Here is a 72,089-nt window from a genome sequence, read left to right as displayed (position 1 = left end):
TGAGTGACACCTAGCAGCATATCATGGTTACCCAAGCTAAGTAGAATTGGTTGGAGAACCTATCCAGTTACAACTACAATGCAATACGGTCCTTCTCTAATACAATACTCTTAATCACATTGTTTAAGTGATAGTTTGTTTCATGTCTACTATCCAATGTGATGCTTTCCTATATGATTCCTTTGAATATGATTTGGAACAAACTTCCTAAGTCATATTCATATGCTTTGGCCAAAGACTTTAGAATCATATCTTAGAGTATTCTCCTTCCACCATGGAAGGTTAGAGATCCCTTGTTGTGCATTCATATGCCTACATGACTAGATAGCTTGACCCCAACAATGCCGTGGACAATCCGAAGGAATGCCATTGACATGATCAAAGATCAAGGACCTAACCATTAGACATCTATGATGCTTCAGGTCAAAGGACTACTTTGCATATTGCAACTTTAGAGTTCATACATGACATGTATGTTCGAACTCTCTTTTGATCGACGTTCAGTGTACTCGATTACTTTTTCGAGCACCTATGTGTTTGTCTCAGTGTCCAACACCAAATGACTTGAGACTAGTTCACACTCACGTTTGAGTCAACATAACACATACTAACCTTAGCGGATTGTCAATGCCCAATTGGCAATCCTATGGCTAGGAACGTTTTAGGAATGAACATAAGAGAGAGGTCTCGATAATCTAACTCATTAGATCACTTCTCTCTTAGAACAAATACATTCCTTGGATTCCCTTATTGCTTAAACACATGATACAATAAATAGTGATTAACAATAAGCTTTGCCCTTCATTAAACATATAAAAGTTTAATACAATAAGTATTCCAAAAGCTATTACATCAAATGAGTGGCTTTGTGGGCATACTTCCAACAATCTCCCACTTGCACTCAAAGCCATCTTCCCATGTATCTAATACCCATCTTATCCATATGACGATCAAGCTGGATTTGAGACATTGGCTTTGTCAGTGGATCTGCTACGTTATCGGCTGAGGCAACTTTGAGGATGTTGACTTTCCCCTCGGCAGCATATCTTCTAATGATATTAAAGCGCCTATCAAAATGCTTGTTCTTTTGATGTGCCCTGGGTTCCTTGGCTTGAGCTATCACCCCACTATTATCACAGTACAAAGTTACTGGTGATGTAATGGTTGGAACCACTCCAAGTTCAGTAATGAACTTCTTCATCCAGAACGCTTCTTTGCCGGCTTCAGCTGTAGCGACATATTCAGCCTCTGTCATGGAATCAGCAATTACACTTTGCTTCTTGCTTTTCCAACTGACAGCCCCACCATTCAGAGTGAATACATATCCGGAGTTGGAACTTCTATCATCGACGTCAGATTGGAAATCTGCGTCTGTATAGCCTTCCACTCGCAACTCTGATGCTCCTCCATATACGAGGAATATGTCCTTAGTTCTTCTTAAGTACTTAAGGACCGTCTTGACAGTTGCCCAGTGTTCTAATCCTGGGTTAGATTGATATCGACTAGTAATGCTCACAGCATATGCGATATCAGGCCTTGTGCATATCATGGCATACATGAGACTTCCTATGGCTGAAGCATAAGGAATTCTACTCATATGCCTTATCTCTTCAGGAGTCTTAGGTTCCATGGACTTAGAAAGGTGAATTCCATGTCTTACAGGAAGAAAGCCTTTCTTACATTGTTCCATCTCGAACCTACTTAGCACCTTATCAATGTACATAGATTGGGATAATCCAATTAATTTTCTGGATCTATCACGATAGAGCTTTATCCCAAGTACATAAGATGCATCTCCTAAATCTTTCATGTGGAAGGTTTTGGACAACCACACTTTTACAGAAGAAAGTATTGCAGTGTCATTCCCTAATAGTAATATGTCATCTACATATAACATTAGGAATACAACTGCATCCCCAACGACTTTTTGATAAACACAATTGTCGTCTTCGTTTTGAGTAAAACCAAACGTTTTGATTTCAGTGTCGAAACGAATGTTCCAACTCCTGGAGGCTTGCTTGAGTCCATAAATGGACCTTTTAAGCTTGCATACCTTAGTCTTTTCAGACTTGGACACGAAACCTTCGGGTTGAGTCATATAGAGCTCTTCCTCTAGGTAGCCGTTCAGAAAGGCCGTCTTCAGGTCCATTTGCCAGATCTCATAATCATGGTACGCAGCTATAGCAAGCAAAATCCGAATGGACTTAATCATGGCTACAGGAGAGAAAGTTTCTTCATAGTCAATCCCTTCTCTTTGCCTGTAACCCTTGGCTACCAATCTAGCCTTATAAGTCTCCACGTTCCCATCAACGCCTATCTTCCTCTTGAAGACCCATTTGTTTCCAACTGGTACAATACCTTCTGGAGGGTCTACAAGAGTCCAGACCTGATTTTGATACATGGAATCCATCTCGGATTTCATGGCCTCTTGCCATCTCTTTGAATCAATGTCGGACATTGCTTCAATGTAGTCTCTAGGGTCCTCCTTTGTTTCATTGTCACCCAGAAGGTACAATTCATCAAAGTCATTGTCTAAGCCATACCTCTTAGGTGGCTTACTAACCCGTTCAGATCTACGTGGAGCCAAGGGTTCAGGAACAGGGTTGTCAATATGTCTAGTGCTTGTTTTTGGTTCATTATTAATCTCATTAATTTCCATCTGTTTGCTTATAGTCCCTTTGAGAACGAATTCGTCCTCTAGAAACTTAGCAGTTCTGGCGACAAAGACTTTCTGGTCGTCAGGATGGTAGAACTCATATCCCATAGTTTCTTTAGGATATCCCACAAAATAGCATCTTACTGATCTCGCTTCAAGCTTAGTAGCTTCAAGCTTCTTGACATATGCTTCACAACCCCAAATCTTAATGTGTTTAAGACTTGGCTTTCTTCCATGCCATATCTCATAGGGCGTTTGTGAAACTGATTTGGAAGGTACTCTATTAAGCAAGTAAGCTGCTGTATATAGAGCGTATCCCCAGAATGTTACTGGTAGATCAGCAGAACTCATCATAGAACGAACCATGTTCATCAAGGTTCGATTTCTCCTTTCAAAAACTCCATTGAGTTGTGGAGTTCCCGGTGGAGTCCACTGTGATATTATTCCACACTCTTTGAGATAATCTAGGAACTCGTTACTCAGATATTCACCCCCTCGATCCGATCTTAGGATCTTTATCTGTTTCCCAGTTTGCTTCTCAACTTCATTCTTGAATTCTTTGAACCTTTCAAAGGATTCTGACTTGTACTTCATAAGATACACATAGCCAAACCGAGAGTGATCGTCGGTGAATGTGATATAGTAGGAGAAGCCTCCTCTCGACGTAGTAGACATAGGTCCACATACGTCAGTGTGGATTAACCCTAGAATTTCAGTGGCACGCTCTCCTTTTCCAGTAAATGGAGATTTGGTCATTTTCCCTTTCAAGCAACATTCACAAGTACCCATCCGGTCATTACCTAATGGGTGGATGTATCCGTCTTTCGACATCTTGTGAATCTTTTCAAGGTTCACATGTCCAAGTTTAAGATGCCACATCTTTTCTTGGTTAACTTCTTCTCTAGCCCTTTTGGGTTTTGAGGTATTCCTGCTCGCAATACAGTGCATCCCACTATTCGTCTCTAGGTGAAAAAGTCCCTCTATCATATTACCATGAGAGATAATACGACCGTTCAAGTATAAAGTGCAACTCATTTTGTCAAACAATACTGAGTGCCCATCTCGTAAAAGCTTAGAGATGGAAATCAAATTCTTTATACATGAAGGAAAATATAAACAATTTTTAAGTTCCAGGACTTCCCCAGAGGGTAGGTTAAGCATGTAGGTGCCTATTGCTTTTGCAGAGATTTTAGTGCCGTTCCCAACTCGCACAACCATCTCATTATTGCGCAGTGATTTGCTCCCCACTAGTCCCTGCATCGTATTACAGATATGTTGACTAGCGCCTGAATCAAATATCCAGGAACTGGAGCTCACTGTAAAAGCACTCTCTATGACAGAAATAGTCTCTTCAAAAGTTCGTGTCATAAGGCTCGCAATGCGCACCCTGTATTTCTTCTTCCAACGTTCATCCTTTCCACAATGAAAGCATGTTCCTTTGGATTTCTTTGCCTTCTTCTTATGCAACCTTTTCCTTATGTTTGCATTCTCACTCCCACTGTCTATTTTGAAACCTTTTTCAAATTTACAGCACATGTCAATCATCTCTTTCAAAGAATGATCGAATTTATTCACTTTATAGTTTACAATAAACTTAGTGAAATCATCCGAGAGAGATGCAAGGAAAAAATCTTGGGCCATTTTCCCATCGATGGAAGTTCCTAAACTTTTAAGATCTTTAAATATCTTTTCCATCTTTTGTCCATGTTTATGGACCGATGTCCCCATTGCCATTTTGGCATTCATTAAACTACAAACATTTGAGAATCGTACATTACTAGTCTCAATGTCATGCATCTTATGCAAACTTTCAACCATGGCACAAGAAGTGTCCATGTGCTTATGTAGCTTCATAAGCTCCTTACTAAGTGAAGTGAGGATTAAGCATTTGGCTTGTAAGTCATCCTCATAGTGTCTAACATAGTTTTGACACTCCTCCTTTGAAGCTAATTTCGTAGGAGGTACATGAGTAGGGGATTGCTTAAGCACATACAATATGTGTTTCACCTTTGAGACATTCTCAATGTGGCAATACCAAGCAAGGAAACGTTGGCTCTTAAGGCCATTTTTGTCAAGTATAATGGTGGGTATAATTTTAGGCATGTCGTTCACTACATAACATAACAGAAATCGTATTAGATTGTTTGTTTAAAACTATTTGATTGGGTCTTTGAATCAAATAGTACCACCCACTATTTTTGGCAAATTCCACATCCCTCAATAGAATTCGAGAGTTATATTGAACTCTTAGCGGGTTATGGGAGACTCACCATTACCAAGCCCACCTCACGATGATACGATGTTGGCTAGCAAAAATAATGATGAGAGAATAACGCATTATTCATTTACAACTTTTGTAATTACCCATCCGTTTGGCCTCTAGAGAATGTTGCCTCACGATGATACGATGTCGGCTTCATTGCACTTAGTTAAGTTATTCCCACCATGCTTAGTTTGTATAGGGGTTCAAGAATAGCCTCACGATGATACGATGTCGGCTATCCTCGTTGCCTACATTCACCTCATCATATGTATATGAATTCCTCCTGGATGTAAGCACATGCTTTGTACTTCCCCATGATAGGGTGAAGCCGGTGCATGAGTCACAAACGCTTGGAACCCACCACGGTGGAAGGCCTACGAAGAGATGTTCAAAACATCTCTCGCTTATCAACTTAATATTTGATTTGAGGGAGTAGTTTTGGGCTACATCAAAACATTTTAATCATATTAAAAGAACTTGGGCCTATCACAACTATTGGTCCAAGTCAATATGATTTAGTAGCATATAATACTCCCACTGTTTCGTTGAAACAAGCGAGACTATATGGAACTACTAACGAATGCATTGCATCCTCATATGGACTATATAGTCATATTAGGTTTTAGGATGATTATGAACCGTTTGATTTGATCCAACATGAGCCTTGTGTTGGACCTTGGGTTTAAGGTAGATAGTTGTTGATTTTAGTTACGCGTTTAATCCAATTAAACCGTTATTTCCTATTGGGCGTTGGACCCAACTATTCCATTTTGCATACATATAAACAAAAAGGAATACATGAAATAATAATAAGGGCTTATGCCCTTTTACAACACAAATCAAATGATGGACTTATGTCCATTTACAACAAATAGAATTAATCAAATTACATTCAAATCTATACTACTAAAACCCAAACATTCAAAATGTATATCGGCCAATCACATAGCTCAATTATCGTGGCCTTTGGTTCATAATCACCCTTTTCTTAATCAACCACATTAACTAAGAAAACAACTTTAAACAATTGGTTTTTGGATCCATAGAATTGATTTAAATGGAACTAAATAGAATGAAAATCCAATTCTCATTAAAGAGACAAAACAATTTTGTTCTCATTTTATTTGGGCCAAAAGGAAACTATGACCACAACAATTGGGCCATAATGCAAATACAAAAAACTTTTGGGGTTACTTTGTATAAACACAATAGTCCACAACTTCATGTAAATACAACTAGATCCCAAAATTTTAATAATGTAAAAACATCATTAAAGGATCAAAACAATTTGTCCTTTAGAGTTTTAGGGCCTAAACGTAAAAACGTAAACTTTTGGGCCAAAATGCAAAAAACACAAAAGTATCAAAACTTTATGTTAATTGCACAAAAGGCCCCAAAAGGACCCCCACTAGGGGTGGCCGGCCATTTAATGAAAAATTGAAAAAATTTCTAAAAAGTTTTTGCAAGTTGATTTTATTAGGTGAGGTTAAAGGTGAAGGTGATGGTTTGTAAGAAAGACTTAAAGTTTATGACAAAACATTAAAACATTTCATCACATCTCACCAATAACATCACCCATCAAATAATAAATCAATTATATACCAAAACTTTATGATAAACATAAAACTTTTGAATCAAAACTTCAAAACTTTATGTTCTTGGCAAGAACACCAAGAACAATGAAGAACACCATGAAAACTCATAATAGTTCCATGGATGTTTTCATTCACCAAAACTCAATTTTTTACCTCTCAAAAGAGGGCTAATATCCTAGGGTACTTAGGGGTTCCAAAAGTCACCTTAAAACCATTTTAACAAGACAAACATGAACCCAAAAAGTCACCCTAAGGATTTGGCCGAATTTCCCAAAACTCATGGCACCAAATTTTAGTTCCAATATTCATGCTTATATGAAATACATCTACAACATTTGAGATGCTAAATTTTCTAGCAAAATTTATATATTCAAAAGCAAGAACAAAGCTTGTAACATTTACAACATTTAAATCACAAAATATGAACATCACAAAACCCAAAAGGATTCACCATACACTAGGCCTAGGCTCTGATACCACTTGAAGGAAAAATTTTGTCCTAGCTAAGAACAAGTATGAACATTTGAATACACATGCAAGCTATCAACACTTTAAAGTAGGCATGCATCCAAAAACAATTCATAAAACCCATGACTTTCAAAGCCTAGTATATGGTGAACCAAAATAAACTCTTTAACAAAATTAAAGAAAAGTAAAGATTTAGTGATTCTTTACCCTTGAAGCTCATCCTTGTTTACACAAGGGATTCACCCAAGTGGAGGGCCTTCAAGTCACCTCCAAGCTCCTTGAATCCTCCTTGTGTTTTCCTCCCTTTAGTGCTCCTTTGATGATTAGAGGAAAAAGGATTTGTTCTCCAAAAACATCAAAAGCTTGATGTCTCTAAGTCTCTTCACCAAGGTTGTATATTGTGAAGATGATATGGATGACTTAGAGAGATTTTAGATGCTAGTAAAAATCCTCTAAGTGGCCGGCCTCTATGTAGAAAAAGAGAGAAAATGTTTCACCCAATTTCTATTAGAAAACCCTAATGAGAAAATTGCTATAAAGTTGCTTTTATAACATTTTCTTTGGTGAGTGGCAAACTTGTAATTAAGCAAGCTTGCCCATTCACCCTAATGGCCGGCCTCTCCTTGTTATTGGGCTAATTTGCCCATTTTGTTTTAGTTGTCATACAACTTAAACATAATGGGCCTTGTGGACCAAAACACTTTTGGGCCCCGAAACCCAAAACCAACATATAAGCCCAATACGAACCTTTCGTATAATTAATTAACTAATTAATTAATCTTGACCATTCTTCAATTAAACCATTTAATTGCTTATCCATTTCATATAATTTCTTCACTAACATCCTTATGTGGTGTGCGATCCATTAGGTTCCAATTAGCGAGGCAGTGGGCGATGTTACTCTTAACGATCGATTGTGAATTGAAACCACATTTCAATTCTCCCTTTAAGATTAGTGTTTGCTAATCTTCAGGGCTTCCACAAACCATGAGTGACACCTAGCAGCATATCATGGTTACCCAAGCTAAGTAGAATTGGTTGGAGAACCTATCCAGTTACAACTACAATGCAATACGGTCCTTCTCTAATACAATACTCTTAATCACATTGTTTAAGTGATAGTTTGTTTCATGTCTACTATCCAATGTGATGCTTTCCTATATGATTCCTTTGAATATGATTTGGAACAAACTTCCTAAGTCATATTCATATGCTTTGGCCAAAGACTTTAGAATCATATCTTAGAGTATTCTCCTTCCACCATGGAAGGTTAGAGATCCCTTGTTGTGCATTCATATGCCTACATGACTAGATAGCTTGACCCCAACAATGCCGTGGACAATCCGAAGGAATGCCATTGACATGATCAAAGATCAAGGACCTAACCATTAGACATCTATGATGCCTCAGGTCAAAGGACTACTTTGCATATTGCAACTTTAGAGTTCATACATGACATGTATGTTCGAACTCTCTTTTGATCGACGTTCAGTGTACTCGATTACTTTTTCGAGCACCTATGTGTTTGTCTCAGTGTCCAACACCAAATTACTTGAGACTAGTTCACACTCACGTTTGAGTCAACATAACACATACTAACCTTAGCGGATTGTCAATGCCCAATTGGCAATCCTATGGCTAGGAACGTTTTAGGAATGAACATAAGAGAGAGGTCTCGATAATCTAACTCATTAGATCACTTCTCTCTTAGAACAAATACATTCCTTGGATTCCCTTATTGCTTAAACACATGATACAATAAATAGTGATAACAATAAGCTTTGCCCTTCATTAAACATATAAAAGTTTAATACAATAAGTATTCCAAAAGCTATTACATCAAATGAGTGGCTTTGTGGGCATACTTCCAACAAAAAGGCGAGCTCATAATTCAAAGAGGCCAATTCAAAAATCGAAGAGGCGCTAGCTTTCTCAAAAGTTGGGCTTGCTCAGAAACACGGGCCATCCTTTGTTCCAGATTTGTCCGCACTCGTCACATGCAACCTCTGGACTCAACGGAGCTCAGAACTCGAAGAGGCAAACTCAGAAATCGAAGAGCCATCTGCTTTTCTAGACGTGTCAGCATCTCTCACATGCACTCTCAGCTTTGAGAAAATCACGGGCAGTTTGTCAAAGCGCCGATTTCAGATATCGAAGAGGCATCTGCTTTATCCAGACGTGTCAGCATCTATCACATGCATGCTCAGCTTTGCGAAAATCACGGGCAATCTGTCGAAGATTTCTGGTGAAGTAGAAAGCACGTGAAATTTACTATTTAATCATCCAACGGTTGCCTACAAGAGTGAAAGAATAGTACCGGTTATTATTTCCTATAAATGTCGACCTTCACCCTCCATAGTAAAGCAGACATACATAACCTTTCGTCATCTCCGAGAATGCCTTCCCAACGAAGCCTCTCGAGTCACTCAGTGTTCCTTATTCCTTGGGGTACCTCTGCAAACAACTCATCCAAAGCAAAAGTATTTCATATCATGAAGGTTGAAATAAATAGTATCTCATATCATGCTTTCTCCCTGTCCTTCTCCTTGTCGTTGTTTTCATCTGCAGGACAAGAAGAAAGAGAGCAATCAGCCAGCACTTGGTATCAATCTTCCGATCTGAAATCGACTGCCTAGAACCCCTTCCTGATTGCTTACCTAGCCCTGCTCTCGAGTACTCATCTTCAACATCTTATGCTTCCTCTTCATCTACCACATCTATCTGGGGAACAGATAAGGGAAGTGAAAATGATACCTCAAAGCATGCGGAGACAAGGTACTAATTCATCCTCAGCTAGGGACAGGGAGAAAGAAAGCAAGAGGTGGGCACTTAGAAAGATTGAAGAAAGAAACAAACCAACACCTCTACCTCTACCTCTTGCCTACCTACCGTGCAGAAGAAATAAGCAGAGAAGAATGCAGACTGCATAATCAAATCAACCCAGCAAAAGGAGTCTGATTTGAAACCAAAGAACTCTCATATTCCTCGCTCAGAATTCCAAACCAGTTCGAGATCAAAGTTGTGGAAAGACAACAAGATCATCTATCTCTAAAACCAGATTTGCGTTCTTAAACTCTACTTTGTCTAGTTTTTACTTTGCCATACTTGTCATATTTATTCGTTGTTTGTTTATTTGCTTGTTTTTTGTGTGAGTTTATGCTTGAAACATTGAGGACAATGTTTGATTTAAGTGTGGGGGGTAACCATTGTTTTGCATGAAATTCGTAGGAGTTTATCACTCATTACTTCTAGTGTTGTTCCTTACTATTTTATGTGTTTTAAGCTGTTTTGGAGTGTTTCAGTGTGTTTTGACATAAAAATCCGAAAATCTAATAAAAATTTGAAAAATTGTTTTGAAAAACCCAAAAAGAGTTGTTTTTGTATGTTTATTTGTGTCTTAGGGTACCTTCCAACACAATGATGAGGATTTGGTTTTTAATTACATGACTGTTAAAGAGAGTTATAAACATGGATGAAAATTTGATTTACTCTTTGGTGTATGCTTGGTTGTGGTTATAATTTATGAATTCACATGCAATCATAAAGGAAAAATCAGTTTTGTAACATGCTTGAAAGAAGGAACTCAAATGTACGCTACAACCTTGTGAGACTTGAGCCTAAACGTTTATTTGGAGAGTTAATAATCTGTGCATCATTGTTTTCTAAAGTCGTTGCATGATCTCATTATTCTTTGCTTGGTTGCTACTTAGAAGGCGTTTCATCATTTAGTTCCAAATGCTAGAACTCATGCCTATTTCATTCAAAGCATGCTATTGATTTGCATAACACATTTTCAAGATGAAGTTGTGTAGTGACCATCAAAGCCAAAAAGCCTATCTCGTTCATTATGTGTTTAAGTTTAACCCCGTTAAGCCTTGTGTAGCCTATGTTCTTTGTTACCCACACTATCCTCACCTAGCCTAGAATAGGACCATCCATACCCTTGTTCTTGAAGCATAGTAAAGCATAATTTAGAAGGATTTCCTTTTGTTGAACTCTTGCAGAAAAACAAGTGTGGGGGAAATGATTATTGTGTGTGTGTGCGCCAAAGTCCTTAATAAGGCACGGGTAGAGAAAAGAAAAAAGAGTATGAGCAAGAGCTCTAAAGTGTTGTTTGTTAAAAAAGGGTCCAAAACATTGAATTCGGCCCTAAGTGTTGTATGAATCTTCCCTTTGTATGTAAAAGTTGATTCTACATTCTAAAGAGAATTCCAAGTGTCTATTTCATTGCTTTGCTTGCTATCGCTTTAAGAACGTTTGTTATTCCTATTCTTTCTTTGTTAGCCATTACCCCCAAGCCCTGTTACAACCCTTGACTTCAATCTTGAGTGTTGTGTGTTTCAATTTGTGGAGTTCGAAATTGGAATGAGCATATGGTGTCACTGGTTCTCGCATCTAAGTAGTAGCATACCATTCATGAGATCATATCTAAACATGCTTATTAACTCCAAAAATTACTTTCTTTGTTATAACATATGTGAGTACTAGTCTTCCATGTTTACATCAATCTTCTCACATATAACTAGTGTAAGGTGTGTAGTCAGAAAATGTGTGTGAAAATAGAGAGTATCTAGTAAGGAATTGAGGGAATTCTCTAAGGCATGTTAGTACATTCAAAATGTTGTTTTAATTGATTAAATGTGAGCTAGTGAATGGTGACTATGATTAAGTATGCTCGAGGGTAAGGATTGCTTAAATCTATGTAAGTGGTGATCTTTGACATGTCATGTTTCATTGAAAATCCCTGAGGCAAATGTTGGAAGGTCTAGGTTATGTTTTGTTTGTTTCGTTTGTTTTGTTGTGCTCGAGGACTAGCAAAAGCTAAGTGTGGGGGAATTTGATAGGAGCATATTTATGCGACTTAGTTAGCTTGTTCTTGTGCATTTATGTTGCTATTTCTTAGTCAAATATGTATTTTAAGCTATTTTCGCGTGTTTGTAGGTTCAAATAACAAAGTTAGCAACAAAGTGCTATTTGGTGCATTCTGGACCATTTTTGGGCCAAGATTGGATAGTGCAAGCATGGAGACATGAGGATGGACGTTTTTAAAGATTTGAAGGCTAGAAATCAGCATGTGTGTGTGCAAGTGTGTTGACCTACAACTCCAAACATCCATCCATTACACCCATTACATCCACTCATTACCAAACATCCACCCACTACACCCATTACATCCACTCATTACTAAACATCCACCCACTACACTCATTACCAAACATCCATCCACTACACCCATTACATCCACTCATTACCAAACACTCACCCACTACACCCATTACTTCCACTCATTACCACAACATACACCACTACCACCTTAATTAGATGGTGGTCCTCTCCCTAGCCTATAAATACATCCACCCTTCACCATAACAAGGGGGGAGAAAATGATCCATCAAAAGACACTACATTCACATCTCACAACTCCATACACTTACACTTTCATTCCTTGGCCGAGAGAACACAATCCACCCATCCACCCTTCACTATAACTCACCTATATCCATCCACCACCATAATTTACCACTCATCCATCAAACCACACCTTGTGCCGCAACAAAGAGAAGAAGGAGGACCCTTGGACGTGCTTGCCATTCAAGTTGGATTGTTGGAGAGTTTTTAGGTGTTTTCATTAGGTGTTTTCATTAGGTGTTTTCATTCTTTTGTTTTCATTGTCTAAATTTCTTTATCTTTGCTTTGTGAGTATGAGGAACTAAACCCCCCTTAGCTATGGGGGAATTCAAAACCATGTTCATGCTTGCAATATGATTTGATTGCCTTCAGTTGTGATTTCATAAGTTGTGAATTCAATTTGTTTAACTGCTTGATTGATAACTTATTCCTATATGTTTATTAAGAGTGCACACTTAGTTTCCATGCATGAATATAATGCTAGAGTATAAGGGAGTTTCACATAATAGTTACAAACTTATATTCACAAGTAATGGAGGTCGCTTATAAACGATCGTGTTAAATAAATTCTTGGTAGGAGTTTCATGCTCATCATAGTAACGAATGCCTCGTCAATACTTATAGTTTTCATAATGCTTAATGATCTTTGATTGTATCTTTATTGTGCTGTTCACGTAAAGAACTTTTGAGGAATGCTTGAATTGTTGTATACGTTTTCCCATCCAATTCAATAACTTAAGGAGAACCTAAAGGTTAATTTAAGCGAACTTAATTAACCTGGGGTGTTGAGTTTCATGATTGATCGAAAAAACAACTGAAAATTGGTTTATGTGCAAGTATGTCATGTGTGGAGAAGAACCTCCTAGTTAGCCTTCCGTCCATTCAATTTACTCAATTTCGTGCAGATTTCATTAGTTCTTTAATTTACTTGTTTTGTTTTCAAGTTGGATTGTTGGAGCATTTTTAGGTGTTTTCATTAGGTGTTTTCATTCTTTTGTTTTCAATGTCTAAATTTGTTTATCTTTGCTTTGTGAGTATGAGGAACTAAACCCCCCTTAGCTAGGGGGAATTCAAAACCATGTTCATGCTTGCAATATGATTTGATTGCCTTCAGTTGTGATTTCATAAGTTGTGAATTCAATTTGTTTAACTGCTTTATTGATAAATTATTCCTATATGTTTATTAAGAGTGCACACTTAGTTTGCATGCATGAATATGATGCTAGAGTATAAGGGAGTTTCACCTAATAGTTACAAACTTATATTCACAAGTAGTGGAGGTCGCTTATAAACGATCGCGTTAAATAAATTCTTGGTAGGAGTTTCATGCTCATCATAGTAACGAATGCCTCGTCAATATGTATAGTTTTCATAATGCTTAATGATCTTTGATTGTATCTTTATTGTGCTGTTCACGTAAAGAACTTTTGAGGAATGCTTGAATTGTTGTATGCGCTTTCCCATCCAATTCAATAACTTAAGGAGAACCTGAAGGTTAATTTAAGCGAACTTAATTAACCTGGGGTGTTGAGTTTCATGATTGATCGAAAGAACAACTGAAAATTGGTTTATGTGCAAGTATGTCATGTGTGGAGAAGAACCTCCTAGCTAGCCTTCCATCCATTCAATTTACTCAATTTCATGCAGATTTCATTAGTTCTTTAATTTACTTGTAAATTCGTCAAAACCAAAACCCCCTTTACTTTGAAGTGTTTTATTAGTCAAAATCTGTTTTGATTTGTGTTTTTAGGTGTCCCAAAAGTGTGTTAGAGTCCAAATCTGCCCAGTTTGTGTTTTTAGGCAGATTTGAGCATTTTTAGCTTGTTTTGAGTCCTTTGAGTTTGTTTTAAGTTCTTTGAGTCTAGTTTAGTGTTTTTAACTTTGTTTATATGTTTTTAAGTCAGTTTAGAGGTTTTAGCAAGCCCTCCTAATCCCCGGTTTAGAACGATCCCTATTTGCATTTATACTACAATTTGACAACAAGAGGGTTTAATTTGTGTGTTAAGTTAATTTTTGCATCAGCAACTTTATAGCCATTTAATCCTTAGGGTTTCTTTTGGAGAAAAGATGAGAACACAAGCTCCCTTTTCTCTCTAAGAGGCCGGCCACCCTAGAGGATTTTAGCTAGCAATCTTACTTCCTCTAGGTCAATCATCTCTTCTTCAAGTCCTACCTTGGTGTGGAGACTTAGAAGTTATCAACTTTGGGAACTTGGAGAATCCTTTCAACCAACCTCATCCAAGAAATACATAGAGCTAAGAAGCAAGGAATGAAGGCCCTCTCCTTGGGTGAATAGCCTTTGCTTATGCAAAGAGGAATCAACAAAGGTATAAAATTTCTCAACTCACTTTGTTCTTGAGTTGAGTCTTGGTTCACATAACTACTAGGCTTTGAATTTCATGGATAATGTTTTGTTTTGAGTGCATACAAGCATGATTCCGCCTTTAATTGTTAATTGCATGCCATAGATGTTGCTCAAATGAACATGTTTTTCACAAATTTTCCTTCAAATGGTATCAAGGGCCTAGGTCTAGTAGTTGGTGAATCCTTTTGGGTTTTGTATTTTCATAGTTTATGATTTGAATGTTGTAATTGTTACAAGCTTTATTCTTGCTTCTTTGAATGTAAATTTTGTTAGAAAATTTGCCATCTCAAATGTTGTAGATGTAGTTCATATGAGCATGAATTTTGGAGCTAAAATTTGGTGCCATGTTTTTGGGGAAATTCGGCCAAATCCAAAGGGTGTTTTTTTGGGTTCATGTTTGTCTTGTTAAAAGTGTTTTAAAGTGACATTAGGAACCCCTAAGTACCCTAGTATGGTGATATGTTTTTTCCCTTAAGTTTGAGAGTTTTTGGGGTGTCTTTGAGTGAAAAATGTTCATGGAGCTCTTATGGGTTTTCATGGATGTTCTTCATTGTTCTTGTTATGTTTTTGGCAAGAACAAAAAGGTTGGGTATTTTGATTCAAAGTTTTTGGTTGTTTACATAAAGTTTTTGTTAATGATGGATGGTTTGAATTTTCAATCAATACCCACACCTTTTATACTATTCACACCATACCAATCACTTACACATTTTCCTTGTTTCAAGGAACCATGTTTTATGGAAATCACTTTTTCAAACCTACCCATCACCTTTCACTTTTGTTGAATTCAAAAGTTTTATGACACCTTCTCTCATCCAAAACCGGCTACCCTATTAAATAGGGTACTTTTGGGGCTTTTATGCAATTACATAAAGTTTTGATATTTTTGTGTATTTGTACTTTGATCCGAAAGTTTACATTTTTACGTAAAGACCCAAAATCACTAAAGGACAAAATGTTTTGCTCCTTTAGTGAAGTTTTTGTATTTTGATGAAATTTTTGGGTTCTAGTTGTAATTACATGAAGTAGTGGACTTTTGTGTTTTTACAAAGTGACCTCAAAAGTTTGTGTTTTGCAATATAGCCCAATAGTTGAGGTTATTGTTTTTCGGCCCAAATTAGTTTAGAACAAAATAGTTTTGTATCTTGAAATGAGAATTGGAATTTCATTTCATTTAGCTTCATTTAAATCAATTCTATGGATACAAAAACCAAATGAAAATGTTGCATTCAAGTTTAATTAGTTAAAGCGTTAATTAATTAAAGAAAGGGTGATTATGAACCTAAGCCTACGATAATTGAGCTATGTGAAAGGCCATCTCAAATTTGTTTGAACCATGGGAATGTGTATATTAGATTTTGGTTGTAATTTGATATGATCAAATATTGTAAAAGAGCATAAGCTCTTCTTTACTTTAAAGTAAATTGTTTTTTGATCAAATGTTGTAAAAGAGCATAAGCTCTTCTTGACTTTGAAGTACTTCTTTCTTGCTTTATTTGATATACATGAAAATTAAATAGAGGGTCCAACTCCCAATAAGAAAACACGCCTTAATGTGATTAAACACGTAACTAAAATCAATCACCATCCCTAGACCGAGATTCAACACTAAGCTCGTGTTGGATCGAATCAAAGGTTCATAGTCATCCTAAGGCCCTAAGGCAACTATATAGTCCATCAATGAATGCAAACCTTATGTTAGTAGTACCATATACTCTTGCCTTAAAAACCTTTTTACAAGCATAGTGGGAGTATCATATGCAACTAAATCAATCACATGGACCAATAGTTGTAATAGGAACAAATTCTTTTAATAAGATTAAAATGCATGCTTATATGTGATGAGACCTAAAACCCTCAACCAAATCATTATTAAGTTGATAAGCGTGAGAGTGCTTTGAAAACTCTTTTGTGGCCTTCCACCGTGGTAGGCTCCAATCGTTTGTGACTCGTACACCAACTTCACCCTATCATGGGGGAGTACAAAGTGCGTGCTTACACTCAGGAAGAGTTCTATATGCATACATGATGTTGTGAAGGTAGGCAACGAGAATGATCAACATCATATGATTATGAAGTTGTTCTTGAACCCCTACTCGAACTTGCATGGTGGGAATGACTTAACTAAGTGCAATGGAGCCAACATCATATCATTGTGAGGCTTCATTCTCTAGAGGCCAAATAAGATGGGTACTTGCAAGAGATGCAAATGAGTAAGCGTACTCTCTCATTATTATTGATGCTAGCCAACATCATATCATTGTGAGGTGGGCTTGGTAATGATGAGTCTCCCATACCCTACTAAGAGTTTCCTCCAAAACTCTCGAATTCTGATGAGGGATATGGAATTTGCCAAAAATAGTGGGTGGTGCTATTTGATTTAAAGACCCGGATCAAATGGCTTAAAATCAATCAATTTATATTTGTTATGTAGTTATTTACCAATATATTTGCAAACACTATCCAAAACTTGACAAAGAAAAAGCCGAAAGCTTTAGTTTCCGGACTTGGTACTACAATCCCATAGATTGTCTTTAATGGCTTGTATATGTACCTAAGTAGTCTCATCCTCGCAATCTTCCTATTGATAATGTATCATTGGAAGAACATGTTAGATAAGTTTATCATAATGAGAACAACACTTTTAATGTCATAATTTTTCAATTACAAATTGTTGTATGAAGAAGTAAGAGTTGCTTTGAACAACCCTTAGTTATCACAAACATTAGTGCTCGTTTCTTTGTTACATGAACAAGGAACTTGAGAAGTAAGCACAAGGGCATGGACACTTTATGTGCCATGATTCTGCACTTACAAATTGTTGTATGAAGAAATGAGAGTTGCCCTGAACAACTCTTGAAAGTTTGCAATTGTGTTTGAAACATAATGGTTGGTTGACAAAAATAGTCCATCAACATGGACTTATGATGATTTTGAATCATTGAGTGTTGAAGTGTTAAACCACTTCTAGAGACGAAAACTAGGGAAGGACTTCACTTTCGTGTCCCTATCCAAATGGTTCGCTAAGTTTATTGTAAACTATATAGTAAACAATAACCACACGCTCTCCAAATTGTTTGATGTATATAATACAATTGAAATAAGTTTCAAGAGAGATAGTGGGAGTTTAGGGACCATGACTATTGTAGTCAAAGGAGAAGTCAAATGAAGAAGGCAAAATAACTCCAAGGGAACAAACTTTCTTTATGAAAGGATGGACATTGGAAGGGGTATTTGCAAGAAATGTCTTGCAAGTGTCAAGTACACACCTTTCGAAGGTGTTGTAAATTGTTCTTGAAAAGTTCAAAACAGTTGGTTCTACTACTTGAATGCTTGAATCTGTATTAGTAACTATGTTTTACAATCGTTGTAAAAGTGCGGCTAATAAGAAGTAGAAGATTAATGAGAGAATAGAAAGTACTTCACATTCGGAACGTGAATCAAATGTAGATCTCTGCGAAAGTAGGTCATACTTACTTCCTCATATGAACTACCAAAGAAAATGGAAAAACAAAGATTGTCTTTACATTCCAATTTGAATAAAGGAACTTAATTCCGTATGAGAAATGAATGAATGTTTTGTTTGACAAAACATTGTTCTTTATTAATGAATGATTAGATTATTGTAATCTAATGGATTATCTCTATAGTAGAGATGATATGGTAGTGTTAACTGTTTACTGTTTAGAATATAACGATGCTTAAAACCCAAAAGGTTGCATGGTAGTGACTTATCCCAATTGAGTTGTGATACCTCTAGAACATAAATTATGAGTTGGTCATAGATGGATGCTTTGGATCGTTAGATCCGGATCCAATGCCTTCTTGTTAAAATTGTATAGAGGTAAAATGTTTGAATCTTTATTGTGGAGCCAAAAATAATCACAAGGCGACACGTGGATTTTTTGGTAAAAGATGACAAAAATACCCTTGAGGCATACTGAGATTCCTACGCGCGAGCCACGGACAATCATCCTCAACCAAGTCAAAAGTGCCAAAAATAGGTAACAATTTAAAGCCTATTTCATCAAATCCTTTCTATAAGGTAATTCCTAAAACCTAATTTATTCTATATATTTTGTATTCCATTATTTAGCTAATCAATTAGCTAAATAATATTTTCCTTTCATATTCCCTAAAAATTGATTAATTAAGGGATTAATCACCTAATCAATCCCTTAATTATCAATTAAAACACCCATTCACACTTAAGAAGCCGGCCACCTCCCTTTTCCTAACCTTTTTCACTTTTCTCCATTTTATTACCCCATTTATACAAATAATCAATTTTGAACCACCAATTTATTCTTTAGGGTTTAATTAGACAAATAAATTGACTAATTAAACCTAAATTAAACCCAAAAACCCTAGCTAGGCCGGCCACTTCCTATCCCTATAAAAGTGATCCCATTCTCACCAAAAAGCCATTCCAACACATTGGCAAAAATCCCAAAATTCTCTAAACACTCTTTCTCTCTAAATTCTAACTTTGACATCGGAGGTTCTTCGGCCAAAGCCCCCCTATTCATCATGGGCACGTGAGGCTCTTGGCCTTAACCTAAGGTGTTAATTGTTTTGTAGGTGCAAAATTGTCCAAGATCAAGGAGGAAGAAATTTGCATCCACATTTATTCTTTTGGAAAGGAAGAAAGAATCACAAAGTTGTTGAGGTTAATTCACTTAGATGTTAGTGGCACTTGTCCACAACATAATACTACTCATGTTGTATGACATTCATCGAAGATCACTCTCGGTTGGACTATCGTTTATTTTGAATAAACATAAGTCCGAATACTTTGCAAAAGGTTTCAAAGAATTCAAGAATGTAAGTTGATGAGTACGACATCTAAAGTATTTACCTCCTTAGATTTGATCCAAGGAAAGGTAACACTTTAGAATAGTTTCCTTGAAAGATATCAAGGAAAGAAGCATCATAAGATAATGGATTTCTCCATTAGAAGAAGAACGAACTTGAATAAGATTTAGTTTGTTGGATGTTAGCAATTACCCATATATAGGATATATACTTCTAAGACAATATGATTGTCAATTAGAAGATCTTCCAAAATTTTCATGACTCTATAGGATGTAGTTGGAAAGAAAGATAAGTCTTAATCGTGTTAAGATTTGTGGTTGTGTACTAATAAGCAATATTTGTTTGAGAATTATCTTGTGGACATCCTTAAATTAACCTTCGGATATCGCTTCTATAAACTAACTAACAAATGTTGTTTTGTTGGGTAGTTCATTGTAATCCTACAATATGATTTGCCTAACGCAAATGAACGAGAGGTAAAACTCAAAGAATGGGTTCTTTGAGAGACAAGATAATCAACAAATATAACAACCTAGTTCCTACACCACAAGCTCCAGTTCAAGTTCAAGTTCAACCAGCAGCCTGCGAAAAACTCGCTCGCCTGCTAGGAACGAACCATATGCACTGCATCTGCGGCATAGACGAGCCAAACACATGGAAGAGCAGCCTAGACCAGCAAGTCATGGCTGGGGGTAGCCGAGAGCTCCGCTACCCCAACAAAGGCAAATTCAGGAAGAAGTAAAAAGACTCTTAACCAAGTGATTGCACGATTTCCAACGTAACGAGGTCACCGACAAGGCATTGCGACGGAACATGACCAACATAAGCAGGTCACCCTTCATGGACGAGATCGAGCAGGCAGAGCCTCCACGAGAGTTCAGCATGCCACATTTCACATCTTTCAAAGGGGATGAAGACTCAGAGAGATACTTAAAGCACTACCGAAGCGCAATGATCGTTTATCAAAACAACGATGACCTCATGTGCAAGATATTCGCCACCACTCTACAAGGCGAGACGCAAGATTGGTTATACACCCTGCCGCCATAATCCATCCGGAATTTATATGAACTTTCTTTGGTTTTCACTAAAGAATATTCATCTTATCGCTCGATCAAAAAGAAGTCTGACCATTTGTTTGACATCAAGAAGAACCCAAAGGAGTCACTTCGTGACTATATGAGGAGATTCAAAGCAGAGAAGGCAAGGATAGTCGTAGGCAATGACTCGATAGCTAGAGCAACCTTCCAAAAAGGCATTCCAGCAGACCACCCGTTATTCAGAAAATTGATCATGAAAGAAGATCTAACTCTGGCAGACTCTTTTGCTTTGGCAGAGAAACATGCACTTTTGGACGAGGCTAGCCAATGCACATTCAAGGACTTGAAGAAGTACCCGACATCACCTCCCTAGAAGTAGCGAAGGACTTATTCGCATGTTTAACGGTATCTAAAGTAGCAATAAGCCCTGCCATCATACGAGAAGAGCTGGGGGCCAGACTACCTATATTCTACAGTTCAAAAGCTCTCCTCGATGCTATTAAAAATTCAAAAGCTAACTTTGGCGATAGTTGTTGTAACCCAAAAGCTTAAGTTTTACCTTCAAATGCATGCAGTCAATATCATGACGCACTATTCCGTCGAATCCAAACCCGCGACGATAAAGGCGTAGACCCTGGTAGATGCAAAGTTTTATGATGAACGCAACAACTCAGCCTAAAAGACACGCCAAGGGTAGACGAACACTAGAAGGAACACTCAGAAGCAAGTTTTATCCTCGTCACCCTAGAAGATTCTACGTAAGAGCAATATGTACTGGTAGTCAAACACTACCTCCTACTGCGCATCACACAGCCCTAGCCGACCCTTGCTTTATTATTCAGCTCTAGAGTGGCCTAATACCGAAAGTTGAGCATCTCCTGCTACATGTAACATGGCCCTAGCTCCACAGCTTCCTACCGCACCTTCAAGCCTAGCCTTGACAATGCAACAAAGCAGCCCAACGACGCCCCGAAGGGAGCCGAGCACACTTTAGCCACACCTGTTTCCTCAATGGAGATTTCTAGCATTTGCATGTAGACGACGCATCTAACTACGAAGGCTCGTGAGCAACCGTGGTTCTTGCCACCCTAGACGTTTCAATGCTCGAGCAGGTAATCACTCTAAGCTTCAAAGCATCTAACAACGACGCAGAGTACGAAGCCTCACTAGCAGACCTTCGAATGACAAAAGACTTGGTGGTGAAAAAGCTTTCAATTCATTCTGAGTCCTAGCTAATCACCAGCCAGACTACTAGGGGCAAAGGCATGATGATCGTGGCAACCGACTACTTCACCAAATAAGTAGAAGCAGAGTTTATGACGATCATGGTTCAGATGAACATAGAGCGCTTCATATGAAGGAGCATCATTTACCGATTTAGCATCCCTTAATCCATCGTTACCGACAACGGCCCGTAATTCATGGGAAAAGATTTGGCAAAGTTCTTCCAAAAATATGGCATCAAGCAGTACATGTCTACGCCAAGATATCCTTAAGGCAATAGGCGGGCCAAAGCATCCACTAAGATGATCCTCGACTGCCACAAGAAATCCCTCACCAATAAGAAAAGAAAATGTCCAGACGAATTCCAAGGATGTCTATGAGCATATCGCACCACCAAAAGACAAGCAACCAAAAAGAGATGGCCACAAGCTTAAATTTGGCAAAGGAGAAGTGCGAGCAGACTATCACCCGCATCGCAGCTTACCAGCAGCAGTTCCTCTCCAGCTATAACAAAAGGGCCAAGATCCGACAGTTCTAGCCCAGAAATCTAGTCTTAAGGCCTTCATCACTGCCCACAGAGAAGGCTCTAAAAAGATGAATCTCATCTGGGAAGGTCTGTACAAGATCAGCAGAGAAGGCGACAAGAGTAATTACACCCTCACCACCATGAAACGGCAAAAAGATTGAAAAGCAGTGGATGGCCTACAATCTGAAGAAGTACCATGTGTGACATTCCGCTACATCAAAATTCGAAGACTCAAGAAGCTCGACGGGCACCACCTCACAAGCTGAGGATTATCCAGTTGTTATGCAGTTCCTACCTTACAGCTAAGTTCTTGTTCGTTTCACTTGTTTTTTCAATGAGGAATTCAGAAGTAATCACAAATTGGCTCGACTGCATACTTACAACAACTGATCACTCCTGCACTTCAAAAGAAGACTGCGCCCTACTTAGGGACTCATCGCCCCCGAGGGACCAACCATGCTCTCTAGTGCGAGAAGGTAAACTAATTGCTCTCCAGTGCGAAAGGGTAAACCAATTCCCCGACACCCATATGGGTTAGCTTTCCAAGACGGGAGGATAAACTTTACACTCTGAATATCCAGATGTGGATGAGCCTGGCTACCCTAGTATAACTAGATGCACGATGGCTTGCGTCGGGATTCCTAGAAGTAGCCATAATGGTCTTTGTCAAGACTTAGCTAACTGAAGGATTTTTGGTCTCTTGGCCTAATCTGTGGGGAATCGGGCCCTAGAGACGGAGGGGGCACATTACGTAGTACGCCCTACAGACGGCTGCCCTAGAACCCTAAAGCTGTTACCGAATGCACTAAGTTAGCCTACAGATTCTGGAAGACTGCTTACGGCTTGCTCTTCGAGCAGTAAAACCGCGCTAGACTTATACAACCGCACATTCTTGTGAAAGGTTAAACAAGCTAGTGCACATATACGAAGTTTTATCCACTGCCAACATGCTATGTAGTTGATAAGCTTCACCTCTGCCAAGCGCGGAACAACCTACACCAAGTCCTAAAGTGTTGTGATACTTGCTACGCAACCTACGGAATTGGAGAAAGCCAAGGTTAACAGCCTAGTGGTTACGCGGACTTGTCTGCTTCTGTAAGTAAGGCATTCGGCTGCCAACCCTATGGCTAACAACTTTGCAAAGTTCTACACCAACACCTACGGTTGGATAGGCTACGCGGGCTTGTCTGCTTATAAAAAAAGTAGCATGCCTGCCACTGGTCTATCAAGTCTAAAGGTTAGGGCATGAACAAAAAAAGCGAAGATGAAGAAAAGCGAAGGAAAACATGTTTATAAACAACTAGCAAAGGCCGAAGGAGTTCAAGCAAAACAAAAACTACAAGGAAAAACAAATAAAATCCTAAAAGCTACCTAGAAGACTATAGCAGCTTGGACATCCCATGACTACTCAGTCGCCAAACCTTTAGTAGCCACTACGCTCTTAGCAGCGGTATCATTCGACGCTTCACCCCCGACTGCCCCAGCCTGGGCACTAACTTCTCCAACTACGTCACCAATTGAAGCCTCAAAAGTAAAATCAAGCAAGTCTTCCGGAGAAATAGAGAAGGTCTCGAAACCTCGAGCCCAGCATTTTCACCTTTCAGCTGCTCATCCTCCTAGAGCAGACCAACATAGATGCTCTGGATCTCATCCACTTCTTTCGTCACACTTTCAGTACACCTTGAAGTTCCAACACTTGGGGTTCAAGTCTATCGATGATTCTCTTGAAGTGGATCACTTGGTTATAAGCAGCAATCAACTCTTCATCCTTTATAGCAGAACGAAGCTCAGAAACGACATGCTTAAGATCTTGAATCTAAGGTATGTGACATCCGATCTTCTTCTTTGCATTTTCATGCTTAACTTGGATCGCGTCAAACCTAGTCTTCAAGTCAATAATCTCTTGGCGAGCGATCTCAAGCTGCAAAGAAGTGGGGGCAGAATATTAGACCCATTCAAAGCAACGAGCTCAGAATCTACCATAGTATTTGCCATCTCCTTAGCAGCCTTGCTATATCTACATCATAGCAAGCAGAACAATCATTCTATATTGGGTCGTATGCTTCACAAATGAGCTTGGGCAAACAACCTTTCTAACGCCATCAACAAACTTAGCACAAGCGTCCAGGTTTTCAAGAGATCTGGTTTCAAAAGCACATAGATCTTAGCAGCCTCCCCAGAAGCAGGCTTAGTGGATTTCTCACAGCTGCCTACGCGAGCAGTCTCCTCATTCCCAACAGGTGAATCAGTCTTAGCAGCATAAAGAATGGACCTTGGCGCCACTTTAGCAGCAGAGTCCACCTTATCGCTTTTCATAATACCAAGCCTCTCCAAAGGTGAACTGGACTTAGCTCCCAACAGACGTCTTGGTACAAAATTAGACACTAGGGGCATGACAGGACCTTTATGCCGAACAATCCTATCAACAATCGTACTAGCTATTCTTGACATGGCAGGCGCCACATGTTCGGATCTAGCAGCCTCATTTTTTGTCCCATTGGAAAAAGTCAAGTCAATCACAAGCCTGAAGGCAGTCGGCAAACCCGCCCGAGCAGCGAAATAAGTCTTTGGTTTTTTCTCAGCCAGCATCTCTTGAGTAGGCAGGGACGATCCTTTTTCCCACCTTTATTTATAGCAGGATCCACAACAGTGATTGGACGAGCCAATGAATCTGCCTTGATCCTATTCACCTCCTCTTTTGGGAGCAGCCTACGTTTCTCTTGATGAAGAGAGTTAAAGTAGCCAACGCCATTTGTGGTACCTAGCAGGGGAGTTCAACCCAACATTCCAGCAGTTCATAAGGCCCGCAACCTTTTCATTTCTCTCAATCACCGGCTTAGCTCACGTCATGTCTAAAAGCCTAAAAGGACATGAGCCATGTGACTCGCCTAGTACTACGCCCCAGCGCCACAATCCGCGACCCCAACCACACAAGCTGCCCTTAGTTCTAGCCAAGTCAAGCAGCTTAAAGCAATGGTCCCTGCCACAATACCTCATCGGCCCATGCCAGCTGACGTGCCGCATCACCCTAACGGCTGCCCCACAGTAGCACCATCCAAGAAGATGACAAGAAAAATTAATTTTTTCTTACCTCAGTGCGGCACGAAGAAGACGAATAAAGCAACGAAAGACGATCATTTGCATAGGCAAGATGTAGAAGATTGCTAGAGGAGGGGGAACAAATATCCTCTAAGTTATCTCTCTCTTGTAGGGGTAGAATAAATCGCTCTCCAAAGTTGATTTAATAACCCACTTAAGGTGTACTTAAATAGGCTTTGAGAGAAATTTGTTTCCCTTTCCTAGAAGGATCTAATTTCCTATTAAAGAGAGAATCAACATCAAAATAGGAAGTAGTCTTAAGTTTCCTAAAGCAAGAAGATCTCTACATCTGCTGCCCATTCCTACGGGCAGCCCAACAGGTGTGGGGGCATTTGTGGAGCCAAAAATAATCACAAGGCGACACGTGGATTTTTGGGTAAAAGATGACAAAAAAAACCTTAAGGCATACTGAGATTCCTATGCGCGAGCCGCGGACAATCATCCTTAACCAAGTCAAAAGTGCCAAAAATAGGTAACAATTTAAAGCCTATTTCATCAAATTATTTCTATAAGGTAATTCCTAAAACCTAATTTATTCTATATATTTTGTATTCCATTATTTAGCTAATCAATTAGCTAAATAATATTTTCCTTTCATATTCCCTAAAAATTGATTAATTAAGGGATTAATCACCTAATCAATCCCTTAATTATCAATTAAAACACCCATTCACACCTAAAACTACTAAGAAGCCGGCCACCTCCCTTTTCCTAACCTTTTTCACTTTTCTCCATTTTATTACCCCATTTATACAAATAATCAATTTTGTAACCACCAATTTATTCTTTAGGGTTTAATTAGACAAATAAATTGACTAATTAAACCTAAATTAAACCCAAAAACCCTAGCTAGGCCGGTCACTTCCTGTCCTTATAAAAGTGATCCCATTCTCACCAAAAACCCATTCCAACACTTTGGCAAAAATCCCAAAATTCTCTAAACACTCTTTCTCTCTAAATTCTAACTTTGGCATCGGAGGTTCTTCGGCCAAAGCCCCCCCATTCATCGTGGGCGCGTGAGGCTCTTGGCCTTAACCTAAGGTGTTAATTGTTTTGTAGGTGCAAAATTGTCCAAGATCAAGGAGGAAGAAATTTGCATCCACATTTATTCTTTTGGAAAGGAAGAAAGAATCACAAAGTTGTTAAGGTTAATTCACTTAGATGTTAGTGGCACTTGTCCACAACATAATACTACTCATCTTGTATGACATTCACCGAAGATCGCTCTCGGTTGGACTATCATTTATTTTGAATAAACACAAGTCCGAATCCTTTGCAAAAGGTTTCAAAGAATTCAAGAATGTAAGTTGATGAGTACGACGTCTAAAGTATTTACCTCCTCAGATTTGATCCAAGGAAAGGTAGCACTTTAGAACAGTTTCCTTGAAAGATATCAAGGAAAGAAGCATCATAAGATAATGGATTTCTCCATTAGGAGAAGAACGAACTTGAATAAGATTTAGTTTGTTGGAGGTTATCAATTTCCCATATATAGGATATATACTTCTAAGATAATATGATTGTCAATTAAAAGATCTTCCCAAATTTTCATGACTCCATAGGATGTAGTTGGAAAGAAAGATAAGTCTTAATCGTGTTAAGATTTGGGGTTTTGTGCTAATAAGCAATATTTGTTTGAGAATTATCTTGTGGATATCCTTAAATTAACCTTTGGATATCACTTCTATAAACTAACTAACAAATGTTGTTTTGTTGGGTAGTTCATTGTAATCCTACAATATGTTTTGCCTAACTCAAATGAACGAGAGATAGAACTCAAAGAATGGGTTCTTTGAGAGACAAGATAATCAACAAATATAACAACCTAGTTCCTACACCACAAGCTCCAAGGTAGTCAAGAAGGATTTATAAACCGTCTCAGTTGAATGGTTTGAACTTTATGACTATGTCATAGAGTTACACCTCTTAATTCGAAAGAAATAAGAATGAAAATCCTTATGACTACATTGAGTGTACATACGACATATACTCAAGGAAATGGTAAAGTACCATTTGACCCGAAATAGTGAAACCTTTAATAGCTAATTGGTAGCTTAAGGTGACTGCAATCAAAGAGATTGGTTGACTTGGAAGAAACCATCTTTGACGTAGTCTTGGTTTCAATTAATTCAAAGATTGCTAGCTACAACTAAATGGTGATTCAATGTTTGGACATAATATGGGTTTCCGAAACCATTAATAAGATAGTCTTTATAATATATGTCTAAAACTATGAATCACAAGACATGTAAGTTGTAGAGATCCATCCATCATGAATCTTAGCAAGCTAGTTGGAGCTATAAGCATCTTATGAGAGAAAGATCAAATCGTTTGATTTCCCATAAAGATTTAAATGAATCTTTTGTTTACCAGGTTTACAAAAGATTAGTGGGAGTCAATCATGTTCCTAAATTTGAATATATACATATATGATATATTAATTCTGGAAATGAAAAGAATACTTCTTCGTTAAAGTTATGACTTTAAACATTCTATAACGATAGTATGTATATGGGAGACATAGTCTATAAACATGGGATGAAAATCTATAATGATAGATTTCATGATATAATTGGATTATATCAAGCCCTAATGATAGACAAAAGATGCTAGGAAGTTTCTCATATGATGATAAACTTCAATTAGAAGAACAACTCTAGTGAGACTAGGAGGTAGCTCTTCTCAAAGGGAACGTACCCTTTGACTCCCAAAGAAATAATGCGTAAATATAATCCTTTATGTATACGCAAAAAGGTGATTTATGTATTTCATATTGTATGCAAAACGTTGATATGAGTTGTACCAAGATCGGTACAAGACGATATCAATGCAAGGCCAAGATCAGAACCATGGCAACTGTCAAGTGAATCCTTAAGTATTTGAGAAATAATAAAGGATGGATTCCTCAAGAATGAGGAAGAATTAGAGTAACGTAATGGAAGCGTAAATGTATTAGATTATGAATCTAATCCATCATTGGATGTTTCTTCATTATGAATGAAGAGATAATCAAATATCTCCTTATTATGACTAAAGAGATATTTGGATGGAAACATTAAAAGTAATGACTTTAGTGTGTTCCATTGTGAATGCAAAATATATTGCCATATAGAAGCTTACAACAATGTTGTTTGGATGAGAAAGTTCATTCATGAACTCTCTATTCGGTTCCAACTAGAAAGTGTCTCTAGTGTACCGACACAACGACACTAATGGGGCGATAGCTCAAGCTAGGGAATCAAGGTCTCATCATAATCCAAACTTAAATAAGAGACTAAACCACATGATTAAGAATCATGTATAATGGTGATGTCGTTATTCTCAAGGTCTATGGATAACATACAGATATCCATTGTCTAGGCCTACTACTCAGCCATTTTTGAAATGACTACAGAAGAGGTATCATCATTGATGACCAAGCTGATTGGCTCTAGTACAAGTGGGAGATTGTTGAAAATGTGCCCTAAAACCAATCATATGATGATACTTTACGGACATTTCACATGTTAAACTAATATAGTTTAAGTTAAAGGGCAAAGATTATTGTTTGAAGCCGTCTCATATAAATGTTATACGCTTAAACGATAAGTCCAAGGAATATGTAATTGGGAGAATATGATCTAAAGAAGTTAGATTCATGAGACCATTCTCTTTCGTATACATATCCTAAACGTTCCTGATCAAAGGATTGCCAATTGGGCATTGACAGTCCATTAAGATCAGTACGTGTTATGTCTTCTCTTAGGGAGAGTGACTGGTCTCGAGTCATTGGTGTGACTGACACTAAGATAAGTTCGTAGGTGCTTAATAGAGAATGAGTTCATTGAATGCGATCAACAAGGAGTTCTCATACTCATGTCACATGAGAACTCATGGTTAAGAAAATGCAAAGTAGTCCTTTGACCTGAGGCATCATAGTTGTCTTGTGGTTAGGTCCTTGATCTTTGACTATGTCAAAGTCACTCCATCTGAGACTATCCACGACATAGTTGGGGTTAAGCCACTTAGCCATAGAGGCAAGTGAATGCGCAACAAGGGATCTCTGGCCTTCAAACTGTTTGAGGGAGAATACTCTATGATATGATTAAGAATCTCTGGTCATAGTATGAATGAGATTTAGGAAGTCGTTCTAAATCACATTCAAGGTAATCATATAAGTAAATGAATCACATTGGATAGTAGACATGAATAAACTATCAAACCAAACAATATGGTCAAAAGTATTGTATTAGAGAAAGACCGTATTGCATTGTAATCCTAAACTGAATCGGTTCTCCACCTCTTCTAATTAGCTTGGGTAACCATGAATATACTGCTAGGTTTCACTCATGGTTTGTGGAAGCCCTAAACGTGTATAATCACTAAAGGGAGAATTGAAAGTAAGTTTCAATTCACAATAGATTTGAAAGAGTTCTAATCGCCCACTGCCTCGCTAAAATGAACCTAATGGATCGTACACCGTGTAAGGTAGAGATTTAAGAAACAACAGAGATGAGTAAGGATAATTAAATGGTTTAATTATTTATGGCTAGGATTAATTAATATGTTAATTAATCAAATGAATAAGGTCGTTATAGACCTCGGGTTAGTTTTGGGCCGCAAGGCCCAATGGGATTTGAATGTCAAGCCCATTAACTCAAGTTGTATGACAACTTGAAACCACAAAGGGCTTGAAAGCCCAATGAACCCTTAATGGCCGGCCATATAGAGAGGGGTAGTGAACTTGGCTTAATTGCAAGTTTGCCACTCCATTGTGAGGTGGAATAAAGGCAACTTTATAGCCATTTCATCCTTAGGGTTTCTTTTGGAGAAAATATGAGAACACAAGCTCCTTTTTCTCTCTAAGAGGCCGGCCACCCTAGAGGATTTTAGCTAGCAATCTTACTTCCTCTAGGTCACTCATCTCTTCTCCAAGTCCTACCTTGGTGTGGAGACTTAGAGGTTCTCAACTTTGGGAACTTGGAGAATCCTTTCAACCATCCTCATCCAAGAAATCCATGGAGCTAAGAAGCATGGAATGAAGGCCATCTCCTTGGGTGAATAGCCTTTGCTTATGCAAAGAGGAATCAACAAAGGTATAAAATTTCTCAACTCACTTTGTTCTTGAGTTGAGTCTTGGTTCATATAACTACTAGGCTTTGAATTCCATGGGTAATGTTTTGTTTTGAGTACATACAAGCATGATTCCGCCTTTTATTGTTAATTGCATGCCATAGATGTTGCCCAAATGAACATGTTTTTCACAAAATTTCCTTTCACCTAGATTCAAGAAATGGTCGCCGAATTGGGAAGGACTATTCATCGTCCACAAAGTTCTTAGCAAGGGGCATACCACCTCAAGGATCGAATCAGTTTAGTTCATAAACTACCGATCAACGAGAATTTAAAAAAAAAATATATTATCCAGTCACTTGGGAGATGCCAGAATAAAAGTTCATTTCATTAATTTTTGCAAAAAAGGTGTACAAGCAGAACTAATCACTTTATAACTAAAGACAAAGTTCTAAGGGGATGAATGAAGGAAAGCTTAGAGGGCTGCTTTTAACTCTAACCACCTCACTTCGCCCATTGTGACTTCGGCTTGACGTGTTCTCTTATCCATCTTGAGCTGCTTGATCCGCTTTGCGCCAGCCGTGTTTCGGTTTGGAGTTCGGTAATTTAATGGTTGAGGTCGGCCAGTTGTTCTTTCTTCGCCTTTATTGCCTCGACCTTTGGGCGAAGAGCTTCTTGAGCGACTGTTGCAGCCTTAAAGTCATCTTCTGCCCGAAGAGCTCTCTTGAAGATGCTAAAATATTCTTGGGTTCATTCCAGGATAAAAGATAGACAAGTGATGGTTTCGTTGCTCAGCAGGCCATTAACTGCAAGGTCGTTTAAACACTCTTCGATGGAGTCCAGGCCTTTGCGGTCGAGGATTTGATGGGTTAAGAAAGATAAGAGCCCTTGCAGCTTTGTAAAGGCATTGGACTCGGTTGCTGACATAGAAGGTTCAGCTGTAGTGGTAGAAGGATCGGTTGTCACCAAAGAACTGGAAAGAAGGGTGTTGAGCTCAATCTCCTATAAAGGCTACATTGAAAATATGTGTTTAGAAAAGTCAAGTCAGAGGAACGTCAAAAAAGGAAAGTTTGTTCTAAGACCTACCAAGATGAGACTTCGGCCATATTTGTTGGTTCGTTACTCGAACCTAGAGAACTTAATGGCCTAGCCTAGTGTTTAAGTAAGCCTCTTAATTCACATGGCCGATGGAGACTATCCACATTTGATGGCCACTAAGGTAGCCCATAAATATAAATAACACCTTTCGGCACGTAAAATTGTTGGTGAAATGAGCGATCGGGCACCTGGCATTTCATGTTTGTTCTTGGTTCAGAATTCAAAGGTTAGGAATTAAAAAGGGGACATAGTGATGATTATTACAAAGGTTAAAGTAACATCCTAAGGATGGATGTTGAGATTCTGGTCCTCGGTTTGGCTGGATATAACATAGATCTCCTATTCCCTTTTCTTTGCCAATTTCTTGACACGTTTTCTCGCCCGGGGCGCATCACCTGCCGTCTCAGCATCTAAGCAAGACTGTTTGCTCGGCGCGGTCTGCATGATAACTGCAATTTTCTTCAAGGGATAGGCAAGTTTTTTCTTGGTCGTAGCCATCGCCACCACGTCGACTCGTTTTATGGTGCAGCCACCTAGAAACATTGAGCTCAAGTCAAAATGAAGCCCGAAGAAAATAGATAAACAAGGAAAGTAAAAGGGATATGCCTTGGGCCGTTTCTTTGGATTTTGGGGCAAGAGTCTTTCTGAGGCGGTTGCCAACAAGCTTTTGTGAGATTTCCTTGGCTGAAGTTCTAAAGAAATCTTTGGTATAGGTATCCCACCAATCGGCGAAGATACTAGCACATCGAGATTCTGGAGTTTCCGGGCGTGTTGATGCACAAAATTAGAGGGGTCTTGGAACAACATAAATCCGACCATGAATCTGCAAGAAAGTAAAGAACACAAGATGTATCGTGGTTCACCCTAATGTTTGGGCTACGTCCACACTAATGCTGATTGTATTTCTCTGTATGGATGTATGGATTACAAGTGTGAGAGGGAGTACCCAAGAGAAAGAGAGAGTTTGAGAGAGTTTCTCTGTTTGTGAGCCTTATGGCTTCAGTATGTGAGGATGAGACCTGACGATTATAACGGTCAAAAAGCCATTTTATAGACTAAGGGCTCCTCCCCTTTTACATAAATCATGGGCTCAATGTCTGGAAGCCCAAGTAACGAGGCCCAATATAATATGGTACCAATAGTAGTCCCCCAAGTCTTCAGTCAAGACAGTCTTTTGGCTGGAGACTTGAAATTCAGTCCATGTGTGGGTCGAAGTAACAAAATGTCGTCTAGAGCTGATACTGGATATGAGGCGGTGCTCAATGTGAAATGATGCTCAACTAGAAGTAGCACATGTTGCAAGGCTACTCGGCTTGTGGCTTATGTTACGTTGGTTGGCTTGGCTTGTGGCGTTGAAGGTAAAAGAGTCATTTTTATAGAATAAGGTCTCGCTCCTCAATACATAAATGATGGGCTAGAGTTGATGCTCATGGCGAGGTGGTTGCTCAGTAGGCGGCGATGCTCTCTAATGATAGTGAGGGAGTCCCTTTTATAGAATAAGGGCTCGCTCCTTAATACATAAGTGATGGGTTAGGAGTAATGCTAGCGGCATGGCGGTTGCTCAGCTGGCGGTGATGTTCTCTAATGAAGGTGAGAGAGTCCCTTTTATAGAATAAGGGTTCGTTCCTCAATACATAAATCATGGGCTAAGAGTCTTTTTCTAATGAAAGTGAGGGAGTCCCTTTTATAAAATAAGGGTTCACTCCTCAATACATGAATAATGGGTGCTCTCTAATGAAAGTGAGGGAGTCCCTTTTATAGAATAAGGGTTCGCTCCTCAGTACATAGATAATGGACTAAGTCCCCCAAGTATTTTTCATGAGGCCCAGTTGCAGAAGCCCAATATATGGTACATAGTGTAGTCCCCTAAGTCTTCAGTCAAAAGAGTCTGTTGGCTGGATACTTCAAATTCAATCCATGTATAGGATGAAGTGGCGGTTGTTCGGAGGCGGTCTTTGTATACCATGCACTGAAGCTTTGTAGGTGAAGCTTTGAAAGTGAAGTTTTATAGGTAAGGCTTTGAAAGTGAAGCTTTGAAGCTGGAGCTTATGTAAATGAAGCTTTGAAGTCGGAGCTTTGTAAATAAAGCTTTCGAAGCTGGAGCTTTTGTAAATGAAGCTTTCGAAGCTAGAGCTCTGTAAATGAAGCTTTTGAAGCTGGAGCTCTTGTAAATGAAGCTTTGGAAGCTGGATCTCTGTAAATGAAGCTTTCAAAGCTGGAGCTCTCGAAGCTGGAGCTCTGTAAATGAAGCTTTCGAAGCTGGAGTTCTATATATGAAGCTTTCGAAGCTGGAGCTCTCGAAGCTCGAGTTCTACAAATAAAGCTTTCAAAGCTGATTAACATAAGTGATGCTCATGAATGTTTATATTGATTGACATGAGTGATGTGCATGGATGTTGACATGAGTGTTGCTCATGAATGTTGACATGAGTGATGCTTATGAATGTTTATGTATTATTGACATGAGTGATGCTCATGAATGTTTATGTATGATTGACATGAGAATAATTTTGGAGTACTAGACGTACTTTTGATCACTTGATTGATGATAATAGCTGCAGGCTGCCGAATAATTTTGGAGTACTGGACGTACTTTTGATCACCTAGTTGGTGATAATAGAAGGTGAACCTTAAGTGGAGGGATGAAGGTTGGAGTTTGAAGCCATAGGGCCTGGCTCTTTTGGGCATATGGGCCTCCGCCCTCCACATAACATTCCAGCCCACTATTTTGGGCTTGTCGACATTTTGCCTTTTTTTTTTTTGGCATGCTACCTTCTTTCTTTATTTATGATTACCCTCTGGTGGGGTTATACAAATGTCTCCAAAAGATACGGAAAGTAAATCACATCATTCAAAAAAGCTGCTAAGACTTGGCAACAGCGAGATTTCTCCCTTCACATCAACGTCAGCGGTCCAGCTGTTGAAGGAAACCTTCACGTGTTCTTATCTCTATTTTTGACGAAATTATAGTCTGCTCCCTTTATTCCTTGCTTTTGCAATGTCACCCATGTGCTCTCGTAAAGGAAAGCCTCCCTTTATTCCTTGCTTTTGCTGCATTGCTGGTTGTAATTCCACTTACATACATGAAAACGCGTTGGCGTGGGCGTCGGTCACAGTTCCCTCGTCGGAGACGATACATTTCCGTAAATTCCATCATTCACTCTAGACGAAAATATCAGGAGAAGAGCTTGTCCCACATTCTGACAATAAAATTTTCCAGCTGGGCATGCAGATGTACCAGGCCCGTGGTGCCATCAGGGCAATCGCAGAAGTTGTCGTTGAGCTGAGCCCTGCTGAATTTCTTGGATCCATCTTTGCATTTTATCATTTTCGAAGATTTGTAGCATTTCTCATTTTGGGGGGAGATTCCGAGAAATTGATTCGTGGTGGGAGAAGAAGATGCTGATCCAACAATTGATATTGATATTGATTCGAGGGAAATGGAGAGGACACACAGAACGCACAGCGTCGCTACAATGAAGCTCGACTTCACTTTCATCTTCATTTTCTTCCTTAGTCCTCAGACGGACAAGACAACCACAGAGAAGAACGAGAGAAAGCGAGAGGTCTTTTCGCTCTCGATTGTCGATTTGTTCTGGGTGATCAGCCAACATAGGCTCGTTTGCCGGAAAGAAAATGAAAATGAGAGAGATAGAGAAAAGGGATCAACGAGATGGATATGACCGTCGAGATCCACCTCTCGAGCTCGATCTTGCACATGCTCGACGCTTTGATGAAGATCGCGGATCTGTAGAAGTAAAAGTAAGCAGGAAAGCAAGAAGAGCAGAATGGTGAAGCTGGTCAACTTGGCCATGGATCCAACGACTGAGAAGCACTGGGGCTCCATTTTCTGATGCAGATTTAGTTTGTAACAGTGACGTTTTTGTTCTAATTTAACTCTCAAGATCGATTAAGCTTTGTGTCAGGTTAGGCCTTTGTAGACATTGGCAGAGAAGGTGGCGGCGAGGTATAAGGTGGTGACACCGAGCCCCACCGTGAACGCCTTGAATGCCCAATCCCCTGCCTTGCTCACTATCCCCATCTCTCTCATTCTGCGAGTTTTTGGTATCGTCTGTGCGTGAGTTCTGTGTGGGATTAAGAGGACTGGGCCCAAGAAAGATTGTAGCCGTTGGAGAAGAATTTGCCATGTGCGGTGGTGATTAGGGCTGAGGGAGATGATGACGTGGCGATGGTGGTGATGGCGGCTCGGACTTGGTTGAGAGCAGATCAGATTGATTTGATGAGAGTGGGGTTGAGCCTGTGCTCTCCTGGGCCTGTTAGCGTTAGGATGAAGATGTTGCCTTTCCTCTCTAATGTACCCATTTCTCTCTGTAGAAAATCTCCCTTCTTTCTCTCTCTCCCTGTTAGATTGAATGGGTGTGTCTCTGAGTATGGGTGTTGGGTTGTTTGGTTCTTGGGTTTTTGCAGATTCACGATGGTGAGATGAAAAAATGAAAGAGAACCGACATAGCTTTTGGTGTCGATTCCCACAGACGGCGCCAAATGTTGATGCACAAAACCGGAGGGGTCTTAGAACAACATAAATCCGACCATGAATCTGCAAGAAAGTAAAGAACACAAGATTTATCGTGGTTCACCCCAATGTTTGGGCTATGTCCACACTAATGTTGATTGTATTTCTCTGTATGGATGTATGGATTACAAGTGTGAGGGGGAGTCCCCCAAAGAAAGAAAGAGTTTGAGAAAGTTTCTCTATTTGTGAGCCTTGTGGCTTTTGTATGTGAGGATGAGACCTAGCAATTGTAAGGGTGAGGAGGTCCTTTTATAGACTAAGGGCTCCTCCCCTTTTACATAAATCATGGGCTCAATGTCTGGAAGCCCAAGTAACGAGGTGATAGGAGCACATTTATGCGATTTAGTTGGCTTGTTCTTGTGCATTTATGTCGTGTTTCCTTAGTTATTTTAATGTTTAAAGTCATTTTCGTGTGTTTTCAGATTTTATGGACAAAGTATGCAAGAAGATGCATTTTGGAGGCCTTTGGAGCATGTTTCGGGCTTGGAATGGATAGCAAATGCATGGGCCAAGGCCAACTAGTTATCTATCCAAGTCTTGGTCAAGAAGTATTTTCGAGTCCTTATTGGCTAAGGTCATCTCACTAGCCTTCTCGGCGAAGTGAGGTGTTACAGATTACTGGGCTCGGCACATTGAACGCCGGGTTGTTTTATGATTGGATATTCACAAGTAAATTTTAGAGTTCGGCATTCTGACGGCCGAACCACATTCACCATCAAGACTTACATCTCTTTTGAGTACTTGTGTCCATATAGTTTGGTGCCAGTTCGGCGTGCTTATACTCTTACGAATATAATCACCATGACCGAACACGGCGCTGACGATCAGTGAACTTCGCAAGACTAGCAGCCTTGTCTTCAGGCTTTAGAACTCGAAGGCCGAGACGTGTTCTTTCCTCGGCGCTCTCAACGCAACATCAACACATTTTACTCCCCGGTTGAGCTCGACCAACGAGTTGGCACGCCCTGCACACAACCGAATGACGTAGTTAGCTTATTAATTACTCGGCCTGCGCGTCACGTAGGTTTGATAGTTTTTAAGATCAACAGTTAATTATACACTTTATATACCACAAAATATGTAATACGATTCGATCTATCTAAAAAGCACTCATGGCGTCGAATTTTTTGATGTGTCTAAAATATGGGTTGGTACGTTATATTTCATTACACGAGTGAATGAAAGTTTTTTTACTTCCCAAGTGTCAAATCATTTTGCAATCTAAACCGTTGGTCTCATCCGGGACGCACTTCTAAAATGTGAGTCTAGCGCGCCGCAGACGATCTTGGCCCATTTCCCCGCTTCGGCTTGCACGAGACTCTTCTTCCTTTTTCTTCTGGAATTCAAAACTCGATTCTGCAATCTTCCCCTCCCTCCCTCTCTCTCTCCCCCAAAATTTCAGTGCAGTGAATAAATCTTAATTGATCCTCCATGGAAATGGAAATAGACCCCGATGACCTTTTCAGAGACGACGACGACGACGCAGACAATGAACTCTTCCAGGTTCTTTCTCCCTCTCTTTTTCCCCACTGTTTTTGGTGTATTTCCGGTTGATATGTCTGTTTTCTTTCATTTTTTTTTTAAATAATGTAATTTAATTTTGGTAATTCAGGGAAGGGAGTCGACGAAGGATCTTGTGGTGTACTTGGTTGATGCTTCCCCCAAAATGTTTAGCACTACTTGCCCATCCGTGAGTTTCTTCTTGTTTTTCTTCTCTATTTTTTTTTCAAGAAATCTACTTAATTGTTTGCCTAATAAATAGTTATTCATCCATAATTCCTTTTTTTTTTATTTTTTTTTTCAATTTTGCGTATATAATTTCTTATATTCCTGTTAAATTTGCATAATGGGTACCATAATAATTTTGGTGGAGCTTAATTTTTCGAAGTACTACACTCATGATGCGATACTGTCGAAGAAATTATGTATGGCTTTGGATTCCATTGTGATGGAAGCAAAATGTGCTTCAAGCTTCAACAGTACTGATTTCACTGATTTGATGGAGGATTCTTTATTTCGCATGTTGACAGGGGGACGATGAGGACGAAACTCATTTTCATGTTGCTGTGAGTTGTATCGCACAGTCTCTGAAGACACAAATCATTAATCATGCATATGATGAAGTTGCCATATGCTTCTTTAACACTGTAAGATGGAGGCTTGATTAAGCTAAAGGATGTTACATTTGTTTCGAATATTTCTTGTTATTACTTGATGCTTACATTTTTCCATTCGGTTTCTTTCTAGTATTTTTTTTTGTACATATGTGTGTGTATATATTATATTTGTTTTCATCCAAGAATATCTTGATGTTGCATGTGTTGCTGCTTAACGATAATGTTTCAAGTTTTTTGGGATACCAGCATAAAGAATAATTTGCCTTTAACTTGGGATTTTATTTATTTTGTTTTGCATCAAGAAACTGTTATATTTTAGAAGAAAGAAAGAGACAACAAGGAGAGAGAATGTAAGAGAAGGGGGATCTTAAAGAAGAGAATAATTTGTGATGTGGTACTTTCCGAGGATATGGAAGGAAAATGTAATGGAAACTAAGACTGGAAAAACATCAGGCACAAAGGAGTGTGCAGTTTTGTGTAGGTATATGGGGCTGCTTTTTATTTTTTGTTTTTTTTTAATGTAGAGATTTAGACCTTTTTTTTGCTCACTGTACCCCCCTTACACCAACTCATTATTTCATGAAATTTATCTTTTGTTCAACATTATCGACCTTAGTACCAAAATGCCTTCATTCCACCTGAAACACAACTTTTACTTTTTGTACTCATATTGTAGTTCTCTGTGGATAATGAGATGTTCCTGCATACTTTGAGTGATCCTATCCTTATGATAACGATACGAGTTATGAAAAGAAAAAGGATATAGTTCCTATTTCTATAAGGGAACATCTAATGATGTTTTTTATTGGATTGTTTTCCGAAAGGACTTCCCGGAGGCTGAACAATATGTATTCTGCTGGATTTGAAATTGTCTTATTTTCTAGAAAGACTTATTCTTAGTCATAGTATGAGTCATTCTCATGTTAAGCTTCTGTGTACATGTGCAGAGGGAAAAATGGAACTTGCAAGATTTAAATGGTGTTTATGTGTTTAACGTTGCTGAACAAGAGTATCTAGACCGGCCAACAGCAAGGCTAATTAAAGAAATTGATAGCGTAGAAGGTATTTCCTCAGTGAAACGATATTCTTTAGTTAGAGTCAATTCCAAATGTTATAATTTAACTAACAGTGTCCACTTTGAAATTTTACTTTTTTTTTTTTTTTTTTTTTTTCAGTTTTATTTTAAAATCAAGATATTGTAGCTTCACTAACACTAACAAAAAATTTCAGGCAGAAGTTTAGTAGAAGTGTATAAAGTCAGGTAGCAATTTTTTGTGCCTTTTGTGTGGGTAACTGAAGAGGGGTGTTCTATGTGGGTGTGTCTGTGAGGCTATATTTTATGTAAATCTACCCAAAAATATACTGATGAAGTATTTATAGAAAATCATATTTTATCTTGTAAAGTTGTCACTTCGTTTATATGCTTTCTGGAGCTCTTAGTAGTTTGTAATGTAATTTAGCCTACTTATCTTTTCACTCTTCTTTTCCAAGACATAGCTTGTAACCTAATCATTTTAAAGGATGTTTAAAATGAAATCCTTTGCATATTGTGTTAACTATGCTTTATTTATGTTGAACCTCTTAGATTATGGTAATATCCTACAACAAAAGGGCCATGTTGATGTCTTAGCTGGATTTAATATCTAACTCTCAGGTGATATAGCTCTGTTAGCTTTAAGCTCTTATGTTTGACATATATGTTATGATCTTCAGAAATTGCTTGTCTTACCTATGAAATTTATAACATTAAATAGCTTCCGGTTATGGATGTAAACTTAAGACAACACATGTTGCTTTTGTGTGTGAGCTGAATTCTTCCTTTTGATTAAACGCCTCTTTGGACTGTTGAAGTCAACTGTTTCCTCCTTTGTTTTTAATTGCAGAATCATTTATGAGCAAAATCGGGAGTCAGTATGGTATTGTATCTGGGTCCCGAGAAAATTCTCTTTACAATGCCCTCTGGGTGGCCCAAGCACTGTTGCGTAAAGGGTAACTGTAAAGTGTTATCAAAGTTTGGCATTCTCTAAAAAGGGGAAAAGTGTTACTGCATTTCATTCTCCTTTTGAATCATTTTCTGTCCTATTTTTATGTTGGTAGAATTAAACTGCCTCTGTGGACTCTTTACTAGCAAACTACTTTCTCAGATCTTCGAAGACAGCCGAAAAGCGCGTTCTTTTATTTACAAATGAAGACAATCCATTTGGCAACATTACGGGAGTGATAAAGACAGATATGATGAGGACCACATTGCAGCGGGCTAGAGTATTGATTTGCACTTCTTTGTAGTTCAATGGTATATTGAAAATTCGCTGTAATAAGAAGTCCACCCTTTACCCATTTCTTCCAGGATGCACAAGATCTTGGCATCTCAATTGAACTTCTTCCATTGAGTCGACCTGACAGTGATTTCAATGTTTCTACTTTCTACTCTGTATGACAATACCCTTTATTCTCATTATTTTTATTTATTGTATGCTTCTTGGATTGTTACATTCATCGCACTACTTGCTTCTCTACTTTGATGTGTTTCAGGATTTACTTGGACTCAAAAGTGATGATCTTGCTCGATTTATGCCCGCAGCAGGAGAAAAGTAACCTTCTCTTTTCAGTATTAATTATCGGTTGCACAGTCATTTTTATTTTTAGTATGTTCAATTTGTGCAAACAATTGCTCCCTTTGTTCTTTTATATATTATTTCTTTTGTGCATTTGTAAGGAGGCATGTAACATTGGAATTTGGGGCAACCAGTTGTTTCCTTACAGACTTGTCATAGCTAAAAATCTCAGCCTATTGATCTTCCACATCTTTAGAAGATTATTGCTTGTACAAGTGGAGTGAATATTGGAACATGATGATATAAAAATAAGACCGTCCATGATATGAGGGAAACCATGCATTGAGTTAAATACATAAGCTTTAAATCAAGTATTTCTTAAAAGACAAATATGAAATAATATATGAATAATGTACGATCTTCCTGTTCAAGAATCTGGTAGCCCTCTGGTATGTGGACGATAAGCATCCAACATGGGTGCAGCTGCTGTGGTTTTTCTTTCACATGTACGGGGTGATTGATATGGTCTCAAAAGATTGATATGTCCTCCTAGCTCTCCTCAATAGAGTAGTAGGTCCTTAATGCAGACTTGAGATGTTATGATTTGATTATCACAAAAAGTTAAAGGAAATGTTTGGAAATCTAAGTAATTTTGAGATTGGGATTGGTGAAATACTTTTAGAGGAGGCTTAGAGTTCAAGGTGAGGTGGAATATGGTTTATCTTATTTCATACGGAGAGCATACCTAGACTTATATTTACTGAAAAGTATCCACCAATTATTATGTTACTGGACCACATCTGACTTATTAAAAAAACCAGTATGATTTCGGAGGAGAAGTTAAAAAGGTCGTCCCACATATAACAATCTACCCAACTGCAACATGTGCGAGGAAAAGGGCGTGCCTAGACAAAGTTGCCATTTGTTTTCCCCACAATTTTTATGTTACTAAAAGATATAATGACTTGGTACACTGTTCCAGAAAAAAAGAAATACAATTAAAAATACAGACGTGGTAAACTGGATTTTCTATTAGCTAGCTACCACAGCTTTAATATAACATAATATAAATCTTATGTTTACGAATTCATATGTTTTATAAATGTTCAAATAATCTTTCAGTGTAAATATATGAAGTTTGATGCTTATGTGTGCTCTACTTATGTAGAGAATACTCTTGTCCTTGCATAGCGTTGCCATCCAAAATAGTGAGAGGGATACCCTTTCTCTACGTCATTCACTAATTTTGTCCCTTATAAGTTGTATATACCTGCTGAAGGTATTATAGTGTTGATGCCTAAACTTTCTCAGGCATTAGCTAGCATCAGACCCTTGTTATCTTGAATTTAAATTCTATGGTTTATGTGGCATTTTTTTGTATTAAGAGGCAATGATTAAACTGATGCAATTATCTATTAGGTTGTGTCCTATGGCAACAAATCTGAAATACTTATTCTGCTCTTAGTCTTTAATGCACAATAATTAATTCTTGCTCTTTTCCTAGTTTACCTATTTTATTTTGTAACTATCCACTCTAAATTCAGATTGGAAGATATGAAGGATCAGCTTAGAAAGAAAATGTTCAAGAAGCGCCTAGTTAGAAAAATCACTTTCTCAATTGCCAATGGATTATCAATTCAACTGAATTCATATGCTTTAATTCGGCCCACTCTTCCAGGTATTTGTATAGCCATTTATCCAATTACTTGTGGTGTCACTACAAGTCATCTTCTGCCTATCAGTTTGGGCTGAGAACTTTGTTTCATTGCCTTTTGATAATAGGAGCGATAACCTGGCTTGATTCTGTGACTAATCGTCCTCTGAAGGTGATACTGCATTACTACTCTACATATCCCTGTCTAATTATTGTTTCTGATATATTGGTTACTGAAGCCATTCAAACGAGATCTTGATCAGTTTCTGTGTGTGTATTGTGCAGGCTGAAAGATCTTTCATCTGTGCTGATACTGGGGCATTGGTGCAAGAATCTGCTAAACGTTTTCAACCTTACAAGAGGTAAGCATGTTGTGCTGCTTTTTATGCCTTAGTTGTTCCTAGCTTCTTTTTATTTTTTTCCTGGAATAGTTGGGATAGTTGTAGCCCAATCCAGCTTAACCTTAACCTAGTGAAGCAACATTGGGAAGTTTATTTTTATTTTGTAGTCAGACTTTTTTCTTCCTTGATCTCTCTCTCCCCAATTTTATTTATTTCGTTATTTATTTTTGTTTGCTTCTTCTTGTTTATTTAGTTATTTTCATATTACTTACACCAAGTTGACGTCACCCTAATCATCATTCAAATTGGCAAGTGACTTTTTAAACTTTCATTTCTACTTCGTTATTCTTCTTGTACCATGGTTTTAGTCATTCAAAGTTCCATGTTGCGTGGGACAAAGATGTGATTGTCATGAATGAGATACATAATTGGGCATGGGAACTAGCTGCAGATTCTTTAGGCAGCTGCCTCTATACCGGTTTCAGTAGTGTCATTATGACATCATCTTATCGGTCTTAAGATTTCACTTCTATGTTTAGATAGTGTACTGTTAGTTGGCTTCTTGAGAATTTTGTCTGATTGTTTTATTTACTTTGTAGTGAAAATATAAAGTTTTCGGTGGAGGAGCTTTCGGAGATAAAAAGATTTTCAGCTGGACATCTTCGTCTTCTTGGTTTCAAGCCATTAAATTGCTTAAAAGAGTTTCACAACTTGAGGCCGTCAACATTTGTTTTTCCTACTGATGAGGTTGCTTCTTAGCATAGACTATATTTTTCATAGTTTATCACACTAGTTATATTTTGAACATTTAGGCGATCGCTATGTCTTTCATTTTTAATCTTCTTTTGGGATTAATTTAACTGCTCTCTCTCTCTCTCTCTCTCTCTCTCTCGCTATGATAGCACTAAGTATAAACAAAAGATCCTAGATCCGTTATTGTTAAGGCTTACATGAGATGAATATGTATCTATTTTAATAATGAATGAATACTATTTATATATTGTTAAAATATTTTGTAAATGTGGAGCTAGGATAGATCTCAACTGTTTAAATTCATCAGTGTATATCCTTCACCTGTTTATCTACAAATGATTTATGACTTCTAGGATTTATTGATTGTGCGTATAACACGATTAGAGTTACAGATGAGTTATATATGCAGAATGGGGAGGGAATGGGAGATTATATAATGGGTTTAAGGTTCAACAATCAGGCCCTTTTTTTCCATTCTGGTTTTTAACTTTTAGTAGCATCTGTTTTGGGGCCTTGGGATTCTAGAACGTGTAGATTGTTCCTGTACGTTGTTGGTCACTGAGTGTTTCCATCTCCATTCCCCTACGTTTTGGTCATTACTTGAAAATGATATTTTTGCATACCTTCCAAATTTTTGCATACCTTCCAAGTGAGGTGCATCAAGGATGAGGATGGAAAGGTTCTTGCTACAGAGAATGTGGTCAAAGACAGATGGAGAGGTTATTTTCATAATCTTTTCAATGAAGGACATGAAAAGAGTACTTCTTTAGGGGAGTTGAGTAACTCAGAAGAGTGTAGAAACTACTCCTTTTATCGTCGAATCAGGAAGGAAGAAGTGGTTGTAGCTTTGAAGAAGATGAAGCATAGAAAAGCAGTGGGCCCAGACGATATACCGATCGAAGTGTGGAAAGTCTTGGGAGAGACAGGTATAGCATAGCTCACTGACCGTTTCAACAGGATTTTGAAAACGAAGAAGATGCCAAATGAGTGGCGAAAGAGCACTTTGGTGCCTATCTACAAGAATAAGGGCGACGTACAAAATTGCATGAACTATAGGGGTATTAAGCTAACGAGTCATACAATGAAGCTCTGGGAGAGTCATTGAGCATAGATTGAGGCAAGAGACACGGGTTTCGGACAACCAATTCGGGTTCATGCCAGGGCGCTCAACCATGGAGGCAATCTATCTCTTACGAAGATTGATGGAAAGATATAGAGATGGGAAAAAGGATTTACATATGGTCTTTATAGATTTGGAAAAAGCGTATGATAGGGTCCTAAGAGACATTCTTTGGAGAATTTTAGAGAAGAAAGGAGTACGAGTAGCATATATCCAAGCTATAAAGGATATGTATGAAGGAGCAAAGACTGCCGTAAGAACTCATGAAGGACAAACCGAAAGCTTCCCCATAACTGTAGGATTACATCAAGGCTCATCCTTAAGTCCTTACCTTTTTGCGTTGGTAATGGATGAGTTAACAGGACATATTCAAGATGATATTCCTTGGTTTATGCTTTTCGCAGACGATATAGTGTTGATAGATGAAACTCAGGAAGGGGTAAATGCGAAGCTTAACCTTTGGAGAGAAGTGTTGGAATCTAAAGGTCTTCGCCTAAGCCGATCAAAGACAGAATATATGGAGTGCAAGTTCAGTGCAAATGGAGGCCAAAATGAGTTAGCGGTGAGGATCGGAGATCAGGAAATACCAAAGAGCGATCGTTTTTGCTACTTAGGATCTATCTTGCAAAAGAACGGAGAATTAGATGGAGATCTCAACCATAGAATACAAGCTGGATGGATGAAGTGGAAGAGTGCATCCGGTGTGTTGTGTGATCGCTGTATGCCACTGAAGCTCAAAGGAAAATTTTATAGGACGGCAATAAGGCCGGCGATGCTGTATGGCACAGAATGTTGGGCGGTGAAGCATCAACACGTACACAAAATGGGTGTAGCGGAGATAAGGATGCTTCGTTGGATGTGTGGGCACACGAGAAAGGATAAGATTAGGAATGAGGATATCCGAGGTAAAGTAAGAGTAGCCGAAATTGTAGGAAAATTGAGAGAATCGGTTATGGTGGTTTGGACATGTGCAAAGAAGGCCTACTGACGTTCCGGTTAGAAGATGCGACTACGGGACAGAGGTTCAGGGCCGAACGGGTAGAGGAAGACCTAGGAAAACTTTGGAAGAGACTCTAAGAAAAGACTTAGAGTATTTGGATCTAATGGAGGACATGACACATGACCGAGCACAATGGCGTTCTAAGATTCATATAGCCGACCCCACTCAATGAAGAAGGTTTTGGTGTATTTAACACAATACGTTGAAATGAAGCAAAGCTTATTTATTGATATCTCCGATAAGTTACAAATATGTACATATACATGACTCAAAATAAACAAACAAGAGGGAGCCTTCACAAAGGTTGCTTAGGAGAAGTTTCAGCAGTCAGTAGAGCCCAGAAAGAGAAGGCACCGGAAGGGGATCATTCGGAGCCTCAGTACTGGACAGAACCCTAGAAGGAGGAGACAAAAGAGGTTGATCATTTGGAGCTTCATTACGCGGTACAGCCCCAGAAGACGAAGGCAATAAATGCATTTGGAACAAACCCACAAACCACTGATGATCAAGTAAAACCTGACCATCAGATTCCTTCATCTGGTCAAGCTTTCTCTTCATGTTTGTAGCATAGTCATGTGCGAGCCGGTGCAACTGTTTATTCTCATGCTTGAGCCCTCTAATCTCCTGTTTAAGACTCATCATTTCAGCTGCCAATGATTCAACTTGGCGGGTTCGAGCAAATAGGCGTTGGGCCATATTAGACACAGAACCTGCACATTGAACACTTAGAGCCAGAGAATCCTTAACAGCCAACTCATCAGACCGTTTGGAAAGTAGTATGTTATCTTTGGGAGTGAGAAGGTTCCTGGCCACCACCGCAGCAGTCATATCATTCTTCATCACGGAATCCCCAACGGTAAGAGGACCAGTAGGGGATAAGAAGGATGGGCGCCATATGTTGTCTGGAGAAGGCGTGGCTGCCTCTTCAACAAGGTTCAAGTCAAAACGACGGTCGGAGGGGCCAGACATTTTCAAAGGTGTTGAAGAGAGAAAAGGTCGGACAAATCAAGATCTTAGAAGTGTAAGAAGGGAGCTTCTACTGGTGAAGATTCAAGGGTGCTTTGGAACTTAATACCAGCCTCTATAAAAATCTGCACTCGACGAAGCATCAGAAATCGAAGAGGCATTTGCTTTCTCAAAAGCTAGGCTGCTCAGAGACCACGAGGGCTGATCTCAGAAATTGAAGAGGCGTTTGCTTTCTCAAAAGCTGGGCTGCTCAAAGACCATGAAGGCCGATCTCAGAAATCGAAGAGGCGCTTGCTTTCTCAAAAGCTAGGCTGCTCAGAGACCACGAGGGCCGATCTCAGAAATCGAAGAGGCACCTGCTTTTCTCAGCCTTGTCAGCACCTGTCACATGCACATTCAGCTTTGCTGAAATTACGGGCATTCTGTTGAAGATTTTTGGTGAAGTAGAAAGCACGTGAATCTTACTGTTCAATCATCCACTTTCCACACGCACCATCAGCTCATGGGTACCACAGATAACTTTGCCAAAGATCTCTGACAAAGTTTAGACACGTGAAGCTTGCAGCTCCCACTACATCACTATAACCAAGAAGGGTAAAAAAATAGCAAAGAAACAGCACTAACAAAGTTTAGACACATAAATTTTGAAGGTCTAGCTACCATATTATTACCCATAAGGGTAAAGGAACAGCACCACTGCTGGATAATTGGAAAGTCCCTATGTGTCAACCTCTGTGCTCCGTGGCAAGGTAGACTAGCAAACATACCCAACCTTTACTCACATTTGAGAAAACACTCCCAACAAGATTGCTTGCTCCAAAATCGAAGAGGCGCCGTCCTTCGAATCTCGAGAGCCAGACTCCCAACATGATTACTTTCTCAAAAATCGAAGAGACACCGTTCTCCGAATCTCGAGAGCTAGATTCCCAGCAGGATTGCTCTCTCAAAAATCGAAGAGGCACCGTTCTCCGAATCTCGAGAGTTAGATCCCCGACAGGATTGCTTGTTCGAAAACCGAAGAGGCACCGCTTTCTCAACTTCGAGAGCCAGATCTCCTTGGATAAAGCTTGTCTGTAATCTTCACACGCAACATCAGCTTTCCAGATACCACAGACCATTTTTTCAAAGTGCTCTGACACACGTGAAGCTGGCAGCTCCCACTACCATGCTATGACCAAGCAGGGTAAAAGAATAGCATTACTACTTGTTGTTAGGGAAACTCCTATATATGTCGACCTCCATCCTCAACGGACAGGCAGACCTGCAAAAATGCTCAACCCTTCCTCATATCTGAGAGGGCACTCCCAACGAAGCCTCTCGAAATACTCAGCTTTCTTTCCTCCCGATAATCCCTTTGCAAACAAGCTACACCAGAGCAAGAATATCTCATATCATCAGGGTTAAAGGCAAGAGTATCCCATATCATGCTTTTTCCCTGTCTTTTCCTTTGGCCTTGTTCTTACCTGCAAGACAAGGAGAAAGAGAGCAATCAGTCAGCACTTGGAATCAAGCTTCTAGTCAGGAACTGACTGCCTGGAACCCCTTACCTGATTACTTACCTGGCATTGCTCTCGAGTACTCATCTTCAACATCTTATGCTTTTAGAGAAGATACTACATCTGCCTGAGGAACAGATAGGGAAAGTGAGAAGGATACAAGGAAGCATGTGGAGACAAGCGTAACAGAACACGTGCCGATACATCCACTACTTTGTCAACAACAAAAGTATCCCATATCAGCAGGGTCGAACGTACTCTAGATTTGATGGACTTGTTTTGACCCTCAAATTCTTCAGTCGGCCTTATACTCTGGAGGAAACCAGAAAATCCTCCAGCCCAGTTCAAGAATAAGCTTGTGGAAAGTTACTTCTTCAAAAGCAAAAGTATCTCATATCATCTATTCTCCTTTTCTTCTCTTTATCCTTCATGCTGCCTGCAAGATAGGGAGAATGAGAACAATCAGCCGAAACTCGAAATCAAACTTATGATCTGGGACTGATTGCTTGGAGCTCTGATTGCTTACCTTGTCTGTTGCCTCTTTCAGCAGATCCCCTAGCTCGGCGACTTGGGGGACTCCTACTACATGGTTTGTATCGCGCCTAACCAAGCCTGAAACTACAAGTAAGCTTCAAGTGAAATTGATACATTACCTTGTGCATCTCCACCAGTTAAAGATACCATCCCTGGATGGAGGAAAAGTACTTCCACAGAAGATGCCACATCTACCTATGAGACAAACAAGGCAAGTGAAGACGAGAGCTTGAACCTATGTCATTTGTACTAAATCATTCACTTGTACTCACTAAAGGAGAGCTTGAACCTGTGTACTTGTGTAAACCCTTCACAATTAATGAGAACTCCTCTACTCCGTGGACGTAGTCAATCTGGGTGAACCACGTACTTCTTGTGTTTGCTTTCCTGTCTCTATCCATTTACATACTTATCCACACTAATGACCAGAGCAATCTAGCGAAGATCACAAACTTAATACTTTATGTTGTACCAAAGTCCTCACTGATTTTGTGCATCAACAATCCTTAAGTCCTTACCTTTTTGCGTTGGTAATGGATGAGTTAACAGGACATATTCAAGATGATATTCCTTGGTGTATGCTTTTCGCAGACGATATAGTGTTGATAGATGAAACTCAGGAGGGGTAAATGCGAAGCTTAACCTTTGGAGAGAAGTGTTGGAATCTAAAGGTCTTCGCCTAAGCCGATCAAAGACAGAATATATGGAGTGCAAGTTCAGTGCAAATGGAGGCCAAAATGAGTTAGGGGTGAGGATCGAAGATCAGGAAATACCAAAGAGCGACCGTTTTCGCTACCTAGGATCTATCTTGCAAAAGAACGGAGAATTAGATGGAGATCTCAACCATAGAATACAAGCTGGATGGATGAAGTGGAAGAGTGCATCCGGCGTGTTGTGTGACCGTCGTAGGCCACTAAAGCCCAAGGGAAAATTTTATAGGACGGCAATAGGGCCGGCGATGCTCTAGGGCACAGAATGTTGGGCGGTGAAGCATCAACACGTACACAAAATGGGTTTGGACATGTGCAAAGAAGGCCTACTGACGCTCCGGTTCGAAGATGTAACTACGGGGTAGAGGTTCAGGGCCGAAGGGGTAGAGGAAGACCTAGGAAAACTTTGGAAGACCCTAAGAAAAGACTTAGAGTACTTGGATCTAACGGAGGACATGACATAAAACTGAGCGCAATGGCGTTCTTGGATTCATATAGTCGACCCCACTTAGTGGGAAAAGGCTTTGTTGTTGTTGTTGTTGTTTTGTATTGGATAACTACTTCGAATTAGGGATTCAGTAGAAACACTACTGTTCTAATGCTGCGCTAATGCAATAAATGAATGATGGTGTTTTTCCCTATTTATCATTAAGTTGGCTTTATTTGTACAAACTTCTGTCCCCACTTCTGAAGTTACAGAAGTTGAAACAATATACCTGATGTTTTCTGGTTCTTCATTGCAGGAACTGATTGGTAGCACATCGATTTTCATTGCCCTTCATAGATCCATGCTAAGGCTAAACCGGTTAGTGCATATAGTATACAGTTTCCTTGTATTCTTACTTCGTGTTAATAATAAAAAAAACAAATGATTTTTATTAATGATGTTATTATAATTTTCTAATATAAAAATTACACTTAATTGTAAGAACAAAAAAAATTCAAGTTTGGATTGAAGAAAAAGAATAGGCCCTTCCCTAGAAATAGACCTATCTGGTTTGAGGCACGATATGGGTATATCACGAGCACGAGATGGTCCCTGTCTGAGGGAGGTGTCATAAAACTTATAGTTGTCGGGGGATTTTTTTTTTTCTTTTTCTAATTTACTATTATTATTTTTCAGTTTTGCAGTTGCATTTTATGGGAGTTCATCTCGCCCACAATTGGTTGCTCTTGTTGCCCAAGTAAGATTTTATAAACATTCACTAATAAGTTATGGTTTAATACATAAGATTTCATTACATCCACAAATATATGTGTATGTATGTCTTATGTATTTTCTTTTCGTTGTTTTTATACATGTGACTGAATGAAATGACAAGAAGGGTGTGATTTTGTTTGATTATCTACACTGAGTCACCATCTCAGAAATAGTTCTAGTGCTTACAAATGATTTTTTAGTGGTTGTTTGTTGTTAAGCAAGGCAAGTGGCTGATCTAATTTTTTTTCGATTTTATGCTTTGCACAAAGTCCCTTGTGGCATTTGGTGAAAACAAAATATAAGTTGTATAATTGTCATTGGTTAACATTGTGGTCATGTGAGCTCTTCTTAAAAGAAATGCCATTTTAATTGTTGATGTTGGATAACCAAGTTAATTATATACAAATTACAAAATACTAGTAAAGCAAGAATTTGAATTTTTTACTGAGAACAGAAAATGTAGATAAACCAAAATTGAAAATCTAAAGGTCAATTTTTTTTTTTATCCATTGTGGCCTCGTTTGGTACGTCAGACTCTATTGACTATTTGACTTAGATAGACTAATCTGTGAATTGGATAAAAATGACTATATACAAAGTGTATTTTTAATGATGGGAAAGAAGGCTCCAGGTCTCAGTTCTTAGAAAAGTGCTTTCTGAGAGTTCCACCATGATATATATATTTTATGACTCTGCCATAGGCAGAAAAGCGGGTTGAAGGAGATCATGTAATGTATTTGAATGTTGGGAGGGTCTGCTAGGGTCTTCGTACCTACTATGAATAGAGAAAACTTTCCCCATTCCACTCACTAGCAGCCCAGGTCTTTCTATTCCTAATGTCAAGCGTTTGGTGCTGTACTAGACTAAAGACCAAGTATTTTATAATGCATGGACAAGAGGACTTCCCGATCTATTTTTGCCATAAAGTCCCAAAAATTATACCTTGGATAATACAATTTTATTACCTTCTATAAATAACTTAATATTCTAAAAACCATAAATATACTTAAATAAATAAATTACATTAAAAAAGAAAAATTAGAAAACGAAGGGGTCGATAGAAGGGAGAGAACAGGGAAGGGGGTGGGTAGACGGGAAAGGGTTCGGTAGGAGTTGGCGAATGGACGAGGAGGGGTGGGCTCGTCAGATCAGACCCTCTCGGCGACTATGGGACTGGTCTCGCCAGAGCTAGAGAGCTCGCCGGAGTTGTTGGGGATCGAATCAAGCCTTGAAGCAGTGGTAAGGCTGCCTCTTTGACGAGTCTGAAGGGTGGAAACGGGAGAACTCAGATCGAGTCATCAAAACTTGGTCTGATATGAAATCACGGAATCGATCGGTGAGTGCAGACCTAGATGCTCTGATATGGGCTTCTCGGAATGGGTTCAAAGGATGATGATGGGGTTGGTGCCTGTGTAGAAGACGATGAACCAACAGGCAGCATGAAGAGGATGATGATGCGAGGCGTGGTTCTGGTGTTCTGTGTATTTTTGAGCCCGACTAAATTATACATGGCATTTCGAATGGATTATTAGTAGGCCGTGGAGCGTACCTGGACCTGCTTAACTTATCCGGTGGCTATTTAATAAGAAAGGGCCCTAACCGGATTCGTATAAAATGGTCCTATCCGGTGTCCTATACGGCGTGACAAACAAGGCCTGTATGTTATAGATTTGTAAAAGAGAAATCTGCTTAATGGTGCTTGCTCATTTCAATGGCAAAATACCTATTCAAACTGCTAAATACGTGACTGAATTGAGCTGACATAAAAGTTTTAACAAAAGATGATTAGTGGTTTTCGTACATTGTCGTGAATTTACTGTGTTCAGTTTTTATGATATTAAAGGTCACGAATATCCTTGCTGAAATTTGTCTTACACAAACTCACTTATCTCTTTTGACAAATCACAGGATGAAATAATTAGTGCTGGTGGTCAGGTTGAGCCACCGGGAATGCATATGATATATCTTCCGTACTCCGAGGACATTAGAAACACTGAAGAGGCAAGGGATATAATTGAATCTGTAACATAAAGTATTTCTTACGATAGTTATTTAACAAATGTTGTGCTTGTGACAATTTGCAGCTTCATACAGGTTCAAATGATGCACCACCTCATGCAAATGATGATCAAATCAGAAAAGCTGCTGCTTTAATCAAACGTTTTGACTTGAAAGATTTCTCAGTATTCCAATTTGCCAATCCTGGTATGTCATGTTGAAAATCCTTAAATTGAAAGTATATTGTCAGCATTCGATTCATTTTTCTTCATTTTGTTTGTGCTGGTTGCTTATTGTATGCTTAGCCATTAGTCTATCCTTAAGTCAACTAGAGGTCAATGACTAGTATTAATATTGTAAAAGCAGTGTTCTCTGACTGGATTTTTAAACTGAATCCCAGTGCAAGTGGTGTTAGGAGACACAGATGCTCTAGGAATTGAATCAGTTCCAAGAGGTCAACAACCAGTATTAATATTCTTGCTGAGTTGTCTTTTTTCGTTAATATCGTAAATGATTCGGTACAAATGTGACTCAAATTACTCACGTCTTGTTTTGGAAAATGGAATATGTCAATGCAACTTAAACTTTAAGAATTCTTGTTGAATGCCTCTTTGGATGCTTTGGGGAAAATACACCCCCAAATACATCGTATTAATGTCTATGTAAGTAAGAAGATACATGTACTAGTGTGTGGTGTTTGGACTTTCAGAAGTTGATATCTTAGTGAGCTCTTGCCCATCTTCTCAAATTGTGGCTGTTGACCGCACCAAAGGCACCAATCCTTTTACTTATGCTGTTATGTGTATTAGTATGTAACAAAGATTATTTTCAGCCTTGCAGAGACACTATGCAGTACTGCAGGCCCTAGCGCTGGAGGAAGAAGAAATACCAGAAACCCAGGATGAAACAGTGCCTGATGAGGAAGGAATGTCTAGGTAAGGAAAAGTGTACACATGCATTTTTTTCTGCTCGTGTTTCTCTTGCTTTGCAAGAACTGAATAACATTTGCCTTTGCTTATTCCTCCTGCATGAAGTTCCTAACTCGATATCTTTGTGCATGTGGCTTGCAGACCCACATTTGTTAGTGCATTAGAAGAATTTAAGCTGTCTGTCTATGGGGACAATTGTGACGAGGAAAATGCAGTGGGAAATGGAAAAGAAAGTGAGACCTCCAAAAAACGAAAAGCTGTTGCTGACAATGCAGTCAAAGAGTGTGCTAACTATGATTGGGGTGGCCTTGCAGACAACGGAAAGGTGAAACTGAAACTGCTTTGCTATTCTTGAACTCATGTGGTTTTTTTTTCCCAATAAAAGCAGTAACCTTTTAATAAGCTTTAGGAGGTAAAGGGCTGATAGGATTGGCCGTAGGTTCAAAATCGTTCCCATAAAAGCAGAAAGGAAATTAATTGATTAGCAGAAAATTTTGGTTTGTTTAAGCGGACCAATTATTGTCAGGGAGAATTTGTTTGAGACCTCATTGCAGGAAAGGAATAATTCTGTTTTGAGGCTATCTATTTGACAGGTACTGAAGCATTCTTGCACGTGTTTTGTAAAAGGATTCTTCGTAAAGCTTGATTGTGTACAGATCCAGAAGGATTATGAACGATAAAATGATGAACCCGGCTGTCTAGATTTGGTCATGGGATTGAGAACTAGGCAATTGTTTATGTGAATACCGCCTCCTTCCCGTTAGTGTAAACCCGAACAACCCAAATGCCTGTTTTCCCTCGAAAGGAAAAATATCAGAGAAAAAGTAGAGTGTAATTTTAAGAACCTTGGTCATGGTAGTTTTAGTGTAGTGTAGGTTAATAATTTTGAGGATGCTAATCCCTTGTACTGTGGTCCATGTTGTGCAGTTAAAGGATATGACAGTGACACAGTTGAAGTACTATCTGACGGCAAATAATCTTCCGCTTGCTGGGAAGAAGGAAGCTTTGATTAGTCGAATTTTGACACACTTGGGGAAATGACCAAGGCTAGCTATATAACTTGTTTGCGAGATGGAATGCTGTGCGGCTACCGTTGCGATGCGTGGAATGTTTTGATGGGGTTTATGTACCACCCACTAGGGACCCTAGATGCATCAAAATAACCTGCTGTTTTGCAAAGCTCAAGGCTCAATTTTCTGGTGTAGAAGACAATCTACTCAATGTAGGATTACAATTGTATTTTATGATCAGATATGTCAACTTTTCCTGCTTTTCGACTAATTTATTGGAGTGCTGGCAAAACGTGGTTAACTAATATTTAGGCGTCCTTTGGTATATGAGATGCGTTGCTCCAGAAGAAAACATCCATTCTAATCCTCCCCAAAATGGTCGGTTTAGTGATTAAAGAGAATGCGGCGTCGAGATTTGTTATTAGGAATGATGTGGGAACGCTCTCATTGCTGGAGCCAGAAACTTAGTGATTGATGCTTTGCAAAAGGATTATAGAGAGATTTTGGTTGAAGGGACTCCAAGTTAGTGATTGATGCTACTTTGGGAAAGCGCGATGCCCCTTGGAGGTTAAAGTGACCTTGACTTCCACTCCTCCGAAGTGACTTACTACTCTTGAATCATCCCCCCTCCTCACACAATTGTACCCGCTCATGAGTCCATGGATATCCAAGGTGCGTACTATATCGCATTTTCTAATCCTAACGTTGTTGATCGTGCTTATCAGTTGTCTCCAAGACAATTGCGGGAAACTTGTTGGAAATGTGCCTTAAAGCCAATCATGAAATGAAACTTTATAGACGTTTCACATATTAAATTAATCTAGTTTAGTGTAAGGTAAAAATTATTGTTTAAAGCCGTCTCATTTAATGTTATACGCTTAAACAATACGTTCAAGGAATATGTAACTAAGAGAATGTAATCTAAAGAAATTAGGTTCACGAGACCTCTCTTTCATACACATATCCTAAACATTCCTGATTATAGGATTGTTAATTGGGCATTGACAATCCGGATAGATCAGCACATATTATGTCTTTTTCCGTGGAGAGTGATCTCGAGTCATTGGTGTGAATGACACAACACAAACAACTACACACCGTGTAAAGCAATGGTTAAAGGATATAACGGATTTGAGTAAAGACAATTAAATAGTTAAGTGTTTATGGCTAGGATGAATTAATGTGTTCATTAATGAAACCAATACGTTAGTTATAGACCTTGGGTTAGTTTTGGGCCTCATGGCCCAAATGGGCATATTCAAGTCCATTAGCTTAAGTTGTGTGACAACGTAAACACAAAAGAGAACAAGGCCCCCTAACAAGCTTTGCCCAGCCTAGAGAGAGGGAGGGCCTTTTGGTCCAAGTTGCTCACAAAAGTTGGTGCGTATAAAGAGGTATTATAGCCTCATCCCTCATGAACGTTTCTAAGAGGAAATGAGAGAAAAACACAATCTCTTTCTCTCTAGGAGGTTGGCCACATGGGAAAAGATTGCTAGCATTTTCTTCCTTCCATGTCACTCATCCTCTTCCTCAATAATCATTGGTGTTGAAATTTAGAGAACTCCGACTTCGGTGGCTTTTGGAGAATCCATTCAAGCATCCAAATACAAGAATCCAAAGATCAAAGTGATGAAGATGAAGGCTATGGAGTCCCCTACTTCTATTAAAGAGACAATACAAATGATTGTACAAATATATGGTAAGTGTAGCATTACTCATCTTTCTTTTCTTCTTTTGGTCCACCTTTTTTTGAAGTCGATATCCATAATTAATAGAGGTGATGCTAATAAAGGATGGTCAAGGTTTTAATTTCGTGTTTCTTCTTTTGCTCATATTTCTGGTTGTAAAGACCAACATGACAACAAGAGAATCTTTCATGCATGAATTAAATTTAGGGTTAATCTCAGTTTACTACCCTAAAGTTTATTAGTTTTTAACATTTGGTACATGAAGTTTTTTTCATTCTAGATAAGTCATAATTGTGGGACACTTTCATACATCCGTTAAGTTTTCCGTTAGAACCTTCGTTACTGGTGACGTGGCTAGTGACGGATCCAGAATTTTAAACTCGGGGGGTCCCGATAATAAAGGTAAAAAAATTTATAGATAAAAATAACATTTAAAAGTGAAATTATAATACATTTCATTCATGAATCATACGCAAACAAAATTACAAGCTATAAAATTCTAATTCAAGCATCTACGACGATGTTTCATAGTCTGAAAATGTTCCATTTGCAAATATGCTCTTTGGCTTGAAAAACCTTTCCATATTTCTTATCTCTACACTACACATTAACAAAAAAAAAAAAACACAAAAAACATACCAGTTAATCAATAAACAAAATTCTGGTAATTAAATGAGTATACAAACATAAAACGTATTTATAATAATATCAATAATATATTATAAATCTCCATCAATAAATAATATAATTTAGTTGAGATTAGATTAGAATACTAGAAAATCTTATTTGAATCTTGAACCAAATGGTGGTGGTGTGGATATTTGAAACAAATTGAGATATTATGTGACAGCCCGTCCCAAATTTTACGTTTTTATTAATTTTAGAAGCATGAATTTACAAAAATGCCCTAGAGGTAAGGACTTTGACTTTTGTTGATCATCAGTTAGAGTGGCGTATGACTTATTATTTTAGCATATCCTCGTAGTACTCGTCACTACGAACGTGTGGGCGCAGACGATTCGTGATTTCGAGCTATATCGCATAAGATATTGATGTTTAAAGTTTGGGACATTTTAGTAATTTAATTATTTGTGGTCGAATTTCAGTTTTGGAAAGGGGAATTAAAGGTTGGACGCTGCCCAGTTAGAGAAGGGGGGAGAGATGAACTGCCCAATCAGAATTAAAAGAAAGAAGAAGGGGGATTGGCTGCCCAACCGTGGAAGGAGGAGATGGACCAATTGGAACAGTGAGAGAAGTGAAGGACCAATCAGAATCCTAGGAAAGGAGGGAACAGAGAGGAAAAGAGGAAGGGATCGGCCGGATCCCCTTGACCCGTAACCTGTTTTCGACCCTGTCGGCAAACACCTCACTTTTCTACGATTCTCACTCATTTTGCTGGCGAATTGCTGCAAGAAACTACTTGGGAACTCCTCAAAGACCTTCCCTCTATCCATTCCATCTCAAATTTGGAGATATTCGGCCTTGAAAATGGAGGAACACGCAAGAGGGGTGCGGCGGCTTTGGCTTCGAATCACCCAATTCCGAAGTAATTTCTTTCAATTTCCACCACCCCTGGCATCCTCTTGAGGCCTAGAACAAAGCCCAAGCAATGGTTGGGACGGCGGAGTTGTTTTGGAGTCGGATCGATCACACTCAAAACAAGGGTTTCACGGTTTTGGAGGATTTGAGGCTTTTCTCGGCCGAATTGGCCTTGGTCACAGGTATGAAAGTTGTTCCTTTCATTGAGATCTTCATTTATGTAAAATTTGAGAATTTTTGGAAATAGTTGGATTTTCCGGCAAGTCGGGACGGTTGACCGCCACCCACAGTGGCGCAGGCGGCGGCGCGTAGCCAGTGGGCTGTCAATGTTATTTTTAGGCTATGTTGATATCCTGAATTCAGTTTTGATAGTGGTTTGACGTAGGTTGATCATTGAGCCAGATTCTTTACGATTCATGATTAGGTAAAAATGTGAATCGGCGATCCAGCCGTTGGATCGTCACCAAACTTTAATGCATTATAGTACGTAATATTTGAGGACCATTGAAATTTACAGATTGGGAATCCGACGTACGAATTTGTAAGTTTATAAAATAAATGTTAACCGCCATTTGGTTTTGGGCAATTGGCAGAGATCCAACCGTTGGATCGTTTCGAAACTTTAGTATGTTATTCTAGAAGCATAATGTTGATCCTTGGAAGTTACAGATCAAAGATCTGATTTGTAGATCTTCTGGACTGAATTGCGTAATCTTATGTGCGATGTAAGTTATGTATTGTATCAATGAGAATTCTGAGATATGGTTTGATAATTGGTCACAGGCACCGATCGTTTGTGACGCCTCGATGTTCATGCTAGGAAATTGTAGCGCGGACTCTAGGTGAGTGGATCTTTCCTTGCTCATCTTATGTTTCATGATTGATAATTCTATAAATGCTTTTAAATAAAACTGAGAAACTTATGCCATGACATATATATATATATATATATATATGTTATAAAATACTATGAGATGGTTGAGTTAGATTTCATCGTGATCTATCCATATGCATATTACTATAAATGATTATCGTGAACTACGAATGACTTGATCCCTGTTTAGGGTACGTAGGCAGTCTAACGAGACGTTAGATGCAGCCATATAAGAAATGAGATTAAATAATCGAGACCATAGCCTTGTTTAAGGAATTGAGCAATGTGTGTGGGCTTTTGGTTTTTAGTATATATTTATATACTTGATATTATCCCAGAAATATGTTTAAATGAGATTATGTCTTGAATGCCATGCATATAAGTTATAATTCGTATATGAATTGGTATATGATGCATTATATATAATTGTGTTGCTGTGTGCACTCTGAAGTGCAAAGGTGAACGTAGGACATTCAGGTAAGTTTAAGTAAATTCAAGTAAGTATACGGTATTAGTTAACCGATGAGATATGTGATGAAATATGAATATGGCGTATAGGTCACTAGAGGTGACTCCGACTTATATGTTAGCCATGACTGGTGAGATATGTGATGAGATATGAATATGTCGTATAGGTCACTAGAGGTGACTCCGACTTACATGCTAGCTGTGATTGATGAGATGTGATGAGATATGGATATGTCGTATAGGTCACTAGAAGTGACTCCGACTTATATGCTAGCCATGATTGATGAGGTATATGAATATGTCGTATAGGTCACTAGAGGTGACTCCGACTTATATGCTAGCCATGACTGATGAGATATATGATGAGATATGAATATGTCATATAGGTCACTAAAGGTGACTCCGACTTATATGCTAGCCATGATTGATGAGATATGTGATGAATTATGAATATGTCGTATAGGTCACTAGAGGTGACTCCGACTTATATGCTAGCCATGACTGATGAGATATATGATGAGATTGAATATGTCGTATAGGTCACTAGAGGTGACTCCGACTTATATGCTAGCCATGATTGATGAGATATGTGATGAATTATGAATATGTCGTATAGGTCTCCGACTTATATGTTAGCCATGATTGATGAGATATGTGACGAGATATGAATATGTCGTACATGTCACTAGAGGTGAATCCGACTTAAATGCTAGCCGTGATTGATGAGATATGTGATGAGATATGGATATGTCGTATAGGTCACTAGAAGTGATTTCGACTTATATGCTAGCCATGATTGATGAGATATGTGATGAGATATGAATATGTCGTATAGGTCACTAGAGGTGACTCCCACTTGTGTACTATTATGAGTTATTAATTGCATGATTATTTGATATTATTGATGAGATGCTGTGTTGTGGTACATTATGATTTTTCTGGAAATTATACAGGTGTTATAACAAGGGATTACATGTGTTATATGTTTTCTATTAGTATTTTACTTACATGGCCACTCACCCTTGTCTTGTTTTCACCCTCCAGGTAGTATTAGCTGAGTTTTATTATCACCAAAGACTCGCGGCAATTCTTAGTATCAAAGATTATTTTGAGGGTACGATTCTTATATCATTTTTCTGTACTTGCTTATGCTCTAACATCACGTGTGAAGTGGGTTCATTCCTGCTCACCAGTGCACTCTGGTATTTAGGCACTCTTAGGTTTAACAATTTTCCGCACCATCACACTTTATGGCTTCATCACCTTCTAGGTGTCGGCTAGCACAGCTTGATTCAGAGTCCTAGTGGACATTCCGGGTCAGGGTGTGTCATATTATATTCGACTAAAATTAAAATATGAGTTAGGGTGAGATTTTAGGATTTTAGGGTTCTGAGAATTGGGAAATTGAGGATTGGATATGTGAAAATAGGGGGCTTCAGGTTTTGGATGGGAGAAGGGATGAGTAAGGTATGGGGATTCGGGAAGAGTGACGGGGGTCTTGGGGACTTAAGAACAAAAAGGAAGCAAACAGTAGCGTTTTGCCATTGTGTAATAATTTTTTTTTATTTTTTAAAAAATGTTTTAATCAGTTGGTTAAAACGTGTGTTTTTGGCTAAGGTTGAAAAGGGCAAAATTTTCTTTCTTCCTCCGCGCATTCGTCTTCCTTGTGAGGACGCCATTGCTGCAGCTGCACAACCTTCATTCGAGTACGAGGGGTCCCTGAAAAATTTCAAGCAATGATTCAGGGGTTTTCAAGGGGTCCTGAGACCTCCCAGGTCCCTCTGTGGATCCGCCACTGGACGTGACACCCACGTGGACAATGACTGGACGCCACGTGTTAATATGGTGCCTTGTGGATATTAAAAAAATAAAAACTAGGGTAAATCTCAGTTTACAATGACTGGGCGCCCATGTCATTGTCCATGTGGGTGCCATGTCACTAGTTAACGGAGGTTATGACATAAAACTTAACGAATGTATGAAAATATCCCAAAATTATGACCTTAGGTACCACTCTGGGACAAAAAAAACTTCATGTACCAAATGTTGAAAACGAAGAAACTTCAGGGTAGTAAACTCAGATTAACTCTAAAAATAATTTTGGGGATAACACTTAAACTGACACTCATTAATACTTTTGAGACATAAAAATACATTTACGTATACATACTTTTCGTTTATATTTTTGGGAGATACATATTTAAGTTATACTCTAATGGGTAAGATGTAAATTCGGGATCTCGTTTTTTCAAGTGGCTGATACTCACCTTTTGTAGATGTAAAAAAAACCTATAAACTTATAGTTTTATTTATATTTTACGACTAAGATGAGTATTAGCCAACTCAATAACATGCAGTAACTGAAAGAACTTAAACTAGGGTTTGAAAGATTGATTGCATTGTAAACTTTGTGTGGTTATATAATTATAACACAAACAAGGAGTTCGTTGACCTGATAGTGAAGCGATAGTCATTGGAGACCAAGCAGAGATGATGTAGGATGCGGCAACACCTAGTTGGAAACAACTACTTTATGGGAAGCATTTGTTGTGTATCTAGGGTTTAAAGGGACCTTAGTATTTATACTCACTAAGGCATTAAGGTTCCGTCCATAAAGGAATCCCAAATTCCACTTTTTTAGCCTATCAGTTAGGTATCATAATCACATAAAATCAAGGACTTTGTCAATCTTACTTGTATTACAAGACACCTAATATAAGATTGATTTCTTTAGGAGATCAAATCACAATATCTACATTAGTCTTCAAAATTATATTCCTATTATATGTTGTAGACCATTTACGGTTGATTTACACAATGTCACTTTAATGCTCATGTAGTTGTGATAACATCCTATCCTTAATACAAGTTTCAATCAAATAAATCTTTCAACATGGAACTAACAAGATTGTAAGGTTGACACAACCCAAAACCTTCATAATCACACATGCTAAAATCCTCATTCACATGAAAACACCGTCAAATTATGATTGCAGAGATGAACTTTAATTACCTGAATGTGTCTCAACTTTTATCATCTCAGGTCCTCTTTATAATGGAAACTTCTACTACAATTGCAAACAAAACTTCTTAAAACATAATTAATTCAACACCTACGAGCAAGATGAATTAACATGTTTTTTGACACTGGTTCATACATCATATTAGGAAACATAGGATTGTTTCCTATTTTGATGTAGATTCCCTTTTTAACAGGAAATTAGATCCTTCTAGGAAAGGGAAATAAATTACTTCTCAAGTCTATTTAAGTCTACCTTAAGTAGATTATTAAATCAACTTTAGAGAGCAATTTATTCTACCCTACAAGAGAGAGAGAGAGTACTAGGGGATATTTGTTCCCCCTCCCCTAGCAATCTTCTACACTTGCCCATGCAAAGAATAGTCTTTCGTTGCTTTCTTCGTCTTCACGCCACACCAAGGTAAGAAAAAAAATTAATTTTTCATTGTCTTCGTAATTTTTGGGAGCCTTGGGGCTTGAAGTTTGACTCAACAGGGTTAGAGAAAGCGTGAGAAAGTGGCTGCCGTGGGGTAGCTTTGTGGTCTTGGCGCAGACCAAGCTGGTGACGGGCTGAGGAGGTGTGGGCCTCCTTTCCTTGTACATGCAATTATATGCAGGTATGTAGTTTTCATGGAGGTTGGGTGTGGTGGTGTTGCCAAGTGCAATCACAATTAGAATGTAAGATCAAAACCCAGTTCATGAAAATATTATATAATAAACCTTCAAACTTAATAAATCTTAATCATATAACCAATGGCTCTGATACCATATGTAAACTTTATGTGGTTATATAATTAAAACACAAACAAGGAGTTGGCTGACCTTGAAGCGATAGTCATTGGAGACGAAGCAGAGATGATGTAGGATGCGGCAACACCAAAATCTTCTACACAACACCTAGCCGGACACAACTACTTTATGGGAAGCGTTTGTTGTGTATCTAGGATTTGCAGGGACCTTAGTATTTATACTCACTAAGACATTAACACTAGTAAAACAAAACCCTTGCACGACGAAACACACATCATCGCGCATAGCCACTTTGCGCGACGAAATTTTGAATTTCGTTGTGCAAAGTCTTGTGTGACGAAATTTTAAGCGACGAAACAAATATCATCACTCAAAGTCAAAGTCACTATGCAACGAAATTTTAAAATTCGTCGCACAAAGTCTTTACAAAATAAAAAAAATAAAAAAATAAAAAAATTTAAAACCTTTGCGCGACGAAATCCAAATATTTTGTTGCCTAAACCAATTTATTTTTTATTTTTTTATTTAATTTTATGATATAAATTTTAAAATATAGTTATTTTCATAAGTTTTTATAATTTTTTTTAAAACTTTGCACGATGAATATCAATATTTCGTCGCCTAAATTGACACACCCGACCCGGATTGTCCACCTGGACTCCGAATCGAGTTGTGTTGGCACTACTAGAAATTATAATTTTGTTGACAAATTATAAGCCGACAAAGCAAAATTTTGTCGGCACAAGAGTCCTTTCTCGACGAAAATTTTAATTTGTCGGCTGAATACTCATGCTAGAACCAATTTACAACGCCAATCTTAGCCGAGAAAATTTTAAGTTGCCTTGTTAATAATGTTTATCTTGTTGTTTACAGTGATGAATGACATATAAGTAGTTGATGCTAACTTGATTATTACATGGTATCCATTTAACATGTAATTTTACTAGGTTGTGATGTTGCATGGCATTGGTAAGTTAACTTGATTAGTAGATATCTTTATCTTGTTGTTTACACATTTATGGTTTCATAAGTTATTTGTTTAGAAATACCACTCTAGTGTGGCCTTGCGTTTCCTTACTGTCAATGATATTTAGCACCCTTAACATTTGCTAATCAAGTTTTTTAATTTGTTTTTCTTCTACAGTTGTTTGATACTGGAATGTTTCACGATGATCCTCATCGTTTCCCGGTTTCATGATGCTGCATATCAACGTGATGAGGACTATAGTGAGAATGGTGATACTTAAGGATATTTTATCTATATTATAGTAATGTTGAAATGAAAACATAGATATTTTTGTATTTTGTAACTAAACCGAATTGTGAACCTTACATTAGTTTATATTACATGAATTTTGTGTTGTTCCTACATTAATTCTTCATTCACGCCCCTTCTCGATCTCTTAAGCTTGCTTGTTTGCGATGGTTAAAAATATTATTAAAAACAAATGTGAATAAAAATTAGAAAATATTGGACTTGACATGTTTTGTTAGCACAAAAATAATTAGCCGACAAATGTTTTTGTTCACAAAAAATTCAACCAACTAATTATTTTGTCTACACAAGTAATTTAAGCTGATAAACTAGTTTGTTGGCATAGGACTACGCAGCCGAAAAACCATTTTGTCGCGACAAGATTTGTCGCAATGTTGTTTTGGTGACAGTCACAGTTTGACGGATGAGATTTGTCGCCTTAAAATGAGCCGACGAAATATCAAGATTAGTTGAGAAAGATCTTGCGCGACATGCTTTTAGTGACAAAATTGCCGACAAAATTTTTCGTTGGGAAAGGCTCTTTGCCGATGAATTTTGACTTTTATCGACAAACTAATTTTGTCGGCAAAGTGGAAATTTCTAGTAGTGTGGCCCACACTAGGAGGGTGATGAAGCCATAACGTGTAGTGATGTGGAAAATGTGAATAAATTTAAGCCTAAAATTGCCTAAATATAAGAGTACGCTTGTGAGCGGGAATGAACCCATTTCATATGTGATGTTAGAGCATAAGTCAAGTACAGTAAAGTAGGATGAGAATTGTTGATGCACAAAATCAGTGAGAACTTTGGTACAACAGAAAGTGTCAAGTTTGTGACCTTCGCTAGATTGCTCCGGTCATTAGTGTGGATAAGTATGTAAATGGATAGAGACAGGGAAGCAAACACAAGATGTACGTGGTTCACCCAGATTGGCTACGTCCACAGAGTAGAGGAGTTCTCATTAATTGTGAAAGGTTTACACAAGTACATAGGTTCAAGCTCTCCTTTAGTGAGTACTAGTGAATGATTTAGTACAAATGACATTAGGAAATATTGTGGGAGAATGATCTCCTTTTATAGAAGAGAGTTTCTAGCTTTGTTCTGACATTGACACGTGTCGTGTTGTGATTGGCTTCTGATGTTGACACGTGTCGCGCTATGATTGGCTTCTGATGTCGACACGTGTCACGCTGTGATTAGCCTCTTGGTTGGAGGGAAACTCTTCTGGGTCATTGACGGTATAACATTGACCGGTGGTCAGTAGTTTCGGGATTGGTCAAGTATGGTACAAACAGTGCTCCCCTAAGTTCCCGAGTGAGGGAATTTCCTCGATTGGGGACTTGCAAGATCCAAGCCGTTGAGTAATCACGAAACTTCTAAGTACCGAAGTGTGGTTTCATTTTCACTTGCCTTATTTGTCTCATAGGTAGATGTGGCATCTTCTCTAAAAGTACTTTTCCTCCATCCAAATGTGGTATCTTTAATCGGTGAGATGCACAAGGTAATGTATCAATTTCACTTGAAGCTTACTTGTAGTTTTAGGCTTGGTCAAGTGCGATACAAACCATGTAGTAGGAGTCCCCCAAGTCGCCGAGCTAGGAGATTTGCCAAAAGAGGTGACAGACAAGGTAAGCAATTAGAGTTCCAAGCAATTAGTCCCAGATCAGAAGTTTTATTTTGAATTCCGGCTGATTGTTCCCATTCTCCCTATCTTGCAGGCAGCAAGAAGGATAAAGAGAAGAAAAAGGAGAAGAGATGATATGAGATACTTTTTCTTTTGAAGAAGTAACTTTCCACATGCTTATTCTTGAACTAGGCTGGAGGGTTTTCTGGTTTCCTCCAGAGTATAAGGCCGACTCAAGAATTTAAGGGTCAAAACAAGTCCGTCAAATCTAGAGTACATTCGACCCTGATGATATGAGATACTTTTGCTGTTGACAAAGTAGTGGTGGAATTGGCACGTGTTATGTTGCGCTTGTCTCCACATGCTTCCTTGTATCCTTCTCACTTGCCCTATCTGTTCCTCAGTCAGATGTGGTATCTTTTATGAAGCATAAGATGTTAAAGATGAGTACTCGAGAGCAATGCTAGGTAAGTAATCAGGCAAAGAGTTCTAGGTAGTCAGTTCCTGACTAGAAGCTTGATTCCAAGTGCTGACTGATTGCTTTATTTCTCTTTGTCTTGCAGGTAAGAACAAGGCCAAAGGAAAAGACAGAGAAAAAGCATGATATGGGATACTCTTGCTTTTAACCCTGATGATATGAGATACTCTGGCTCTGGTGTGGCTTGTTTGTAGAGGTATTATCGGGGGGAAAATAAGCTGAGTATTTGGAGAGACTCTACTCAGAGTGCCCTCTCGGATGTGAAGAAAAGTTGAGCATTTTTTTTATTTGCAAGTTTGCCTGGCTGTGGAGGATGAAGGTCGACATATATAGGAATTGTCCCAACAACGAGTAGTAACGCTGTTCCTTTACCCTTTTTGGTCATAGCAACGTAGTGGAAGCTGAGGGATTCACGTGTTTTAACTTTGTCAGAGCACTTTGAAAAAGTGGTTTGTGGTATCTGGAAAGCTGATGTTGCGTGTGAAGATTGCAGATAAGCTTTATCCAAGGAAATCTGGTTCTCGAAGTTCGGAGTGCAGTGCCTCTTCGGTTTTTGAACAAGCAATCATATCGGGGACCTGGCTCTTGAGATTCGGAGAACGGTGCCTCTTCGATTTTTGAGAAGGCAATCCTGTTGGGAGTTTGGCTTTCGAGATTCGGAGAGCGGTGCCTCTTCGATTTTTGAGAAAACAATCCTGTTTTGAGTATGGCTCTATAGAGTCGGATAGCAGTGCCTCTTCGATTTTTTAGAAAGCAATCCTGGTGGGAGTTTGGCTCTCGAGATTCGGAGAGTGGTGCCTCTTCGATTTTTGAGCAAGTAATCCTGTTGGGAGTGTTTTCTCGATGTGAGTAAAGGTTAGGCATTTTTGCCAATTTGCCTTGCGACGGAGCACGGAGGTTGACACACACAGGGACTTTCCAGTTATCAAGCAGTGGTGCTGTTCTTTTACCCTTGTGGGTAATGGTAGGGTAGCTGGACCTTCAAAATTTATGTGTCTAAACTTTGTCAGAGATCTTTGGCAAAGTTATCTGTGGTACTCGAGGAGCTGATGTTGCGTGTGGGGATTGTCGACATATTTTACTCAGGAAAATCTGCTTCTTGAAATCTGGAGAGTGGTGCCTCTTCGATTTTTGAACCAACGACCCTATTACCTTTTGTTTTATAGAGGCACCAATTGTGTGCAAGAAGTACGTTTAGAGAGTTATTGCTTGTAGGAATTTTCCCCTTATTTTTGTACTTCAGAGATTTATTGCACCTCATTTCTCCTTCATCATTTCTGAGAATGTCTGGCCCATTCGACCGTCGTTTTGACTTGAACTTTGGTGAAGAGGAAGCCATGCCTTCTCAAGACAACATATGGCGCCCATCCTTTTTATCCCCTATTGGTCCTCTTACCGTTGGGGACTCTGTGATGAAGAATGATATAACCGCTGCGATGGTTACCAGGAACCTTCTCACTCCCAAAGATAACAGACTACTTTCCAAACGGTCTGATGAGTTTACTGTTAAGGATTCTCTGGCTCTCAGTGTTCAGTATGCAGGTTCTGTGTCTAATATGGCCCAACGCCTATTTGCTCGAACCCGCCAAGTTGAATCATTGGCGGCTGAAGTGATAAGTCTTAAATAGGAGATCAGAGGGCTCAAGCATGAGAATAAATAGTTGCACAGGCTCGCACATGACTATGCTACAAACATGAAGAGGAAGCTCAACCAGCTGTAGGCATTTGATGGTCAGATTTTACTTGATCATCAAAGGTTTGTGGGTTTGTTCCAAAGGCATTTATTGCCTTCATCTTCTGGGGATGTACCGTGTAATGAAGCTCCAAATGATCAACCTTTGGTGCCTCATCCTTCTGGGGTTCTGCTTAGTACTGAGGCTTCGAATAATCACCCTCTGGTGCTTCCTCTTTCTGGGGCTCTGCCGACTGTTGAGAGTTCTCCTGAGTAACCTTTGTGAAGGCTCCTTCTTGTCTGTTTATTTTGATTCATGTATATGTACATATTTGTAACTTATCGGAGATATCAATAAACAAGTTTTGCTTCATTTCAACGTATTGTGTTAAATACACCAAGGCCTTCTTCACTAAGTTCCTTGAATTTTTTCTTTTGTTGAAGCTTGTATGTTGAAGTTTTTTGAGTGAAGCATGTATCTTGAGGTAGTGCTCCCTTAATTTCCCGAGTGAGGAAAACTTCTTGGTTGGAGACTTGAAAAATCGAAGTCACTGAGTGGTCGTGAGACTTCTGAGTATCAAGGTGCAGTAGCATATGGTAGGAGTCTCCCAAGTCTCCGGTCGAGGGAGTTGACGAATGAGGCATTTCCTTTCTAAGTGGTAGCCTAAAACTCCTCCTTCATATATATTTGTTATGAAAGTTGTTAGGCCCAAAGAAGAGGAGACCTAGGCAATTTGTTTTTTTTTTCTAATTTTTTTTAATTTTTTTTTTGAATTTCCGAATTTCCGAATTTTTGAATTTTTGAATTTTTGAATTTTTGAATTTCTGAAAATATATATATATATATATATATATATATATATATATATAATTTTTTTAAGCTTTGTAAGTGAAGCTTTGGTGTTGAAGCTTTGTTGGGTACCATGAATTGATTTTGCTTCACAATATCTTGATCAAGATAGCGTGAAGCTTTTGTGTTGAAACTTTTGTAGGTGAAGCTTTTGTGGGTGAAGCTTTTGTGGTGGGTGAAACTTTTGTTGGTGAAGCTTTTATGGGTGAAGCTTTTGTGGTGGGTGAAGCTTTTGTAGGTGAATCTTTTGTGGTGGGTGAAGCTTTTGTGGGTGAAGCTTTTGTGGGTGAAGCTTTTGTTGGTGAAGCTTTTATGGGTGAAACTTTTGTAGGCGAAGCTTTTGTGGTGGGTGAAGCTTTTGTGGGTGAAGCTTTTGTTGGTGAAGCTTTTATGGGTGAAGCTTTTGTGGGTGAAGCTTTTGTGTTGAAGCTTTGTAGGTGAAGCTTTGGAGTTGAAGCTTTGTAGGTGAAGCTTTTGTGTTGAAGCTTTTGTAGGTGAAGCTTTTGTGTTGAAGCTTTTGTAGGTGAAGCTTTGGAGTTGAAGCTTTGTAGGTGAAGCTTTGGAGTTGAAGCTTTTGTTGGGTACCATGAATTGATTTTGCTTCACACTATCTTGATCAAGATAGTGTGAAGCTTTTGAGAATTTGTAGTTGTCCTCCATTGATGAAGCTTTTGTTGGTGAAGCTTTTATGGTAAAGCTTTGTTGGGTACCACAAATTGATTTTGCTTCACAGTATCTTGATCAAGATAGTGTGAAGCTTTTGAGAATTTGTAGTTGTCCTCCATTGATGAAGCTTTGTTGAATTTCCCAATTTTTTTTTTTGGGAAACTAGAAATTTGAAAATGTAGGAGAGACAACATATACAAATTTTGCTTCCACACTGTTGAGCAAGAGATTGTGATGCAAGCCACACCTTGTAGTAGTCAAAGGTTTGGATGAACCATATAAATTGAATTTGCTTCGAACAGTCTTGATCAAAAGTGTGTGAAGCTTTCTAAGAGTTGTAGTTGCCCTTCATTGATGAAGCTTTTATTGGCACCATAAATTGATTTTGCTTCACACTGTCTTGATCAAGAGTGTGTGAAGATTTTGAGGATTGTGGTTGAACTCTTTTGATGAAGCTCTTGTTGGCACCATAAATTGGTTTTGCTTCACACTGTCTTGATCAAGAGTGTGTGAAGCTTTTGAGAATTGTGGTTGCCCTCCATTTATGAAGCTCTTGTTGGCACCATAAATTGGTTTTGCTTCACACTGTCTTGATCAAAAGTGTGTGAAGCTTTTGAGAATTGTGGTTGAACTCCATTGATGAAGCTCTTGTTGGCACCATAAATTGGTTTTGCTTCACACTGTCTTGATCAAGAGTGTGTGAAGCTTTTGAGAATTGTGGTTGCTCTCCATTGATGAAGCTCTTGTTGGCACCATAAATTGGCTTTGCTTCACACTGTCTTGATCAAGAGTGTGTAAAGTTTTTGAGAATTGTGGTTGAACTCCTTTGATGAAGCTCTTGTTGGCACCATAAATTGGTTTTGCTTCACACTGTCTTGATCAAGAGTGTGTGAAGCTTTCTATGAGTTGTAGTGTTTGCATTATTACAGAGGAGAGATGTCTGAAGTAGATGCTAGAGGGCTGAATAGCTTGATCTTTGTATGCCATGCACTGAAGTTGTTGTTGGCTTGCAATAAGACTTTGTTGGTGACTATAACTCTTGTTGGGCATAAGTGCCCCCCTAGTTGAGTTATCAAGCTAGAGGGTTTTTGATTATTTGTGAATGTTAGGAGTTCACATGTACAAGTTGTGCCACTCGTCTTATGGTAGGTGGAATGAATGGTGAGTTGCTTTCATCACTTGGTCGGTGGTACGAAGGTGAATTCCTTCATCACTTTTCATCACATTTCGGGCTGGTTTGGTATTGCTGTGTTTTGAAAAAAAGCTGGTGTGAGAATAAGCGGCTGTGCTATGAGAATAAGCAGTTGTGAAATAAATCAGCAGAGTGTTTGGTAAACTTTTTTGTAAAAGTGCTTTTGGAAAAAAAAGCAGTCTGATAGTGGGTCTTTTCATTAAAGGAGCACTGTAGCTCTGTGTGCTTTGAAAAAAAGCCAGTTTTCTAAAGCTGCAAATAGTAGCTTCAGCTTTTTCCTTTGATTTCAGCTTATTTTCACAGCAGCTTCCAAAATAAGCCTTTTTTTTCAGTTTACCAAACACCTAAAACCTTTACAGCTTTTTTTCATGGGTGTTTTTTTTTAAGCACCTCACTCCCAAACCACCCCTTCATGACCTGGTTGGTGGCACAAAGATGAGTTCCTTCTTCACCTGGTTGGTGGTATGAATGGCAAGTTGCCAAATGATATTAGAGTACATGTTGTACATTTCATCACCTGGTTGGTGGCATGAAGGAGTGTACGGGCTGTACATTTCATCACCTGGTTAGTGGCATGAAGATGAGTTCCTTCTTCACCTGGTTGGTGGCATAAGTGGCAAGTTGCCAAATGATATTAGAGTACGGGTTGTACATTTCATCACCTGGTTGGTGGCATGAAGGAGAGTACTGGTTGTACATTTCATCACCTGGTTGGTGGCATGAAGATGAGTTCCTTCTTCACTTGGTTGGTGGCATGAATGGCAAGTTGCCAAATGATATTAGAGTATGGGTTGTACATTTCATCACCTAGTTGGTGGCATGAAGATGAGTTCCTTCTTCACCTGGTTGGTGGCATGAGTGGTGGCATGAGTGGCAAGTTGCCAAATGATATTAGAGTACGGGTTGTACATTTCATCACCTGGTTGGAGGCATGAAGATGAGTTCCTTCTTCACCTGGTTGGTGGCATGAGTGGCAAGTTGCCAAATGATATTAGAGTATAGGTTGTACATTTCATCACCCGGTTGGTGGCATGAAAAAGAGTACGGGTTGTACATTTCATCACCTGGTTGGTGAGAATAAGGGCAAGGTGTCGAGGCACATGGTAGCAAGTGTCGAACGACACAAAGTATGTTGAACCCTTTCGAAGCACAATTGGCTTATGTATGAATGTGTTGGAATGTATGATTGAACGAATATACTGTGAAGCTGTTCATTTATTTATATAATCTTGTTGACATATACTTAGACTTTGTTTCATGTTGGAAACATTCATGTTGAAGCTTTGAACCCGAGTATTTCATTGCTAGGAATGTAAGAGGATTAGGACCGAGTTGTCTAAATCACCTCTTTATTGAATTCATGCCAAATAGTCTTCGTTACATAGGATGTCGAACGGCTGAAGCTTAACACTTGTACAATGTGAGTTTACTTGTAATAGTACTTCAAGTGATCAGCGTTCCATGGATGGCCAAGGGTCATGCCATC

At 38.8% G+C, this 72,089-nt stretch overlaps 1 protein-coding gene and 1 long non-coding RNA gene across 2 annotated transcripts; one reads left to right on the top strand and one right to left on the bottom strand.

Annotated features, from left to right (window-relative positions):
• Window positions 1-37,428: 37,428 nt before the first annotated feature.
• LOC126596733 (ATP-dependent DNA helicase 2 subunit KU70) lies at window positions 37,429-54,799 on the top strand. Its single transcript, XM_050263406.1, has 19 exons — window positions 37,429-37,647; window positions 37,757-37,834; window positions 38,175-38,291; window positions 39,209-39,323; window positions 40,145-40,250; window positions 40,406-40,523; window positions 40,609-40,692; window positions 40,794-40,852; window positions 42,361-42,494; window positions 42,599-42,642; window positions 42,756-42,832; window positions 43,411-43,558; window positions 50,134-50,195; window positions 50,514-50,574; window positions 52,500-52,592; window positions 52,676-52,796; window positions 53,422-53,524; window positions 53,660-53,843; window positions 54,446-54,799. Exons 1-19 carry the CDS (start codon window positions 37,576-37,578, stop codon window positions 54,557-54,559), a joined length of 1,890 nt encoding a protein of 629 aa, XP_050119363.1. The 5' UTR covers window positions 37,429-37,575; the 3' UTR covers window positions 54,560-54,799.
• On the bottom strand, window positions 44,903-49,618 carry LOC126596734 (uncharacterized). The gene is made up of 2 exons (XR_007614029.1): window positions 49,199-49,618; window positions 44,903-45,015 (listed from the first exon to the last, which is right to left on the bottom strand). It is a non-coding gene; the product is annotated as an uncharacterized LOC126596734 (long non-coding RNA).
• Window positions 54,800-72,089: the final 17,290 nt, after the last annotated feature.

This window comes from Malus sylvestris, chromosome 13, assembly GCF_916048215.2.
Source record: "Malus sylvestris chromosome 13, drMalSylv7.2, whole genome shotgun sequence".
NCBI lineage: Eukaryota > Viridiplantae > Streptophyta > Magnoliopsida > Rosales > Rosaceae > Malus > Malus sylvestris.
The sequence above is the reverse complement of the archived record's forward strand: the minus strand, read 5'-3'. Positions and strand labels throughout refer to the sequence as shown.

Coding starts and splice junctions, on each gene's coding strand:
- LOC126596733 (XM_050263406.1), top strand. CDS start 37,576: ATGGAAATGGAAATAGACCCCGATGACCTTTTCAGAGACGACGACGAC. Junction 50,575..52,499: donor TGGTTGCTCTTGTTGCCCAA/GTAAGATTTTAT, acceptor GACAAATCACAG/GATGAAATAATTAGTGCTGG. Junction 52,593..52,675: donor ACATTAGAAACACTGAAGAG/GCAAGGGATATA, acceptor GACAATTTGCAG/CTTCATACAGGTTCAAATGA.